Below are 65,951 nucleotides of genomic sequence, written 5' to 3' on the forward strand. Positions count from 1 at the left end.
CACATGGGACATTCGTACGCATTTAAATTAAAGAACTGTAAAATTTTCTTTTCTGATGAAAGACCTTGATTTTTGGGATTGATTTTGGGTAGTTTTTCATTTTTAAAATTATTGAAAATTCAAGTGATCCGCATGGGACAAAAAACGGAAGTGGTTTTCAGATCAACCAATTCAATCAGAAAATTTGCTGCGGATCCTGCGCCAATATTTTAATGCAACAAATTTTAAACTTAACAAGAAAGGAAGCTAACTTCGGCACGCCGAAGTTTGTATACCCTTACAGATTGCTTTTGATATTTATATTATAAATTTAAATGCTTAAAACACACACAAAACAGAGTTTCATTACATTTACCTATACTTGTTATGTTTACAGTTTGACAGTGACAGTTCTGCATTCTCAGCTTTAAATTTTCTCTACATTTACCGATCTTTTATATGGCAACTGTATGATATATGTAGTTGTCCGATTTTCATAAAATTTTTACCAAAACTTTGAAATAATAAAAGAAGCTCAAAGTAGATAAGAATATGTTGAAAAACAACGAAGCTATAATTTGTTTCCTATTACTTTCCCGATCGTTTCTATGGCAGCTATATCATAAGTCGTCCGATTTTCATAAAATTTTTACCAAAATTCAGAAATAATTTAAGATGGCCATATCTTAAAAATGGTGTAAAAATGTTGAAAAACAGCCAAGTTATATTATTTTTTTTTCTAAAAATGTATCGAACATTTGTATGGCAGCTATATGATCGTCCGATCTGATACATATAGCATATATGCATTCAGATAGCTTTAAAACTGACAGACGGACATGGCTAGATCGGCTTGGCTCTTGATGCTGATCAAGAATATATATACTTTATAGAGTCGGAAAGGTCTCCTTCACTGCGTTGCAAACTTCTGACTGAAATTAGAATACCCTGCAAGGGTATAAAAAGCAGCGTCCGACGGCACACGAAGACTTTCGATAGAAGCTGGTCGGCGGCCGTGACCTGTGAGAACTAGGGTTACGATTAAGGGTCCAATCAGGTTAGTTGTGTCAAATCTTCAGGAATTTTTTTTTTTTGACAAAAAAAAAAAACATAGGTACTTCAAACTTCTCAAGTATATTTTTGATAGTTTAAAGATGATTTAGAAAAAAATTATACAATTTTAAAGCATATCCTGAAGCATGATACAGGGCGACGTAGGCCAATGCACGAAAAAGGAACCCCATTGGCGACTCTTCTACAGGTCGTAAAAATCCTCTGAAACAAAAAATTTTAAATAAAATGTTCTTGTTTAGCATGAGTGTGGTTATGGAATAGACTACTTTTATCGAAATTAAATAAAAAATAACAAAATGGCGGCGTTTGAAAAATGTAGTGTAATTTTTCTGAACATTTTCTTCATTTTTTGTTGATAAAAAATCCAATATTTAAGCTACTATCCATGTAATTAGAGTCTATTCCATGGACAACTACATTACACGTATTTAAAATAAAAAACATTAAGATTCGTTCAAAATTGACTGAGACATGACGGTCGCCAGCTCGAAAAATGTAGTTTTCCACAAATCGCGTTTAAAGTTTTGTGTACGCTCTGCTACCTTTTTTGAGTCAGACGGCTCGGGTGCTTATAACCTTTATACACTTGTATCTATCGAGAAATGCAAAAGTTAAAGTTAGTTCCGAACTGGCAGATAAACCATAAAGGCACTTTGCGTCATTATCAACGGCTGCGAATATCATAGCCGAAGCTACGATTCAACTATCAGCTTATTCCGATCAAGCAAGGAAGATCAGTTGCGATATCGTCACCTGGTCTCGATCCGCTCTCTGCATCACTCAGAACCAACAACTCCGTGAGCGCCACGTGCCACGCTGCCAACCTCCTGCAAAAATTGTGCAGGCGTAGGATATTGTGGGCAACGGGCTTGCCCCAATATTCTAAACATTTGCTTGTATAATGCCTCTGGTTTACCAGTTAATATCAAAAGAAAACATTCCCTTTTTTGTGATGTTTTTAATAAAAATAATACAAAATCGAGTTCTCGGTATCTGTTAAAGAATCTGCTAGATTCTGTAAAATTTGAGAATTTACAGTCACGGACAAAAGTCTTCGTACGACCCCTTTTTTGGGTTTTAGCCACTCCTATAGATTTGACAAGAAAAGTAATGATGCTTCGGGAATAGGAATTTAGGCCTTTATCGAGTGTAATATGGATCGTTTGTAGGAAAACACCATATTCGATCATTGTTGGACTTTTGTCCGTGACTGTATATTTTTAGTCCGCGGTTGAACTTACTGTGGAAATGTATTAAATAAAAGTAAATTAATGTGATTAATATTACTAGTTAAAGAAAATGTACAAATAACATATCTTTGGCACCAATGAAAACGCCAAAAATCGTTTTCGGTTCGTGGCGTTTATTCACCTGACTGACGGCCGACAGCTAACTGAATCCCTCCAATTAATGGCGTTCATTTGGCAGATAAATCCATTTTAAATAGATCGATCGAGGCAGGCCTGCCTGGCAATTCGGTGAGACCCGGAATCGACTTTCCATTGGCCGAAGATCACCGCCACGTCAATCTTCGCAGCGGAAAGTTATCATAATGGAAAACTCATTTCAAGGGTCGATGGACGCGCAATGATAACAATAGGAAGGGGGGGAGAGGCGGGAGAAAATGGAAATCAAAGCAGAGGAAAATGGAAGATACGGTTTTATGGCTTCCTTTTTCTATTTTTCGTCCCCGTCTTTGCACCCAAATCTTCTAACACCCTTTATTCTCAACGGCTTCCCCCCAATTCGTTCCAATTTTAAAACTGAATTTTTCAGAGTTTTCCTGTGGTTTCCTCCCCTTTGGAAGGCATCCTTATACTTCCTTTCATTTTCCTCTTCTATTTCTATTATGTATTGAATATGTATTGATGATGACACTTTTAACTAAACTCTCGACAAAGCTCGTTAATGAGAATCCAGTTTCCAATCAGACCATACATCTTACCTATATATCCCAAGGATCTTTGCAATATGCTCGTTATCTTGAGGATACATCAACTTGTAGAATTTATATTCCCATTCCCCTATTCGTTCCAAGCTCCTCCTTCGTTTGTTCTATTTGTTAGTTAAATTTTTCCATTTTCCACTTTTCCTCTTTACCATTTTCTTTTCCTTAATGTATCTCAATTAAAACGATGGCATTTTCTGTTTAGAAAAAGACGCAGAACCCAAAAAATAGAAAATGAAACGACTGCTGAAGTGAGATTGGTATAAAGTGATGTAGCATAAACAAAATGGTTAATGGAAAGTCGTATTTTTCCCCAGCTATTTTCCCCATTTCCCAATTGCAGCATTGACTCCGGCCATTTTGTATCCACAAACCAAAATGTAGAAAAAAAACGTATTGAGTTTTTGTTAATTTATGCTCGTGATGCTTTTAATTTTTTTCTTTTTGCTTTTATTATTTGAAACTGTTTCAGTTTTATGTGTATATTAAGAGATATGTATTGTATTTACATTGAATAAAACAAGTGACTAAAATGTTAGGAAAAAAAAGAAGAAAAATCATAGTATAGTTACACATTAACAGCTACATTTTACATCAAGATATGCATTTGGGGTTTTCCATTGTTTGGCACACAAATTCATAAAGTTAAGAACTAGACTAAAAAAAAAATAATAATAGTAATTTTATTTGTAAAATACTTGTAATACTTGTTGCATTTGTTTTTGGTTTTTCCTTTGCTGCTAATACTTAAATCCGCCGCACTGCTAAAATCAAGAATATAATCCGTGGCACTCACACACTGTTTCATCTCCATTAAAGATATCTCTACAAATCGGGAAATTATACTCCTACTTGCAACAATGTTTTAAAAATTAAATTGCATTTCTGATTTCCCTGGATAAATATCGAAGTTGATCGATTTACATCGATTTCCCTGGATAAATATCGAAGTTTATCGATTTACAAATCGATTTTCTCAAATATTTTATTCTTTGATTTGCAAATTAATTGTGCAGCACTTAATTGTTACCAATTCCTTTTTACACATTAGCCATAACTAATTTCTCGTTGATTTATGGCCGATTTTGAATCCTTCTTAATTTGCAGAAACTAGCGACATCAACACCTTGGCCAATAGATCGAATACACAGCTAGTTCTGTCCAATTCGGATAAATATCTTTGACTTTGGCAGGGATTCTTTAGCGGGGCACCAGGTCTATGTAGCTGTTGGGTCGCATCATCTGGTGATGGGCCGCCGAGCCATAGAAGCTGGGGTAACTGGCTCCCATTCCGTAGGCGGCGGCAGCCGCATGACGCGAAACCTTCAGCTTGTCATAGGCGCTAGCATATGGACCATGCCCATGCCCATGCCCATGGCCATGGTGATAGTGGGCGGCCGCAGCAGCCGTTGCATTGTGGTGATAAATGGCCCCAAAGTTACTCTGCTCCTGGGCATACGGTTGCCCGATGCTCGAGTATAGGTTGGCCGCAGCCATCACCTGGGTGGCTCCTGTGCCGGCGGCTGGCGAGGTTGCCGTTGCCGCTGCGACGGCTGCAAGGGATGTCGCTCCTGCTGTTGCCGTGGCAGGCGGGGATGCGGAGCTGTTGGAGTGCGGCGTTAGGGGATGGTGGGGCTGGTACGTGTGGTGATAGCCCCCATATTGGCCCCCGCTCTGTACCTGCTGATGCTGCTGGTGGAGAGGCTGCTGCGTCTGTAATGGATGTTGCTGATGCTGCTGCTGTTGCTGGAGTTGCTGCTGCTGCTGCTGCTGTTGGAGCTGTTGCTCCATTTGGTAGCCAAGGAGATCCGGCGAGTTGCCGGAGGCAGAGCTGCTGGACGGTGTGGCTGGGAGCTGCTGCTGCAGCTGTGCCTGCTGCTGATCCACAGCCAAGTCGGTGCAACCCAAGCTGAAGTGGCTGCTGGTTGCCGTTCGCTCCTTGAGTTGCTGATGCTGCAGCTGCTGTTGCTGCTGCTGTTGCTGCTGCTGTTGCTGCTGCTTCATGCGAGCCTGGCTTTCGTGGCTCATGCTGCTGCCACTGTTGCCGGTTCTGTAATTGCCATTATCAAGCAAAAAAAATAATTATAATTGTAACAATATTAGGTAATAGTTTTGAATTGAAAAAATACAACTGTAAGCATGGCTAGATCGAGGCTGCTGCCGCTGCTGCTGATCAAGACCATCTGGTTAAATTACAATTATAATGCCCTGCAAGGGTTTACAAATCCAGCCCTAAAGCCCAAGAGTCTTAAATAAAAAACTGAAAGTGATTGAAGTATTTTTTTCTGTAATAAACAACACTAAGCACTGTCGTAAACAATTGAGCTGATTTGTTTACTCTATGCTACGAAGCTGGGGCTTCCAAATCGACAAATATGAAACGAAATTAATTGTTTATGCTGCCGGCGCATCTGTCAGCCTTCGCATCAGCATCATCATTATTCGGGCTTCTGTTCTACATTCTGAAGTTATTCTTTATTGTTTTTTTTCGATATTTCTGTTTGCGACACGTCGGCAATTCCGGGAAAGTCTTTGTCCGTCGACCGAATGTCTAGATCCACTTGCACTCTCTCCCGAGTTTGAAGCATTTGGGAGGCGTTTGGGGATCGCTGGAAAGTTTTGGGCGGCAGATGGGACCGACAAGTTGCCATCTGATATGTAGGTCAAATTTTCGAAAGCATTTATTCGAAAGAGATCGTTTTGGAATGCTTTTTCTACTTGGTACTTGAAAGTTATAAAAGTATTCCAGTTATTTCTAACCTCTGTAAGCTTACATATACTGATCAGCATCACAGGGCGAGTCGATTCAGACACTGAGTTCAATTGGGAGATTATAAACATGTTGCTCGGTCTGAGCGCATTTCGCTATGCTACAACTCAAAAAGTTGGTGTTTTTGATAAGCTAAATTATGTTTTATTTTTGAAATTGCTGACCCTATACAATGTTCATCAAAAAACGAGTTGATTGAAAATATGTGCATTTTTCTATACTTTAAAACTTTTAAAATTGGATATAGTCTTAATTGAAAGTATTAGAAATACTATACACAACTTTACATACTTTTTGTTAACGTTTATACCAAGGTAAATTTTATTATCCATTTTAATATGTAAAATTGGAGTAAAATGTGGGGAGTACATAGTTTAGCTTATAGTTATTTTATATGAAGAACTGGCTAAATAGTTTTGAAAACCCAAATAAGTACTGCTTTTGATCGTACCAATATTCAATACAAATATAATATATTATTAATAATAATTGATTGGGCGGTTACTTACACATCATTGGTGCCATCATCCCGAAAGCCTTTGGCAAATGGATTGCTGGAGATCTTCAACTGTGTCACCTGTGAACGGCAGGAATGTGAAATCGTATTTTTATTTGACTGGCTGACTGGGAGTATGGGAACTATGCCAGCGATGCTGGAAGCAAAAACAAATAAATTAGATTCCCCAACAAATTAGAGAAAAATGTTTACAACTGGAAAATATGCCTGCCATGGCAGCGGGACCCGAAGACACGGAAAATGATTTGCAATAAATTTAAAGGGGGTGAGCTGAGTGTTTACACCCACATCGAGCACATAAATAATTTAAATACTTTCTAGCATGTCTGGCGGTATTTATAGCAAATGTTCTCTCTCGGCCAGCGATTACCGGAACCCAAGCCCCGAAAAATATATTCCCCGTCACCCGTCACCCGTTCCCCATTCCCCCAGCTAGAAATATGAATTATCCGCAAGACAAATATGGGAACTCAGCGCCAGAGTCGCTATGGCTCGTCATTCAACTGGAAACCCCCGATAAGGTATCGATGTTCTCTGGTATCGAACACTAAGACGTTTGTTCACCCCCATATCACGTTGCAAATAATGCCACAGTTTTGTCTGCCACTCTCCCTAATTTCCAGAAATACTAATGAGAACTTTAGTCTCTTTCCGAGAATGAATGTCCAAGTTTTCGCAGTAGCAAGTGCAGTCACTGCCCAGAGGTGGCTCTGTTCTTGGAAATATATCAATCACAAGTCGCACTTGGGTTGACAGGGTTTTATTTTCTTTCTCCTAATCAATATTGATTTACTTTTAACGCCACTTTGGCGACTTGAGAAAAAATATAATTTGTAAACATAAATCAACTCTTTTTGTTAGTTTTATCTTTATTTTTAAGTAAATTATGAAGCTAGGTTTTCCTAGGAAAATACTATTCGCAAAATGGGTTTTAAAATTATAAAAAACTCAAAAAGTTTAAAGAAAAGTCTTATATTTATAGGAAAGTTTTAATAAATATTATCAAAAAGAATAAAATAGATTATCTTGCTTTCCAAATATTTTCTCAAAAAAGAAAAGAAAGAGAAATATTTTCTATTGACGAGGGTATCTCCAGGGTCGATGTCCGCTTCTCCCGGGCGGCATACACATTATGGTTACATATAATCAAATATATTTGTGCGGCTGTTGTTCGGGCCCCGAGCTTTGTCCGCTTGCTCTGCTCGTTATAAATTATGGAAAAAACATAAACAATGAGGCCAAATTGGTGCAAAATGGTCGCGGCCTCTTGTTTAGTCTTTGGTATGCGAAGGGAAAATCACAAGCTGGAAAATTCAGGCGAAAAAGCAGGGGGTCGGGCGGGCATTGGGCAATTGGTGAGAGCGAAATTTGTACAAGAAATTTACAAAAGTCACAGAAAAATCTCCGAAGTAGTATAGTAGTAGTTTCTATAGAAACTTAAATGCAAAGCTCGGACTAAAAACAACAATAATAATAATAATATGAATATTACTCACCCGCTGATTCTGATAGGCAGTCACGGCCGTAAAACTTGTCTCCGGAAAGATGAAGGTGCGGAAGTGACTGGAGTGCTCGTTTTCATTCAAGGACGCGTTTTTCGGCGGCAAATACACCAAATGGAATCGGGGCTGATAGCGGTGCATTGAGTTCAATATGATCTAAAGGATACAGGAAGGACAATAAGGGGAAATCAGGAATTAATCTAAAGAATTCGAAGCAAATAGTCCATGGCATTCTGTAGAAGTTTTAAATTTCAATTTTTAGCCCAATTGAAATCGTTTTAGTTGAATTAAGAACTCACATGTCCATTTTCGTCCAGCTGATTGTTGGTGAGCTTCAGTTTGTCGAAGGACACGATCTGTTTCATCCAATTGGAGCCGGCAGCAGGTGAGTCGGGATGCACATGGATCCTGGGCGGGGAGATGGGATCCGCTTTGCCAGCCACCACCCAGCAGGAGCTATTCAAGAAGCATTGTATTATTCGTGTTGTTTATTATATTTATATTACGTATGGTACGTATTATTTTAAACTGTAATTTGTGAAGTTCTTTAGACTCGGGCTTGTCAATAGCCGTGGTTACGATCGTTTCATTGGCGCTACCCAAATCATCAAACCACCTGCTAAGAATTGCTCATTTTCTTGGTACTTTACCTTCCATCTAAGCTGGAACCCGTTGGGAGTCCTAAGCATCGATGTGAAGGCAAAAGCAAACCTCGAAAATCGGCAATAGTTCTTTTTGTTGTTTTTGAACCGATTGGAGACGAACTTTACAAATTCTTATTAGTTATAGGTCGTTGCTAACAAAAACATTTTAAATTATATTTATATAATTTAAATATTATATAGACAATATAATTATTTGTATTATTTATATTTAATATCACCGCTTCAAGTCGAAAAGAAAAGCTTACTTGTGGAAGGCGTAGCGGTAGCGCTTGTCATCCATGGGCACAAAGTCCATCATGCAGATGTAGGTGGCATGCGGATCAAGGCCTCCGATCCGCACCTGGAAAGTGGGAAACATACGACGGCCCGTCTTCGTGATGATCATCTCGGTGCCCTGGGCATGGAACTGATCCCACAGAGCCTTTGTCTCCAGCACAACGATGGCCTGCGCGAGAGACGGATGCACTGGCTCCGCTTCCTTGATAGCAAACAACAAGTGGGGAATACTTTAGAAATTTGTTTTTAGTTCTATTGGTAAGCACTCTCTCTATTTTATTTTATTTAACAAGCATGCTCCCATTAACTTTTTTAATTTAACCAACTTTGTCTTACCCCTTTGCCGATGTTGTTGCTATTGTTGTTCTGGGCTTTCCCCGAGCTATTCTCCGTGCTATTGTTGCTGTCTTTTTTGTGTTGGCTTTTGTATTTCTTGGAAGCAGTTCCTCCCGCCGGTGCCGTCGCCGACGCCGACGCAGACGCCGACGGCGATGTGGCTGCTGCACCCGCTGACGCTGATCCTGGCGACGACTCATTGGAGGCGCCGGGGTAATCGGGGAGAAGGGACTGCTCCTGGCAGCTGGTATGGGATTGGGGATTGCTGCTGGAGTGGCTGCTGCTGTTGGCAGTGCCAATGCTGCCCGTGCTAAGAGTCTCGATGTCCGCCAACTTGGCATCGATCTGCTCCAGCGGCTTGTAGGAGCTTCGATCCTTGCCCGCCGTTTGGATGCAGGCTGCAAGTGTTGTTTTTTTATCATTATTCATAAAATATCTAAATTTTTATACTATAAAAAATTTTAACAAAAAGAAAGCTACTCTTTCAGTTTGCAATTATTTCATTTAAACTCTTTTGATATTGGTCAATTGAGAACAAAGGAGAAAAACAGGAGAGATATTCAAGATTTGTAATTGAACAATCATTCCCATGGCACTCATTCCATATGTTGTAAGATTAAAAACAGTATTTGTCATTTATTATTCATTATTTATTTATGTATTATTATTTAATCTCTTTGCTATATTTGTTTAATTTTCATACGTTTTCTGTGTAACGTGTAATATTAAAAGATGACACATCTTAAAGTAGATAAAAATATTTAGGAAAATTGCGAAAATATAATTTGACAGGTATTTGAAAAAGTAGTCCCGGACTTATTCTTTTACTAATGTAGCTCAAACAGGGAGAGTCTAAACCGCATAGTAACGGACAGACGGACGGACAGAGGGACATGGCTATAGCGACTCTGCAATCTTCTGATCAAAATCATAATTCCACAAAATGCATAAAAAAAGATCTTGTTTGAAGATCATTTTCGATAAAACGAAAATATTTAGGAATAATAATAAGAGAGTAGAGAATTAGTTTCATTGGTTACGATTCAATGTCCGAAAAAGTCGCGTCATTTTTATTTTCTTCATAGATAAATTATAATTTCTTATAATTTTTAAGTTCGATTTGGGGTTGAATTTTTGAATTAATCCTGTTTCGGGATTCAAGTAATAAAATTCCTAAAGCTTAAACAAACTCTTAAAAGATGATAAATAATCCCAAACATTTTTTATTCAAATCTGAAAAATCCAAAAAAATCTATTGCCCCAGTGACCCAGTTGGTAAGCGGACTGTCTGAGAATTCTGAGACATTGGCTCAAAACCTGGACGGGATTCAAGAAAGTAAGTTCCTTTTTTGAAGATTCGTTTATTTTACAATTACAGATAAAATAAAATCGTTCACAAAGAAGTTTAGAAAAAACAGAATCTTATTTTGATATTGCTTAGGAATTTAAAGTCAGCTCTAATTGGTATTTACTTTTTAAAATTTTATTTTAGGCCAACTTGTGATTAAATCTGCATTTTTAGGGATTACAATTTTTAAGATTAGCGGGATTGAATCAAAAATTGAAATGATTGAAAATATTAAGTGTGTTCGTTGTTTAAATTTGGCAACAGTATACCGCTTTTTTTATCTGTGTAAAAACAAACTTGCTTGATTTTCAAAGCGTAAAAGAAAACCTTTGGAAAGTGAGAACGGAAGCACTGAAAACGTTAGAACCTGTAAAAGGCAAATGCCGGAGCTCCCATGATATTTATTAGTATTATTATTTTTTTTTATTTTATATGTATACATTTTAAGATTGATCAAAATGTCATATTGGTGCTAAGCGATATGTAATCTTATGCGATTATCTAGAAAAATCGGATCATATTCTTCTTATACCCTTGCAAGGTATTATAATTTCAGTCAAAAGTTTCTAACGTAGTGAAGGAGACATTTCCGGCCCTAAAGAGTATATACAGCCATCAAATTTTTAACCTGAAATCGCCATAAAAAAGCCTTATTTCGCCCGTAGTTTTAGAAATTCGCCATTAAAATGGATCCAAAGGTAAGTCGCTCTATAAATTAAAAAAAAATTTGCTCTAAAATTACGAAAGAACCTTTCTTGAATCATTTCCTAAATGTAGAACAACAATTTTTATACCCTTGCAGGGTATTATAATTTCAGTCAGAAGTTTGCAACGCAGTGAAGGAGACGTTTCCGACCCTATAAAGTATATATATTCTTGATCAGCATCAACAGCCGAGTCGATCTAGCCATGTCCGTCTGTCCGTCTGTCCGTCCGTCTGTCCGTCTGTCCGTTTCTACGCAAACTAGTCCCTCAGTTTTAAAGCTATCTGAATGAAACTTTGCATATAGTCTTCTATATACTCTCACTGCTATATATGTCGGAATGGGCCGGATCGGACGACTATATCATATAGCTGCCATACAAATGTTCGATAAATTTTTAGAAAAAAAATTATAACTTGGCTGTTTTTCAATATTATTGAATCATTTTTGAGATATAGCCATTTTATATTATTCCAGAATTTTGGTAAAAAATTTTATGAAAATCGGACCACTATATCTTATAGCTGCCACAGGAACGATCGGAAAATTAATCGAAAAAAATTATAACTTCGTTGTTTTTCAACGTATTTTAATCTACTTTAAGACATGAGCTTCTGGTATTATTTCAGAATTTTGGTATAAATTTTATGAAAATCGGACGACTATATCTTATAGCTGCCATAGGAACGATAGGGAAAGTAAAAGAAAAAATTAGAACTTCGTTGTTTTTCAACGTATTTTTATCTACTTTGAGACATGAGCTTTTAGTATTATTTCAGAATTTTGGGAACAATAATTTGAAAATCGGACAACTATATCATATAGCTGCCATAGAAGCGATCCGTAGATGTTGAGAAAATGTAAAGCTGTGAATGTATAACTGTAACTGTCAAACTGTAAACATAATAAGTATAGGTAAAATATAATGAAACTCTGTTTTGTGTGTGTCTTCAGCATTAGAATTTATAATATAAATATCAAAACCAATCTGCAAGGGTATACAAACTTCGGCGTGCCGAAGTTAGCTTCCTTTCTTGTTTTTAAGTCGATTTGTCCAAAATATGGGAACTTTTCTCCTAAAATTAAAGGTTAATTCTTTCTAACATTTAAAAAGAGTTTTCTTGAATGTAGAAAAAATGTATTGTTTTTAGGGCGATTTTCCCTAAATATGGGAAAAACTTTTCTTAAAAGAAAGTTTAATTTTTTCATTCATTTAGGGTCATTTTTCTTGAATTGAAGGTAAGTGAGGGAAATTGTAATTTTATTTTGTTGCTATAGCAATAATAATATTATTTTTGTTGTATAATATTTTTTTTTTTTTTTTTTTTTTTTTTTTTTTTTTCGCGCGGGGTCCCGCTTCCACCTCCCGCCCAACCGACCGAGGGGCGCAGCCGCGTGACGTACGGCACGAATCGCGAACTAGATAGACGCGGTAAATGAAAGAAGAAAAGAACGAGGAAACGTTACGAGAGTTACGATACGAGAGTAAAATTTACTAAGAAAAAAAATAAAATTTATTAATATATATATATAAGTAAAATAAAAGTAAAAACGCATGCAAAATAAATATAATAAGTAAAAACGCATGCAAAATAAATATAAAAAAGTATAATATTATGTAACTAACTAATAACTACGATAAATAAATAAAAACGCATGCAAAATAAATATTAAAAAATTAATATAATGTAACTAAATACTACAATAAATAAATAAAAACGCATGCAAAATTAGATTAAGGTGATACATTACGAGCTAACTCAACAAGTATTAAAGTTTTTAGTACGGAAGGGCTGTCACTACGAATTATAATGTCAGAGAGGCGGTTGTAATCCGTACATAAAACCCTAAAGGGTTCATGTACTTCAAACTCCCGCCTACAGTGATTTACAAATAAAGGGATTAGGGTTCTAGATGTTAGTCGGGGAACGTGGAAGTTAAGCTGCCCTAAAAGAAAGGGGCTCTCAACATCACCGTTTATTAGGTTATGAAGGAATACGACACCAAGCATCGTTCTACGGTTAGCTAGGGAGGGTAAGTTAATTAATAGGAGTCTACTTGAATAGGACGGTAGCCTCTCATCAGCATCCCAAGGTAGGCCACGGAGGGCGAAAAGTAAAAAGTTCTTTTGTACAGATTCAATACGGTTAATATGGATTCCGAATTGAGGACTCCAGACGCATGAACCATACTCCAATATAGGGCGAACTAACGAAGTAAAAAGGGTCTTCGTTATATAAGGGGAATCGAATTCCTTCGACCACCTCTTAATAAAACCGAGCATGCCTTTGGCTTTATTAACCATGCACGAAATATGTTCAGAGAACGAAAGTTTAGGGTCTAAGCGAACGCCTAAATCATCAACAAGAGATATTCTTTCAAGAGCGCAATCATTTAGCATATATGTGGCAAACTGGGGAGTGACACGTGAAAATGTCATCAGCTTGCATTTAGAGTTATTGAGATGTAATAAATTAGCACGACACCATGCTTGAAAGTTATTAAGATCCGATTGCAGGTCTGACTGGCAAGAGCTGTCCGTATACTGCAAGCATAGTTTAACGTCATCAGCGTACATAAGTACTCTAGAATTCGTTAGAACCAGCGGGAGGTCATTGATAAACAATGTAAATAGCAGCGGGCCGAGGTGGCTACCCTGTGGGACGCCAGAAGTGACTCTGAGGAATTTGGATAGAGCATTTTTAAACAGAACCTTTTGAGTTCTGTCACTCAAATAGCTCAAAATCCATTTAAGAAGATCGACCGGAAACCCGATTAAGTCAAGCTTCCTTACAAGAAGAGAGTGATTAACCGAGTCAAAAGCTTTACTGAAGTCTGTGTAAATCACGTCGGTTTGTAAGTTACGTTGGAAACCTCTAATAATGAAGGAGGTGAGTTCCAGAAGATTTGTAGTGGTCGATCTTCGCCTCATAAAACCATGCTGACATGGTGAAATTACGGATCTGCATAAATGCTGCAAGTGGGGAGTAATTACATTCTCGAAAAGTTTTGGAATTGCCGACAACTTAGAGATTCCTCTATAGTTGCTGGCGTCCGATTTGCTACCTTTTTTGTGGAGAGGAATGATAAATGATTCCTTCCAAATAAGGGGAAATTCTGAGGTTTCTAAAGATAAGGTAAACAATTTCAGAAGGGGATTGCACAGAGCTCCGGCACAATACCTGAGCACGCAGCCTGGTATTCCATCGGGACCCGGTGAGTAAACTGGTTTTACACGATGAAGATCCGAACTAAGGGAGCTTTCGGTTAAAATAGGACTGAAAATTAGGTTCGACTTGGGCAAATCAAAAGAGTAAGTCTGATCTAAGCAATTTAAGGAACAATACGTAGTTTTGAAAAACTCGGCAAAGAGATCGGCGATGGCCTGATCAGAGTTTGCTGTAGCGTTCTTGAACGAAAGCGATGAAGGATGTAAATTGGGTTTCCGCTTAGTATTAACAAAGTTATAAAACTGTTTCGGGTCCTGCGTGAACTGAACCCTACAGCGAGTTAAATAACTTTTATAACATTGCGCGTTAAGCACAATATATATATATATATTAATATTAATAATAATAATATTATTATTTTTGGAAGGAAGCTAACACCGAAGTTCGTATACCCTTGCAGTTTGCAATAGGATCATTAGAATCGAGCTATTCTAGTTAAATTAATAGAACAAATAAAATGATTATTATAAAAACACACACAAAACAGAGTTTCATTACATTTTACCTATATTTATTATGTCTACAGTCTGACAGTTACAGTTTTACATTCCCAGCTCTACATCTACCGATCGTTTCTATTTTTTTTTTGGAAAAAAAAAATAATGAAATTTTATTTGACTAGTGCACTGTTACCTAGATATTTGGCAACTAAACCTAATTGGAAGTTAATTCTATGTTTACAATGCTTTGTTTTGGAGGAGTATTAAGTTAAGTTATGTTTACATAATTTGAAATGATTTTCATGTTTTGTCTGATATTTTATGTCAAGATCCTGTCGGGGAGGTCTTGAGGGTGGTGACGTTTAAGTCTTCTCCTGACTCGTATTCTGTGTTCAGCGGTGGCTAATCTTCTAGCCAGACTATTAGGGTGATTGTTAAGTTTTTCCATGTACTTAGTTGAAACAGTGTGAAGTTTGTCTCCAAGCTTGGGCACCTTTAGGTCTCGTTCAATGTCTCTAGTCCTCATATACCAAGGAGCCCCAGAGATCCTCCTTAATGTTTTTGCTTGAAGAATCCGTATCTTGTTCAAATGACATCTTGCAGCAATTCCATAAACTTGAAGGCCATAAAACAGGGAGGGGGCTAGTATTGACTTATATATCATGACCTTGGAGTAAAGCGATAGTTTGTTGCGGGGTGCCAGGAGCCATGCCATCCGGGAAACTTTAGCCTTAAAAGCATGCTGAATGTTCGCAACATGCCTGCCGAACGTAAGTTTACGGTCCAAGGTAACGCGTAGCAACGGACAGACGGACGGACGGACGGACGGACAAACGGACATGGCTAGATCGACTCGGCTGTTGATGCTGATCAAGAGTATATATACTTTATAGGGTCGGAAATGTCTCCTTCACTGCGTTGCAAACTTCTGACTGAAATTATAATACGCTGCAAGGGTATAAAAATAAATAAAACTCTACCAACTACGTCGAAATATTTAGTTACAACCTATTTTTTTTACCCTACATACGTACTGCAGATAATGCAAATAATTCGTATAGTTCTAAATAAAACATTAGCTTAAAAACATATAAAATCGTATTAGCTCCAAATTCCGATTTGGTTCAACTACAGCGCCCTGAAATCAAATAGTGTTGAGGGAAAATGAGAAGAAAATTAAAATGGGTGGAATATATTTTCCTATAAATCAAATGTGTCGCACATGGTATAAGTCCGCAGTGAGTAAGAAAAGTGAATGGATTTATATATAGCCGCCGAGATAGGCTAATTTCGCATTTAATGTGATTTATGCGATTTAAAGTGGAAGTGAGACGCCACGCCGGCGCAGATACAGAAGGAATCCCTGGGATTCCGCCCGAGCCAGGACCTGGGCGATGCCACAGCCCCATATAATGAGCCGACTTTCGAAACAAATGGGACAACATATCCAATTATAAAAAGGCGTCAGGCAGCGGCCGCTGATTGAGTTGCTCGCGTCTAAATTTAGGTTCTCCTTTCTTTTTGTAATTTCTTTTATTTATTTTTGTTTGTTTTGAGGGAATAAGTACGCCTGGCGGTCGCGAGTCGGGTGAATTTTGCAATTAAATGTCTCTCTTGAGAGTTGTGGCATCGCCACCAATGACCCATGACAGGTCGCTGTTTTATCGCTTAATGAAACGCTATTTTTTTTTATTTCTTTGCTGTTTTTTGCCGCACATCTCCTGAACTGTACCGCTTCACGAATGAATTCTAAAATCAATTACCGTTTGGCACAACAAATCGTTTTTCTGTCACATCAAACAACAACAAGGGCCGGCCCGGCCAGCGGAAAAATGCCACTTGAGAATCTGGGATCCCGGAATTCGGAGCTAATTGCTCTGGTTTTCTGGTCTTGTGGCGTCTCATTGCTTGTTCCGCCGAGCTGCCATGGTCCGTGTATTTTGGTAATTACTGTATCGGAAACCAAATCCAGCGAAAGAAATACGGCTCCGGTCTCCGTCTCGGTCTTTGTGGTTCTCTCTTCAGGGCTTAACAAATGATTAACTATTATCAAACTGTGTTTATGTCAAATATTCTCTGGTTTATTGACTTTAAAAATAAAGAATACTTTTAAAAATATTAATATTATTTGTATAATTATTTACAGCATTTTTTTATATTTATATATTAAATAAGCAAAGGGAGTGTTTGGGATTTTAAAGAAAAGCTCTCACAAAATAATGAAAGTCCTCAATAGCAAAATAATATTTGTATTCTATCTTTTGAGTTGATGCTGTTTAAAGCGATTTTGGTCTAATTTTACGATTTTGTATCATTTTCTGAGCTTGAAAGTTTCTCTTGACGAAAAAATAACATTTTTCCAGCTTTCCAACTCTTCACTTAAGATTTCTTTATAGAGATCTTTTCCCCGAAACAGAAATATCACTCTAAGGTTGTAACACTATAATTTCTGTTTTTTGTTTTTATAATATATTATTTATATTTTCCAGTTCATAAAAATAACCGGGAATGACTGGGATTGTTAGGCTGTCAAACAAGTATTCCTTATTATTATATCAATCTTAGCTATGAACGACATGAATATGGATATGGATAGAAACTCTTTTTAACTCAGGAAATCCTGGGCTTAACAGCCTTATCTTCCTAATTCCTTGAGTGTAAGCGTGTACATTTTTAAAAAGCTTTAGTTGTCTCTAAAAATTCTTTGAACTTTTAAGAATTAAAATAAATCCAAAAGGTATAAGAAAACTCCAGCAACGTTTTTTCCTTTGTGGTTTTCCCAAAACTAAGTTTTTCAAACTGGTGTATTATCATATTAAGGGTCATTAAAAATTATACAACTTAGAAAAGTTGTCTGTCTAAATGTGTAAATGAATAAAAATCAAAATCATAATTTCAGTTAGCCAACTAAAAAATAAGATAACTTGGAGAAGAGTTCACAAGAGGATATTGACTTGCTTTACGTCAAATTTATTTGGAAATCATATTATTTTTCTGCCAAATAGCAATCAGGAACCTTGACAGTGATGTGAGAAATCAGGTTTAAGGGCACAATTCTTTTCATCCATGTTGAGTGCATTTGAAAACCATTATAATTTTAGATTTGTTTGATGTTTCAGAAACAAATTCACCATGCGCAAGTGTTTAGAAAGGAAGGGTCTTACTAATATACTTGCCATATGAAACTGTCTAAGCAATTTATATTTTTTAATTAAGAATTGAGAACTTAAGCTGGATTACTTGTTATTATATCCTTCCTAAAAAATATTTAAAAATGATTGCTTACAAAAATGGGGTAAAGGATTCCTCCTCATCAGATCAGATTTTCCGCCAGAGTAGGACTACACTCACCTTCGATTTGCTTCATGGGACTCAGGCCGCCGGACATGTAGGGAGTGACCCAGTAATCGTTGGCATAGCAGCTGTAATCCGTGAGATTTGCGCCCAGACCATTGTCCAGGAACTGCATCGAGGGCGTCATCATGGCACTGGCGCACTCCGTGGGACCCATCAGGTGAGTCATTCTACTATATATCAGGTGGGGGTCACAGGAAAAAAAAAACACGAAATATTCTTTATTCTTGGCCCATTTATATGGGTTTGATTTGTTTGACTTTTGGCTGTTTTGATCTCAAACGTTTTTCGCGCAGTTGTCAGATTTGATTATTGCACACACACAGCATCACTCACTCGCGGCACTGCAAAAAAATTGTATTCAGGGAGGGGGGAGGGGGACTTGTTGAAAAATCACCACAACCTTTCGCAGTTGTCAATCACAATCTAGATCGAGATCGAAATCGAAATCGAAATACAAGTACAACAAAAAAAAGTGTTGCTCTCCAAGCTTTATTTCTTTTATTTTAAATTTTATGGCCCGATTGCGTTGACTGGCGATTTTTTTGTCCGTGATCGATCGCCAAATTGCCACCATCGACCGATTGATAGACTTCAACTTGTTTTATTTGTTTTCCTTTTGAACCTCGTCTGGGCGAAGGCGTTGAGTTGTCTCAATTGCCACCTTTTTCCGGCCAAGTGCGAACTGATTTCCGCCGATGCACTATCCGTATGTATCTGGCATATTATCTCCGACGATCTGATCACAATCCCTCACTGGCACTGGTACTGACACTGATCTGGTCGCAGCGATCGCACATCACACATCCGTTCCGACAAGCGTTTGTCCGCCGAATGAGAGTTCCCATCGGGGCCATCGGATGCCGATCCCATCCTCTCGAGTCGCTTCTAACCCACCCACTGGTCCCTCAAGAGTCTCCCAGCCAATCGTCGGGCAGCAGCATCCAAATTTAGACTCGATCCCAGTGCCAAGCGATCCACCAATGGCCGAGGGACCGAGATCTCTCCTCCTTGTCGAGCTCTCCGCTTGGGTCGATGTCGACATGTGTTATCCCCTCCGCCGATTGTGTCTTGTGAGATGGACACTTTGAGGAAAATCCCCGGCGGAACTCAAGTAGCGCAGCCACCAGATGTGTGGATACAGTGAGGATTGCAGACTTTTGAAAATTTAAATATGCGGTAAGTCAAACGATATGTATGCCAAATCTCAAAATGAATCCTTTGAAGGATTTCTCAGACGAAATGAAAATATATAAATAAAAGCAGAAAAAAGGCTTACTCCTGGAAGCAGAAACTTGTATATCCTTACTGGTATGTAAAATAAGAACTAACTTTAATACATTTTCATATTCTTTTTATTTATTCCATTTCCAAACGTTCTCATATTAACTATTAATTGTAAGTCTTAAATGATATACCTCGGAGTAAATGAAAGTTCGTTAAAAAATCACAAACCTTTTTTATTATCCATAAGGTACAAGGATATTTTGCCCAGAGTTGCATATTTTTCTGAAAAATGGAGACGGATAACAAAAATGTGAGAGTTATTAGACAACGAAGTTTTTCTCTTTGCAACAAATACATTTGTGTTGGTAGGACCAAATAATGTTGCTAAGCAAGTTCATATAAACATGTTGCGCAACATGTTCCTAATAACATTTTGTCTGTCAGGTGGCATCAAAACACTTTAATTTGAGTATTTCATAAATCTGAGCATTATTTAATTCATTTATTTTATTTTTCTAATCAAAGACCAGCGATTAAAATAAGACTACATGGAAAGTTGCTTTCATAAACATAAGTAGCTCTAAAAACGAGAGACTATATAATACACTGATAAAAAATTCTTCTTTTAAGATTGCGCGATCCTAAATAAAAAACTTAATAAAAGACCGAAAATTCGAGAACTGAGATTTTTAGGGTTTATTCAAGCACAAAAAATATTTACATTTAAGATTTTCCACAATCTTAAAAAAAAAATTTAATTTAGACCGAATATTCTAAAAACAATTCGAATAATCTTAAAACAATACCAAAAACGTTTAATATCATAAATTAAAAAACTTAATTTAGGATTCTTGTAATCCTTAAAATTTTAGAAGAGTGTACATACTACTGTTGTCCAAGTTTTCTTACTTAAAAATGGAAGTCATAATGTCGTCCCGCTCTTACGATCATTCTTAATAGATACAGAGAGATAGATACTTTCTTTTTTGCTCTCTCCTTGGAGTTTTATGAATTAGCATTTTCCACATTAGTAGTCGATTGATCAGATCGAATCGAATCGAATCGAATCCCGCCCGGAGATTGGGAAATGTAAGTAGCTTTTAATAGGATTTTATATTCTAATCTAAGTGATTTAATAATGTCTATAATACAAATTTAAAAATAGAATGTTTGGGCTTAAATCATTACTCCTTAGAATCTTGAATTATGATACAAAAATTCTTGAATAAAGACCAAAAATCTTAAAAGAGGATCAACATATTCCTGCGCTACTTTCATAACCAAATGGTCACGATTTTATGACCAAAATTCTATTTTTTTATCAGTGTAGAAACATTTAACCGGACTCGGATAGATCGACTCGCCTGTTGATGTGTTGATGTTGACCAAGAATAGATTTACATATGTACCTTTGAATTTTTCAAACCTCGGGTATATGGTAAATATAGACCGTTCCCGAACCCTAAAACAAATACAAGAATACATTTCAGGAGTCAAACGTAAATTTGTAAGTTTCTCTGGAAGACCACTCTTCACTGTAGTCTCTCCTCAGACTCTCTTCCACTTCGCTTTCATGATGTTCTATTTTGATTCTTTGAAGAATCACAAGAAAGAGATCTTTCCGAGGAGGCGTGGCCTGTGGAGAATCAGGAGAAGGTCGAGGGGTGTTGTTTCTTCTTTTTTTTATGTTTTTTGTTTGTTTACTTTTCACGGAAGGGAATGAGAGTCATGGACGTGACCGGGCGGTGAGGGGTGGCTGACCTGAGTCATGCACCTCATTTGGAAAACGCTTCTAATTTAACTGCGGCCAATGCGGTGCTCAGGCCCGTGCTGCAGAGGATCTGGGATCTGATCCGAGACTCGCGGTGGCAGTGCTACTGCCAGTGGCCATAAATACAAATTGCGCCATAACCTCGACACTAAATAAACCGTAAAGAGAAGAACGGAATCTTAAGGCAGAGGAAAGTGGGGCACTGTAAAAAAAATTGAAAGTGACTAGATTAAATATATAATATTAAGGCTAAATCTGTTCCATGTGTATTAGATATAAATACCTAGCCAATTTTGTATAAGACTTTTGAAAAGTATTTCAATTGTAAATGTTCACATAACTATTACTACTCGAAAATATGTATGTTTTTATGTTACGATTGCATAATAATTTATATATCGTTAATATTAAAAGTATTTCATTTTTTTTGTAATTCTAATTTTAAGAATAAATATGGGCATTTCCATAATGTCGCACGCGACATTCGTACGCATTCAAAGCAAAAAAAAAGTATGGTACATTTAATTTCTATTTTTTTTATAAATGTTAACTTATAGCTCTTGCCTAGGACTATAATTGGTGCAAATGTTGATTTTGAGTGTTTGCCCAAATTTAAGAACATTTAAAAAAACTAAGGGATTCGCACGCGACAAAAACAGAAGTCACTTTTGCGGCGAGCTGTTTAAACACTGATTTCAGCGAAACGGCAGGGATTATTTTAATGAAACAAATTTTAAAATGTGATGCAGTAATGCCAGTTTCATATGCTTTAATTTACAATCAGAAATATAGCGTAGTTTATTTTTATTTAATTTTAATCAGATTCGCACGCGACAGTTTTTATCATCATACTTTGCAGGTAATTTTTACTATTATAAGTAAATTGGAAGAGCATATATCCATTTTATTTCGACTTTTTGCATTCTTCTAGTGATGTTAGTAAACAACAGTCAACAGTTAGTGCCTCGGTTTCGATGTAATTATCAAAAGAAAACAGGCCCATTTTTATGATGTTTTTCATCAAAATAATGAAAAATCGTGTTTGCGCGAATATGCATTCGAATATTTCGAAACTTGTTTTAGAATATGATAAAGCCCTTCAAATTTAATGAATTGGCCTTTTCCTAATGTTACTATGTTGGAAAAAAACACTTTAGAGAAGTTTTAGTGTTTTGGCCGCGGTTGACCTTTCTGTGGAAATGCCCATATGTAAAATCATTTTCATGCATCAAAAAGTACTGGAAGTCGATGCACACGATAACTAAAAATCTGCATGTCTTTTTAAAATTTACTTTTAAAATCTATTAGTATTAGAGTTATAAAAATCTGCTTTTACTCCTGATAATCTTGTGAACAGTTTGGATATACACCGCAAACCAACTTTTCTTTAAAGGGCCATGGGAGCTTCCCTAAAAATCATACCTCAATACATATTTATTTTATAAAATTCATCAAAATATTTCCAAAATTAATGCTGTTTTATGACAAAATTTATAATTACTATAAACTTTAGTATGGAAATTAGTAGATATTTTAGGAAAACTTTCTTTCAAGTGCAGGTGTGTGAGTGAATCCAAGAGAGAGAGAGAGACAAAGACAAAGACAAAGAGATAGAAGAGCGAGTGAAGGGGTGGCGGCGTTGGGGCTCCATTAAAATGGCGTCTGTTTGCTGTTAGATCCACGGGGACCCTGCCCTGCGGCAGAATGCCACACTCCCTTGCCCCCCCCCCTGGCATCACAAAATGGAAATTAAAGAAAAGGGGTCTGCTTTCCATCAGCCACGGGCATTCAATTAACGCTAGGTACCTGGCCGGGGCCGGGGCCCGGGCTTGGGCTTCCACCTGAGCGGATTTGTTTACCTTCCTCCTCAATATAAATCTCCGCATCCAGTTGCTCCCAGGATTTATCCATTATCCATTTATGGAACTGCCATTTCTGCGTCTGTATCTGCCTCCGCTTCTGTTTGCCTCCGTTAGTGCTATTGTTGTTCCTTAATTTTTTTGGCTCTGCCGCCATTGAGTTGAGTTAAGTGGCTGCTTTTTTGTTTTTTTATTTTTTTTGTTTTGCATATTCAGTACCGCCGCCATTGATCGACCCAAGTAAAGTCGATATACATATAGCTTTTAAATTTGATTAATCGTTTTGGTATTACCAATGCCATTCTTATTTTTAATTACTTGTTCAAGTACAAATAGTGGAGAACTAAACTATTACAGTTTAATGAAACCCATTTACATTTCGATAAGTGCGTAGATCTATAATGCGTTATTGATTTGCCCCAGAGAGAACATTGAAAATGACAGCAAACTGATGGAATTTTAAGAAAATGTAAATTCAATATTATTTAAAATTAAAGAACAAATTCATGTACAAATTAATGAACAACATGCAACTTGGCTTAGGCTGCAGGCTGTCTAGGTACATCATTCCCTGAGGATAAGTTTATTTCAAAATGCAGAATCTCAGATTGAGACCTTTCATTCGGGGGGAATGATTCAGATGCCGCCGCAGAGTGCCTTGGCTTTACGATATTATTTCGATGACAGGATTTCGGACAAGTTAGCTCACACTAAAATTTTCCTTGACCAGATCTGACCAATAAGTAAACGGCGCAAAATTGAGCCACTCCGAAAATGCGCAAGATGCTTGTCCACGTGGTGACCCGCGACGGACGAAAGACCCTGTACGAGCTGGATCACTTTGGGACCGTGGGCCAGCTGAAGGCCCGGATCGGGCTGCACATGACCGTGCCCATGGGCTTCAGTCGGCTGACGTACAAGGGTGCCCTGCTGGAGAACCACAGTGTGCTGGAGGAGGTGGGCGTGAAGCGTATGTCCACGCTGCTCCTCTACTGGCAGCCGTTGGTGTTTACGCCCAAGCAGTTGCGCGAGCGAGAGGACGAACTGGATAAGCTGGATGAACTGCAGCGAGCTGGCGAGAGCAAGATGCAGGAGGCCTACCAAGAGCAGGAGGGCGGTGGCCTCGATCCGGGCTCCGCCAGGGGCCACAAGCTCCATCTGTCTCTCGCCAGTCTCACTTGTGGCAAACTGCCAGACATGGAAGTGGAGGACTTGGAGGACGTCACATCCATCTCCTCCAGCGAACTGGACTTCCTGGCCCTCTACAGACGTCCAAAAAATGGAAATAAGTCCGATGACCTCATCGAGACCGAGGAAGAGCCCCTAGACCAGGACCCGACTTTTTTGCCACCAAATGACCTCTTTAGACTTCCCAAGGACTTCAAGATGTCCGCTGAGGCAATTGGGCTTGGGAAGGGGAAGGTTCTTCTGGATAAGAAACCGAGTGCTCTGCCGCCAAAGGGTCCACTAGTGCCGGATCAGGAGACGAAGGAGTCCAGCGATCCGCAGCTCTCCAAGTCAACCAATCGCAAAAAGAAAAATGCCAAGAAGAACCGCAAAAATAAGTAGAAGAATTGTTGTTCTATTCTGCGTTTTCTTTGTTACTGCGTTCTTAGTTTAAATTTTGGGCAATTCCGCACGAACTATTTCGACGATTTGAAATCTAAAGTCGCCATTCACACTGAATAAACCTTCGATTCGTCGAAACGGGCTGACAGCTCTGCGCTTCTACGTTTTATTTAATTAATTTTAATTTCATTTAAGTTTGATGTAAGCTTCCAGAAACCGGAATAAGCCTTTTACAGCAACACCAGGTGTTACTATTATTTTTGCGAGTGAAAAGAGATGCAAACTGTAGTACCAGTCATCAGTAATTCATTAGGAATTCATTAACATCCATGTCGGCGATAACGCTAAACGATAAAAATTACCGATGAAATTAACATTGGCATGTCATAGGCTGTCATCATTGACAAATTCAACAATTGATGATTTATCGGCGCTAGGAAATAACCCCCCAATTAATTAAGTAAAGAATAAACGAATAAGTCCCCAAAAATTTATTTTTTTGATGGAATTTGGGGAGTTCATTACATTTTTGATAAAAAAAATTATTAATATAATAATGGAAATAATTCACCAATTCAAAAACTGTTTAAAACTCCGTATTCAAAAATGTTTGTGAAACGTTTTTAATTTATTATAAATTAAATAAAAACTTGCATTGAAATTTTCAACTGAACTCTGGATCTGAATTATTTCAAACTGCATATTCTTGTAGTTTTAAATTGCATTCTGCACAAGTTTTTAAATTTTGCACGGGAGAAATAAAGTTGTTTAGTCCTAAAAAATTGTACATTTGCGATCATCTGTATTTTGAATCTGTATCTGAATTTTCGTTCCGTTATTGTCATCTTTTTCACTAGAAATATTCTTTGTTGGCTCCATATTAATGAAAATGTCATTGTCTTTTATATAACATCCTAGAAAGTAAGAAGCTGCACTTAACATTCCTTGCTTATTGGTTTTGTTGAACCTTCAATCATTTTGTCTTTTCAATGTTTCAAAATGAGAATTTTTGAAAAGTGAAATGTGAAAGACATTAAAACATCAAATGAAAAGAAAAACCAAAAGGAAATATATATAAAAAAAATATCTTATTTTAAAAACATAATTTTTAAATAGCTAATAAAATATGAATTATAAATATACATATATGCTGAACAAAAGCAAAGTAATAACAACTTCTATTACATTTACCAATAATACCATACATTCACAGCTTTTCATTTTTTTCTATATTAATCAATTGCTATTTTCATAAAATGAAAGGCAAAATTCTGAAATAAAACCCAATTCTCATAGCTCATAAATGAAAATATGTTACAGTTAAAACTTTTTTTTATTCATATTCAAACAGTTAATACTGAAATTCGAACTTGGCTGAGGAACTAGTTTGCGTAGAAACGGACAGACGGACATACTGACGGACAGACGGACATGGCTAGATCGACTCGGCTGTTGATGCTGATCAAGAATATATATACTTTATAGGGTAGGAAATGTCTCTTTACTACGTTACAAACTTTTGATAAAAATTATAATTTAATTTAATTAAGGGATTCAAACATAGCTTTTTACGTATTTTCCATTAAAACAGAAATAAAATAATACCCAAAACATTTTTAGTTGAAGACTCATTTCTTTCTTTTTTGGGAATTATCTTATCTTTGTTGTTGTATTCCATACAAATTTTTGGTAACTTTTTTTTTTTTGTCTTTTTTATGATTAGGGTATTATTTCATATTTAAATTTGGGCAATTATTTCGGTATGGAATAACACCCCAACAATTGGGAATTTTTTTTTATAATTTAATTTATCAACATTATTTGGGCACAAAAAAAACTTTTCCTTTTTCTTACTTATATATAATATAATTTACTGCTAATAATTTTGTTTGTAATGTTTAGTTTTGACTTTTAGTTTTCTTTTTAAGTATAATTATACTGTTCTCCATATCCATTTACTGATGTTAAACAAATATTTACGCGATAATTGGAGTTTGTTTATTATTTTAATATTTCCTTTGGAGATTGCGAGAGAGAGATACCTACATACCGCGTTTCACTGATGAAATATCGAAGAATTGTAACCCTTTTTTATCAGACATTCATCGAACTTTTTTTGAAGAGGGAAAATAAAAGAGCGGCAGAGTCGGCACGTCGATGAAACGTTGTGGTAATTGGCCTAATGCCAGTATACTTGTCATACTCTTGGCCCTTTCCACCGCAATTACTCGTAGTTTTTACAGCCGGACACACTCTTCCCTTGCGTGTTTATACAATAAGCTTCCTACGATATTTTACTCAATACAAACCATTTTAATTTTATTTAAATATAAATATTCGATTATGAGCATACTTTGCTCGCGCGTGTTCCCTCCAAAATTATCCATCTGCAAGCCACTGATCTATTTCCGCACATCCATTTCGATTGGAAATTGCCTCGGAAGAGAGAGCCATGAAAATTAATTGACAAATATTCAAAAGGCGTCGACACATTTATGCACCCTCATTGGCGCAGAGAACTTCCGGTTTTGGATCTGGTCCTGCTTCTGCCTCTTGTTCCCGTTCTCGTTTCGAGTCCGATTCTGGCTGGGCTCGACGGGATTCACAGGGAGCAGAGTGTCAACGGCAGCTCCGAATGCCGTCAAGTGCCGCCCGTTGGCACCTCGTAAAGACCCGAAGGCAAACAAAGCGTTTGATCAATGTAATCACCACTCTCCCTTCATAATGTTTGAATTTTAAAGCCAGCAAGGGGAAAGCTTGAAAAAATAAGAACAAAATACATTCTAATGTCTATATTTTACGTTTTTCAAAAAATATTCCCCAATTAATTAATTTTTCACTCATTCTCTTCCTCATCTTTATTCGTTTTGTTCAAAAGCAAGTAATAAAACTGGGTTACGTAAATGTATAATGCTGCTGGGGAAAATGTGACGTTCAATGCTCTGGCCGCCGACAAAGGAGGAGGAGTAGAGAGCAGGAGGAAGCTGTGGTCGTTCCCAGGAGACGGTCCTTAGACTCGTCCGGCGACAAGGAGGCCGACGATCAGCAGGGAGACAGAGAGTGCCACCTGGACGGCAGAGTCGCGGGCCAGCGGAATGAGGGTGTCATTGGCGGCGAGGAAGTTGCAGCCGCGTCCCTCGCAGGTGAAGCAGTGTCCGTCCTTGACGCACTGCTTGTTGGCTCGCGCCGAGGTGAGGCAGCCGCGCTGGAAGGATCCGTCCACGGTGCGATTGCTGTTGCGGATGTAGCACTGATCGCCGAACTTGTAAATCGGGCAGATCGAGGCCAGTTTGTACGTCTCGTTGGCGCACACCGACCAGGTCGAATTGCCCGAGCATTGCAGGCACTGGGCGCGGCTCAGCGGGAAGAGGTTCCGGTTGCAGCCCTCGCTAAAAGTGCACGTCTGACACACCAGCTCATTGTTGCACGTCGATCGGGTGGCATTGTCCAGATCGGCGGCACATCCGCGGATCGTGTAGCCATCTGAAGTTAAGTTTAAGTTTAACTTATAGCTCTAAATGCACTTAAAGTTAAATAGATTAATATTTGGCTGTCACTTACCCACGACGCGGGAGTAGCAGTTGGAGGATCCGTCGGAGCAGTTGCGATTGAGCAGGCTCAGCGGATCGGTGGCGCAGCGTTCGTTGGTCTTCGAGTTGCACTGAATGCAGCCATCTGCGAATGAAGCGAGGGGAACGGACCGGGGCGAGCCTGATTAGATTACAGTAATGGTTGTACTCAGCTTTTCCACAAAAACAGAAATGGTAACAACTACTCTCTCATCCGGTGTTCAAGGTCCACATTCTCATGGTGCCTTCCGTGCGTATTTAACCCCTATAGAGGGTTCTTAAGATTGACTAGCTCTGGGTTGACTTGGAAATTGTCAATGGCATTTAGAAGAAAGCTAAAATGTGAACAAAGTGTTCTTCTTGGAGTTCTTAGCACAATTAAGCTTAGGTATTTCACTGGATTTTTAGCCGAAAGTAAGTTAAAACCTTGCATTTTGATTACTGAAAGTTAGAACAAGGCTTTCTATATCAGTTTGATTTATAAAAGGTTCTCAACTGTTCCACCAGCTGTTAATGTCACGCACTGTACTGCGCCCCTCTGGTTATCTATTTTAACTTTTTCTCATATTACCGCAATTGATTCTTATCGACAATGTACATGGGCCCAAAGTGAGTTAACGGTATACATAGTGTGTATACCGCACACACAAGATAAGTTAAGAAAATTTACAGTTCAAGAATTAGGAAAGCAGGGTGAAGTATGTATGTTGGCACAGTACTTAAATGTTCAAATTAGGCATAAACTAAAGCCATCTTGGTAACATTAAAACTTGAAATCGGTCCGCTTAAATGCATTTAAAAAATATTAACGCGGGAACTTTATTTATAATATGGCTGACTTTATTCTATATATTCTTTTAGGCTATTCCCAGATAATATTCAAGTTCCATTGTAAATTGTTGAGGTTTTCTGGTGAATAAACAAAAATCTAAGAAACAGCTAATTAATATACATATCCAAACCTGCTGTTTAAATAAAATAAAAAAATATATATAAGCGACTGTATACACACACATTCACCATAGATATACACATAAAAAAAAGAATGCTGATTCGAGGTCAATCGGTATTGAATTTTTTGTAAGGGAAGAGCAAACTTTTTCCATCTGGATCTTGATCCTTTGATAATTTTATATTATTTAAAAATTTTTCATTTTTTCCGGTACAAATACACTGAACAAAAATTAAGTTTAGTCCAAGTCGAAACAATTGAAGGCCGCTATATACATATATGTATGTATGTATGTATAGGCTATCGATAAGATATGCCGCTTTTCGAATTTATTTTAGTGTCCATGAGACCACCGCACCTTCTTACATAATGCACTACACCGTCAGAAATAATGTATAAAAAAAAACACTTGGTATAGAAAAAGGCCAAAGGCCAAAGATTTACCGCAACTGATGTAGGTCAGAAATGACACGGCCGCAATCACCAACAGGTAGTACTTCATGTCTGAAAATCTATTTCACTCTCGGAGGCTAGCTAAATGGTTAATTTGTGAAATTTACGGCGATCGGCTTACGATGAGGGCTGGCTCTTGACTGACTGAAAATCCAGCGGACTGTGTGCTCCAGCTCCAGCCAGGTGGGGCGAGATTCGGATTGGGAGCTTGCTGCGAGCTTGCTGATAGGGTCCGCGACAGGTAATGCAGCTGATAAGATACAGCGTGCTGAAACCTACGACCAGTGATTCAGTGGTAAGTCGTAACTATATTTTATGTATAGAATACGTATGTATATTTAGTGTTTTTTTTTTGTTTAGCCATTTGAGTTACTTGTATGAACTATTTTCGGTTCTTTTAAGTAGGTGAATCAATAAAAAATGACGAATTGTTTTATATCTCGAGATTGAGCCTATAACGTATGAGTATGACTATGACTGCACTTAAATATGTAGTATATAAGTTGTATTTTTATAATTTATATATAAAAAATCCCTTTGATTATTATTATAATGATTTCTACACGTTGCGAAATTAACCTATTAATAAATAGTTCAATAATTTTTATAAGATAAGATTTCAAAATATAATATTATTATTAGTGACTCAGACCTTCGAGACCTTATTTAATGAATTTAGAATGATTTAGATTTTAAAAATATTTAAAATAATCTTTAATAGAACAAGAAAATTTAAAAAGTTGGAGAAAGATTGAAACAAGAAAATTAACTATATTTTATACATTATAACTTGTGTAATTATATTTAGTTTTATGTAAGTACAATTAGCGATTACGATGTACATATACGCTTTCTGATTTGCAAAGCGATCTGAATTTTCAGAAGATGTTTCTCCAATATAAATTACTTTCTCCGTTACGTAAGTTAAGTTTTAATAAGAATCCCAAATCTTTTACGGAAATAAATGTAGCTTCCTTTACTCAAGGTGAATTTAGCTTTCAAATGGTGAAAAAATTATTAAGTATGGCTTTAGGTTGTGAAATTCAAAAGAGTGTATTTATAGTTCATGTTTATTTTTCAGCAGTTTAAAGCCTAATACTCTGATGAGAAAAATTTAGACAGCGGATTTTTCTCGTCAGAGTACTAGGCTTAAACTTTTAAAATAATTTACGCGCCAGGCGAATACGTTCCACAGATACATGTAATCCTTGCCAGATCGCTGGAAATTCGGATTAACGGTCATACTGCTCCGCATTTTGAAAAACTCCGTATTAATACCAAAACATCGATATATTGCTTCATCGCTTCAGTGATGCCGAGTTATGAACACCCGCAAAAGCTAGATTCTGAGCCGAAATAAATTAAAGTAAACAAGCTATAACCGAAATATATACATTATAATTTTCGTAATTAATTTAAGCGTAAAATTTCGCCAGATACTCTCCGAAAACACAATTTGGCAATTGAAAAACGATAGACCTAGCTGGGGAAATAGGTAAATTGGCAACGCATAATAGCTTACTCAAATCATCGCAATTTTATAAAAACAAAGTTGATCTCCAGGTAATGCTAGCTCGACTGGAAAACTCCATGTTGAACAGTGTTGCCAACTCTTCACTAGAGTAGTTAAACAATATTTCTGAATGTTTCGAACTTGACAATATAGAAAAATAACGATATAAATTCAAAAAACAGTATCTCGGGGATCCGTAAAGATGGTACGAAAAACCGTAATATAACCTGACGTATAAGAAATTTTCTGAAAAGTATATTCCTATTCTTGGTTTTGAGATTTTTTTCTATTTTTTTCTGCAAGTGTTATATTTGAAAACTTGGCAAAAGGGTCAATTATGTATATCCTCTTCTGGAACTGCTCTAACGCAAATAAAGCTATTGCTAAAAATCTTTTGTTTTTACAGCATCCACGTATTTGGATACTTCGAAAACTTGTGGTATCTGTTGGATTTGACTATTTTATTAGATGGAAGTTTCTGTATTGAAAAAGAGTAAGAATCCTGACCTTTAAATGGAAAAATTCTATAAAGTATTTAGGAAAGCACGGAGCTGCCAATTATTTTTCAAAAGCCAAAATAACGTTAATTTTTCCTTGTGGAAAAAGCTATTATTCACGTTAGCCGCTAGTTTACAATTTATCTCGCATTATGCTTTAGAAAACCGCCAGATCTAGCGGGCAATAAGCTAAATTGACAACGCTGATGACGATGTCCGTTTATGTCAGAATACATCGAAAAACATCGCTAAAAAAATATCGATGTTCGATGCATCGATGTTTTCGGCATCACTATCTCCTGGAAACAAAATAATATCTAAAAACATTTAATTCATGTTTCTTTACTTCTACCACTATCTCCTGGCAAAAAACTGAGCCATGAATATGACGCCGCGTACGCCTGCGACACCCGGAACACCGGCGACGCCCGGCAGCCTGGCGGTGGAGATAGCTCGCGTCCAAAACACAGCGCTGGCGGAGTTCAAGAAGCCCACGGGTACGGTGCGAGCGAAGAACAAGCCCCAGATTCTCACAGAGGAGAAGTACATCGAGGAAATGTCGAAGATCATCCAGCGCGATTTCTTCCCGGATCTAGAGAAACTTCGTGCGCAAAACGAATACCTGGACGCGGAGTCACGCAGAGATTTCGTTCAGATGGCTGAGATCCGGGAGCGCTACAGTCTTGGCAGGATTCCAGGAACGGGGAGGAGCAGCAGACGCCAGAATCAGCGCAATAATGGTGAGTACTTAGTGGCGACATCATTGTGGATAATTCTATTTAACTAACAAGCATACTTTCCTTCAGCCATGTCTCCAGCTACGTTTGAGACGCCAGTGAGCCAGGCCAACGGCAACACCACACCATTGCCACCCTCGCGACGAGCAGACACTCCTGGCTCCACGGCCGGTTCCGAAAAAAGCGACGCCGAAGGCGGGGCGGACAGCACCTCGAAGCTCTCACTCGACGCCTTCCTGCAGAACTACACGAGCGAGGATAACCACAGTTTCCAGGAGATAATCGAAACCGCGGAGGCAAAGCTGCGCCAGAAGTACGCAGTGCTGTACAGCCACGAAAAACTGTCCGCGGAGCAGCTGCAACGGGCCCTGATGTTGCCCAGCATAGAGAAACAGTTTGAGGAGCCCGATCCCCTCAGGAAAATCGAGACCTGGAAGTACACCAACATGAACTCCATCATGTATGTGCCCGAAGGTGTAGAGTTCACCGAAGAGGAGCGTGTCCAGGCGGCGGAGCGGAAGCAAAGCATTCATCACGGGGCCACAAGGCTTCCGCACGAGGCTCAGCACAGGGAGAAGGTGGATGAGGCACCAGCTGCTGGAACTAATGAGAGCATAGCCACGCCGCGGATACGAGGGTTTGATCTCCTGCGCTCGCCATCGCCGCGACCCGGCGAGGCTTTCTCACCCATCATGACCTGGGGCGAGATCGATGGTACTCCCTTCCGCTTGGATGGCGGCGACACGCCGCTACGCCCCACCCAGGGACCTTCCTTTCGGATCAATGAGAACTCCCGGCGCGAGAACATTGCCATTGCCTTGGCCGAAAAAGTCAGCGAAAAGATGCGCAACCAGAAGCAAGTGGCTCTGGACACCGCGCGTCGGAATATGGGCTCTCCGCTCATACGCTCCAATATGGAGCGCCTGGCGAGCATGTCGCCGGCAGCCCAGCGCTTGGCCACCGGGAAATTGGGTATTCGCGGAACGCCCGTCATATCACACACACCATCGCCCCTAAGTGTCCGGAGGCGAAAGGTTACACCTGGCGTTGTAAAGGGCACAACTCCCCTGGGTCCGCCCAAGCAGGTCTCTGAAAAGATTCGCACTCCAGCCAGGAGCACGCCCATCGATACGGGCTCCACCCTCACAGACGATCTGCTCAAGATACCCACCAAGCGACGCAGTGCCGCAGATTTCTTCTAGCAAATTCGAATCCTTGGATTCTATGCGACAAAAACCCTAAATAAATTTCACAAAAGTAAAATTCAGTATTTCCTGAAGCATAATTAAAAATTTTTTATTAAAAATTTTTTATTTGCATTATTTTGCTTTTGCATATGAAAGGAAGGCAAAGGAAATGTTCAGTGCCTGTTTATTTTTGTGATACCTTGGCTAAATTAATGGATTTTTGAGATTTGGTCGTAAAACCTATTTTGAAACTCTGCACACTCTTGGTTTCAATAGAAACTGATAAGAAGAGTATTATCGCTGGCTTAGAAGATCTGTTATCGGCTAGAAACATGTGTGCATATTCATAGTATGTGCGTTGTACTCTTCATTCACAGTTTTCCCTAATTTACGTGTTAAAGCCGCCAGTAATGGTTTCTTATTTCCAAAAAGTTAAATGTGTTTTATGTGTTGTACAATTGAAGATTTTTATAATTTTTATCAGTAAAGGGCCCGAAACTCCTTAAATATATGTACAAGTTTAATTCAAAGTTTTTTTTTTAATTTAATTTCTTAAATTAGATTTAGCTGCATTGCATTTATTATATGTATAATTAAACAAAACTTCCATTACCAAAATATCATTTTTAGGGTCTAATATGTTTCGTCCCTGTAGTCGACGTGATCCCCGGACTTGAACTTCTGGGCTTCCAGAACCTGGATGAAACGTGCCGTAGTTTGAGCTGGTGTCAGCATGGTTTTGCCCTCCCGTTGCTCTCGGAACATGGCCACTATGGCAGGATCGTGGGCCTCGCGCTGAACCTGGACGGTCATCTGGGTGTCGATGACACCTGGGGCATAGTTGAGCACCAAGGTTTCCGGTGCTGCTTCCTCCGTGGCCAGCACGCGGAAGTACATCTCGCGGGCGGCCTTCACGGTGCAATAGTGGGCCATTGAGGATATGGGCGCAATGGCTGCCAGAGTGCTGAGGTTAACCACCAATTTGGGGATCCCCTGGAACAGCCGCATGAACTCGCAGTTGAGGGCAATGGCGGAGAAGACATTGATGTGGTAATACTGCTGCAGGAAGAGTGTGTCCCCGATCTCCTTGGCCCGCTTAGAGGTGTCCCCCACTGTTCCGGCATTATGGATCACAATGGCGCGCTCAAAATCCCCATTTCCGCCACGGGCGGTCTCCAGGATCTTGGTGAAATCCTCTGTTCTGGCTGTACTCAACTCCAACGAGTATGTGTGCACAGCGAGATTGGGTTCCGAGTTCAAGATCTGCGTCTTCGCCTCTTCCAGCAAGGCCTGGTTTCGTCCCAAAAGAGCGACCACGGACCCCTTGGCCTTGATTTGTCCCGATAGTTGGTGGGCAAACTCCCGGCCAATGCCACGAGAGGCTCCGGTCACCAGGAGGAAAGTGCGTTGCTTCAGATTCATAATTTGACCAGCTATTTTACTGAATTACTTTCTATTTCCCACACACACGCTCCAGCGGCAACAGTTGGCTGCCTTCTTTACTGGGGTTTTTTAACTCGCTTTTACCTGATGCCGACAGCTTTTTCTCAGCTGGCCAAAGCTCACTTTACTTAGCCAGGAGCGTATTCGGAAACAAATTCGTAGGGGTTTGAATGTGGGAAGAATACATATATAAATACGTGATCAGTCATGTCCCAAAAATATACGTTATCTAGGGGTATTTGTAAATACAAAAAAAAATCATATAAGGTTCGGTTTTGGTTCAGAATTGGCCATACGATACATCCAGGAATTTGTATCCCTATGACTACGCCCGTGCCATTTCCTCTCTCTCTCTCTCTCTCTCTCTCCATCACAGACTCTCTCGCGCCGTCTTTAGTCCCCCCTTAAATCTCCTCTCTCCACAAGCGCCCTGCTTTCTCGCGCTTAAAGCTCCGCCCCAATGGGGAAAGGTTATCGCCGGCTCTTGCTTAATGGTTTCAGTTAATTAATTGTCTATGTTTTATTAATCGCATCGTTAATGTCCGCGGCTGAAATGCCGGCAGAATATCGCAGAAATTACTGTCTTTATCGTAATACCTTTAGCTAAATAATGGAATGCATGAAATCAGCGGGCGATAAAGTCAATGTCAAGGTCGGACCGGCCAGCGACTGCCAAGCGAAGAAGAGTTGAGCTCGACTCGAGGTTCGCGCAATCTGCTCAGTAAAGCTCGGCAACTTTGTAGCAGTAATATATACATACAAACATATATGATATTTAATATTTAATAAGAAAATAAGCTGACTTTGGTACACCAAAGTTTGTATACCCTAGCAGTTTGGAAGTGGATCATTAAACTCAATGCAGTTCGGCCACAGGAAAAACTCATATTAAAAGAGATCCAAACGCTATTTATATTTTAAAATACCGTATTTTTTACTGATATTTCCAGAATTTTGTATAAATTCAATTGTTTGATTTCTCCTGACCAGCTAGATAAGTTAATTTCGATGAAAACGTTATTTTAAAATGGTATAAAATAACTACATATATCCCAGTATTTAGGGTACATGTTTAAAAATAAAAAAAAAACTTAACTAGTATACGTTTTTACTTCATTTATATTTACACTGTATATTTAAAATCCAAGTTCCTAAACCAATAAAAACTATCATACCTCAAAGTAAACGAAACTATCTTAAAAATGGGCAAAATAAAAATAATTTGTTTTAAATTCCTGATTGTTCCTATGGCTGATTGATGATCTATAGCGTGCCGACTAATATACTAATAAAAACAGAAAAAAGACCATCTGCAAAATTTCATTCAGCTACAAAATTGAGAGACTAGTTTGCATAAAAACTAAGATAGTTAGTCTCGGTTGCTGATAAAGTACATAGTACATATGATATATGTAAATGATTTCTTCACTGCATTGCAAAACTTATGACTTATAGTATAATACCATACAAAGGTATATAAATAATGCAAATAATATGTACCTCGAATGTCCAAGAATAAATAATAATACGAAATAAGAACTCATTTAAATAAATTTTGCTTATGTTTTTGTTGAGGAATTACTTAACATATTATAAAATTATCTAAAGTTCACTTAATCGGTTTTCAAACCCAATAACAACCACACACCACAAGAAGAATCCTAAAAGCCCCTTTCAACTAATAACAGAGAATGTTTAAGATTAAACAGCGAGGAAAAAATATAAACAAATTATTGCTTTTCAATGATTATGAAAGATCAACAGCACAACATTGTTGGCAAGTTCAAAATTCTAGAATCTATGTCAATTGCTGTCTCGGTTCCCCTCATCGAAAGCTCTGAATACCGTAAATAGAATTTTAATTACTAAATAACTATGAATATTCCCCTGATTATGGAAGCTCGAAAACTTTAAATTCTTACCTCGAATTCAATGTTTCCGAGCTTCCATAGTCAGGGGGATATACAGTTATTTAGTAATTAAATTCTATTTGTTTTACGATCTACCTACCGGTGTAATCTAATTTGACGTTGTAATTTGACGATGATCAATGAAAGTGTGATACTACATACTTCCCAAAATTGAATATCATATTTATAATTGGATGAGGGAGGTTGTGTTGCAGTTGTATTTCCTTGAGGAGGGGTGTTTTATGATTTTAAGGGGTCGGGAAAACTGTATGTGAGTCCTAGGATTTTTCTTTGATCAGCGTTTGGGACGTTGATGGAGCCTGTTATGATGTTAGCCCTGCAACTTATTTTCCGGCATATGTGGAATAGTTGACATTTATCAAGGGAGAGTGAAGAACCTGAGTAAGAGCACCATTCTCCGATTTGATGGAAAAGAGATGTGAGATTAACTGGAGTTGTTCTTTCGATTATTTATTAGATTCCGCAGAGCCGTTTGATGTTTGGCCACATTTTTGCAGGATCGGAGATTGGCTGGATTTCGGAAGTGAAGTTTAAAGCCTTTTTTAGCATTCCCAATTGACCTTTTGAATGTTGCATTACCTTTTTATATTTAATCATGTTTTCTGTATTGATATTGTTTTTAAGGGTCCTCCATTCAGGTTTTGGTTCCACCAGGGAACAGTACGAGGGATAGAGAAGGTTGTATTTTGTGGTACGGATGGGTGGGCACTTTGGATCAGCGACTTTTTAATAATAGCTGCTTCTTTGTTTGTGTTGTTACTGGGTTGTCTGAGTTTGTTTGGTGATAAGTTCTCTAAAGAGGTCCCAATTTGCATTTTTGAATTTGACGATTTGGATATGAATGTTTTAACGTGGCAATTCAAAATGTGCTCCAGCATAGCTTGATCATAGATCACAAATGCATAAGTACATACATACGAGATACAACCTTTGTTTAAAAAAAAAAAAAAAAAAAAAATCACATAGTCCATGGACTTCAAATGTCAAATGAAAAATAACATTTCAGACACGGCTGTGAACAAAATTCAGTGTGCTTTAGATCTCGGTCGAGTGAACGTGAAACTGAAAATATTTTGAATCGCTCCAAATTTTTAGTAGTATTTGTTTTACCCATTTTTTTGTGAAAAATTTTTGTCTTTTTATTTAGCAGTATTTGCACAAAATTTTCAAAAATATGTCCTGGGCTAAGCGCGGTAAGTTAAAAGTTTCAAATTACATTAAGAGATACTTTATTTGGTCATCCTCTTTAAAGAAAAAGGGTGACTGACCCTGCTCTTATAGACATCCATCCGTCCTCAATGGTTATTCCGTCATATGCTCAGTTGCTGCGGGAGAAGTCATCGAAGCGTGGAGCTATCAAGGCAAGCTTTGATGAGGTGAACCAGGAGGACCCTCACCCATTGCGTTCCCAGTCCAGGGTATAAATACTTTGCCTTCTCGGCGAAGTTATCCTCAATTCTTGTTGCTTATATTTATGGCTTTGTAGGTTTCACAAAGCGGAGTAACTTCTGGTGGAAAGACAGGTGGTAAAAACAATAGGTGAGTGCATATTAATTATTAATTAATTTTCAACTAAAAAACCAAAATGTATATTTTGTAGAGTGTTTATGAAACGTGGCGATTAATTTTTTTTGGTACCTTAAATGGTTCCATTTTTATGAAAAAATTATGAGAACTACAACACATTTAATTTAATTTTTTACTCAATTTAAAACATTTAATTTGCATAACAGATACCAAAGATAACTAACTTTTTTAACGAAAAACATTTAATGAATAAAACCCTTTCACGTTTTAAAATATTGATGGTGAGGAGTGCACATTAATCAATTTTTAATTTAAAAGCTAAAATTTACGTTTTATAGATTTCTTCAAAACGTGGCGGTTTGTACCAGATACCGAACGAATATTGAAAACTTTTCCAAAATATTACAAGTATAACCGATATGAACCGATGTAAACCACAAATAAATATATTTTGTACTGTAAAAAAAATTGTGATATATTTTAATTTTTAATGTTCTTTTCTTTTGTCATTTTGGCTACTTATTACTAAAAATAAGTCTTAATTTTGGGGAATTTCTAATAAACTAGACATTGCAGGACTATAATCATTTGATTTTATATCTTCGTGAATTTATATGCCGTGGAGATGTATTAAACGGGTCAGATAATGCAGCCAACATGTTGAATAGGTCCTCATTTCCAGTTGCAATACTTTTTGCTAGATTCTGGTATATTTTACCCCGAGTTGTTTTAGTTCTTTACTTCGCATTTCCGCAAACGCAACTTGACGCTACCGATGCACTATGGTTTTTTTCGCGTTTTTTTGGCATAAAGTCAATTTTTTTATTTTTATGTATCTTAAAATTTTTTTTATTTTTAATTTTTAAATACCATAGACAAATAAAAAAATATGTAACTTTAACATATGGAACAACACTGTTCTGCTGGCCAGCTGTTAAAGTCAGCTGATTATGTAGCAGCTGTTTTGTATGAAATTGGCGCGAAAAATTGTGCGACTTTGATAGTTTGTTGTGGCAAAAGTTTACGAAGAAGTTAAATGAATAAATATGGAAAACGATTGTCCAGGTATATAAAACTAAAGTTTACCAATGTTTCTGTCGTTGTTATGTGTTTTTGTCCAATTGTACCGTCTTTTGTTTACGTGTATTTTTAGAGCGAGCTTAACAAGTGTAGCTGTGTTTCGTGGATCAGTACTTTTGCATGGCAAAGAGTTGCAAAAAGTTGTAAATGAGAAACTATTAACCAAAGTGTGCAGATTAATGAGAAACTAACCGTTTTTGTCCGAATCCACACGTTTTCGAAAAAATCAACATTTTCTAGTACCATATCAGTATGGTTTTTTTCCGTTTTTTTTTTTCTATAAACTCCAATTTTGGGTCTATTGTATTGAAATTTCGTTTGAATACCTTTTTTAAGCTTTCAAGAAGACCTACCAAGTTTCAAATGATTTGGGGCACTATTTCATATAGCTGCCATATAACAGATCTGGCCCATTCGCCCAAAAAATTTTTTTTTTTTTAAATATAACCAAATCATTTGAAACTTGGTAGGTCATCTTGGGAGCTTAAAAAATGTATACAAACCAAATTTCAAAGCAATAGCTTGAAAAACAAAAAAGTTGGTGCAAATCGGCCAGATCGGTTATATGGCAGCTATATGAAATAGTGCCCCAAATCATTTGAAATTTGGTAGGCCATCATAGAAGCTTAAAAAATGTATACATACCAAATTTCAGATCAATAGGTTTAAAATTAGAGTTTATGCCAAAAAAAACGCGAAAAAAACCATAGTGCGATGGTTAATGATTCTGATTTAGGAAAGTTTTACAAAACTTAAAGGCATAGTGTAGTCGGTGACTTTCATCGGCTTCAGTTTTTATAGACTACTTAAGCCAGAAAAAGGTGAAAAAAATTGTCACCTGGCAGGTAGCGATTTACCTGTATAACCCCAAACCAAACTGGAGCTTTTTTTAGGGTATCTGACAGTTTATGAATGTATCTATCACTTAAAGCAAAAACCCTGACCATTGGTTTTATGGTTTTTGTGTAATATTATCTGGAAGTCGACCAATTTACCCATTTTTTGTTTGATGGAAAAACGAAACAAAGTTTAACTTTGAATGCTCATATCTTCTAAAAAAAAAAAAATTAAAATTAGTTTTATTACAGATTCGCAATCCTTGGAAAATGTTCTGTCGAACTTTTTAGATTTTTGCAACGCTAATTGTTCGAGAGGCCCTACTGTGCGGCATTACCATCTCAAAGATCGAGTAAAGCAGGGAGAGAAGTTCCTCGGTCACAACAATCTTCGAGGAACAGCCAAAAATTTATAAACACTATTGAATTTTTGTCAAATACATACAAAACATTTTAAAAGCAAATACCATTTACTTTGCGTTGCCGGCCCAGCAACAGTGTACCTAATAGAATTAAGTGTATTTCTATAAAATATATAATATATATGAACATATATACAAACACCCCCAGGCAACTGTAAATAGACACGTGTCTTCCGTAGAACTTGCAATCTAGAAGTTCCCTTATCGCCATTGCTGTCTGGAAGCTGTTTCTGTTTTTGAATTAATTTCACCGGGACTATATAATCAATTATATATGTATATGTAGGCGCCAGCACATAAGCTGATTCATAACGTCATGAAGGAAATCAAAGGTTAATAAACGATTGTCATGCGCTGCGTTTTTGAATGTATATTTCATGATATTCCATGATATATGCCATGAAATGTATTGACATTCTCCAAATAATACAAAATAAAAATTTCCTAGGAAATCAATGGTTTTCTTTAAACTTTCCGTCTGCCAAACATCAAAATTTGTTAATTATGTTTCCTTATTTCCTTCTTATTTTACCATCAAATCTATTTTCATTTTGCTTAGCAAATTTCGAATAAGTTATTGAAAAAACGTTCACTTTTAAAGAAATAAGATAATTTCAAATAATTTCTGTTAAAAAATTCCAGGATTTTGCCTTTAAAACAGTGACTTTTTAACATCTTCAAGCAAAGCACATTGACTTTAGCAAGGACAACGTCAGTGATTGCACTTTTGTGTACTAACCAAAAATGACTACCTCAAAAATGTAAGAGATATAAAACCCATCCAGTCAGAGATAAACCAAGTTGTATGGTAGACTCCCAGTTTCGCCCCCTTGAAAAATAAATAAAAATAGCAATTTTGATTTCGTTTTCCTTTTCGTGTGAATCCTTTTTGGGGAGAAGCACTTTTAGAATCAGGACCAGGGTCAGCAGCCAGAGTTTATTTTGTAGGGTTTCACGAGCAATCATATCAAAAAAAGCATCCAAATCGTTGGCCAGGTTCAGAATAAAGTTCGGCAGGGACGCAGCCCACCGCCACGATGCTACTCATAAAACAAAGGTGTCGTAGTAGTCGACTTCGTGGCCGGACACGAAGGAGATCTCCTCCAGTATGTTAATCAGCTTGAGGGTGGCCTGCAGTGGCTGGACCCTGGGCAACTGGAGCAGTCGCTTGGAGGCGACCAGCTCCTCGGGATTGATCTCGTTGCCGTTGACATCGCACTGCGTCTGGTGGGTGGAGAGCAGTCCGGGTGTGAAGCTGAGCACATGGACTCCGGACCGCAACTCCTCCGCAGCCATGGCCCGGAAGTACATGTCCCTGGCCCGCTTGCAGGAGCAGAGCAGTCCCACATGGATCAGCGGACGAATCATCAGCGACGAGGTCACATTAACGGCCAGCTTCTCGACTTTCTCCAAGGTCTTCGACTGCAGCCATCGTTGGCTGAGGGCCACGGGAGCATACAGCTGCTGCTGGACGTAGCTCTTCCAGTCTTGGGTGGTTTGAGGCTCCTGGAGCACCTTGGTGGCCGCCTCGCCCTCGTTATGGATTATAATGGTCCGCTCGAACTGGTCGTTGGCCGCCTCCAAAGCCTGCTCCATGATATCCGCGCCATTCGAGTGGCTGGCATCCAGTTTTCCCATCCTCACTTTCACCGTTTCCGGCTTCAGTTCACGCTGCAGGTACTCCTCCAGACGGCTCAACTGCTGCTCGTCTTCGTCCAGGATCAGGGCCATGGAGTCGGTAGCCAGGCGCTTGCAGAACTCGAGGGCCAGGGACTGACCCAAAGGATTCGAGCTGCCGCTCAGCACCAAAAAAGTGCGTTTACTTAAATCCATTCTTTTTGCTGCCATTCTGAGATTGGTTAAGCCTTGGTTTGGACTTTATTTGGGTTTTACTTGCGATCACTTGGAGCTGTTGGACTGTACTGTGCGGAGACTTTTGCGGGCTTTGCCAGCTGGACTAGGCTTGCGACTGATAAGCTTTCTCGCGACCGGCCAAGTATATATATATTTGTATATACTCGCGTTTTTTTCCGTATATAGGTTGAGCGAAGTTCGTCGTTCTGAGTTTCTGGGGAGCTCAGAACGGGCCTTTTATACAACTCAGACCCTGATAAGGTCGGGATCATCATCTGTCTGGGCCTGTTGCCGGGCCATTACCCATTTGGAATTGGGGATTTGGGATTTGGGCAACGAAAACCAGATCGCTGGAGGGATTTAAATCAGGTTATAATAACGTTTACCTATCTTATATATACAATTTTTGAGTTTTAGAAAAAAGTACTAATCGTATTAGTTAAACAATTTAGAGTAACTAAACCTATTTAAAATCATTTATAATTTATTTTATTTAGTCAATTTTACTGTGTTCTGCATTTGTTTCCAAATTGTAAGCCAGTAAGCGACTGTTTTTACCAAACAATTTTAAGAAATGAGGTCTTGACCCTCCAAAAGTCTCTCTCAATTACGGCACTGCTTCACATGAGTCCAAATGCTGATCGATTGTGATCTTTTGCCTACAGAAAGTTCCTCTGATATGGCGGTTAGTCAAGGTCGTTGTATATGTTTGTAAGCACCCTGGTTGACAACAATAATATAAAATAATAAATAAAATCATTTAGGCGTTTAAGAGTCCAAGAAATACTTTGGAAATATTTAACAAGAAGAATTTATACTCAGACTGAAACTATAGTCTACAAAAAGTGTTTATTCAGATTTAAAAAAAATACACTGACACCCTCCTTATCTCCGTCAGTTATTGAACTTCTATAGAAAAACTAAATTCGAATGGATTTCCCATTACATAACAGGCAGCCTATATAGTAATTGTTAAAAACCACATTTGCCGATTATAGAAACACATGTGAATTCGGTGAATTGTTAAGATTACACTAGTAAACAAAACAATCGGAGTTACATCAGTGGCATACATGCACCGAGATACCGCAAAAACGTGATTATTTTGATGTGTTATGTGGGATTGTCGGGAAACGTACTTCCGATTACTCCGATCATTAGCCCAAAGACTAGAGATACATTTTTTCGATGCAATAAAAAGGTTGAGAACACCAGAAAGTTGCTATTGAAATACAAACATTGATTGGTAAAATGTAAAAAAAACATTAAAATAAAAATCTATAGTGAAACAGAAACAGCATCCGGGGCCAAAAAATGCAAAGTTCTCTGAATTGATTTTGATCAATATATGTAGTTTCATTAAGGGGGTATTCTCATTCAAAAGCCGTTTTTTGGACCCTTTTTAAAAAAATTCTTATTTGAAAACACAAAGAATAATTGAAAACTTTTTTTATTTATTGTATTCAAAAATGTTCAAAGTAACTAAAAAAGTTGTTCTTGCCTCGATACGAGGGTTGTTCAAAGAGTAATGAGATTTCAAACTTGGTGGTCGAAAAAAAAAGGTGTCGTCCTGGCGGCCACGATTCAGGGTCTCCAGAGCGTCCGAAATGAAAAATAAAAACGGGGTTATAATCAGAATAGATGTCATTTTCGGGTGACGGAACAGATTTTTTTTTAAATTTTTTTAAACAAAATGGCGGCCAGTCAAAAAAAAAAATTTCGATTTCGGGCTTTTTTTTTGTAGTTTAGTGTAAACAAAAAAAAGAAAACAAAATTTTTTTTTTTAATCTGTTCCGTCACCCGAAAATGGTGACAATTCTGCGTCGATTTCACTTTGTTTCATGAAAATCGGTTTAGTTGAACTGGAGATATCATGGCCGCCAGTTCGAAAAACGTGGTTTCGAGATAAACGCGTTTGAAGTTTGAAAAAAGCTCATTTTGCATAGATCTTGCTTCACAAAAAAGGCTGTATCTTCTAAAGTATTTCGAATTTCTAAAAATCCTTTTGGGGACATATACACACCATCCCAAGCTATAAATAAATGCAAAAAAAAAAAAATCGAAAAAAAAAAGTTGCCCAATGAGAAGACCCCCTTAAAAAATTCACCGATTGTTCAAATGTGAACGAATTCAGCATATTCTAAAAGAAATTTCGATAAAGGTCGAATGCGAATTCGAGCAAAGGCGATTTTTAATTATTTTGATGTTCAGTTTTGATAAAACAGAGACATTATGCTTAGAATTTTGCTTTCTAACATCACTTGAAGAATCCCAGAGTAGAAATAAAAAGTTTACAAGTTTTTCTAACTTATCCATAAAGTAAAAAAAACAACATTAACAAGAAAGGAAGCTAACTTTGGCATGGCATTTCTTCGAAAAAGTGACTTTTGTACGGTCGCGTTCGAATGCCTTTTATTATACCTTGTGTAAACATAAGTATGGGTAAAATGTATTGAAATGTTATCTGCAAGGGTATACAAACTTCGGCATGACGAAGATAGCTTCCTTTCTTGTTTTTGAAATTTTCTTGAAAGCGAACAATTGCACAAAATCGATCTAAGCACCAAGTATTGTGCTAACCAAGAGCTATAGGTTTTAAATTTTGTAAAATTAATATAAAGTCGTGGCACATGTTTTTTTTTTCAGTTAATTGATTTTTTTGACTGCATTTTTTTAGTTTATTGATTTTAATCGATTTATTATTAGAATTTTTTAGAAAAAATCGATTTATCTTAAATTCAGCGCTACAAAAAACCGCTATCATTATTGATCAGAAGAAAAGTTCATCGACTGGCCGTGTTTTCCCCAGAGCTATGTTGTTGTGATTAAAAATCCGCTAAAAACAAACCCGAATTAGGTTAATGACCCAATTTCGTTTCATTGAAGTGCTCCCGACTCCCGGGTCACTTCCAGATTCGTTTGAGATGACGCTGACCTATTTAGGAATCGGGAACGATCTATACAGCTAATCGCGGTTTCCTATGTATGTACATTCCAAGTTCTTCAAGTCGAATTCTTTGCAATTGCGCGGTTTCGTTCGATGATTTCTATATGGGAACTACTATGTATAAAAATATAAAAATATATGCATAGTATAAATATATGCCGTAATATATGCTTTTCTGGGGCTCCAACTAACTAAGTAACCTATTAGCTCTATCGTATGGAATGACTGTGAAAATTATGATGTTGATGAAATTATTTGGCTTAATGGCAACTTGAACATTTCATTGTTAAGTTTCGCCTTTTGTATCTTCCAAAATTTGTGGAATTCAGCTATTCCGACAGCTTGCTCTGATTTGGGTTGAGCTTATCGGTGTACCAAGTACATCTCTGTCCATCCCAGGCACGTAAAGACCATCATGATCATTAGCTGGGGAAAGCGCACTTGGGACAGGCTGTACCTGAACCTGACCCTCGCCATCAGTCAAGGTCACGAGGGGCGAAAGTGACCCCAAAATCTGCTGCGACCAAAGATTTGAAGATTTCACTTACTACGAAACCAGAGCGAAGATTTCATTTACCTCGAAGAGAGACCCTAATGCACTGAGAAGACGCCAAGCTTGTGGCGATCTTCTGGGTAACGTCACGGTTATATAAGCCGTGTGGACCGCTCCCACAGTCAGTTCAAACTTTTAACGAGCGACGAGCAGCACAGCATACGGCCGAGTTGATATTCCATAGTATAAAGTAACCCGAAATGCAAGCCTGCAAGCTTCTTCTCTGCCTGGTCATGGGCATGCACTGCATCCAAGTGGTGAGTAAGAAAAAAAAGTGCGAAAGAACCCTGCGGCCTGGTGTTTCAGTGAGCGAGTGAGTGAGACACAGCTGAGGTCGCAGCGATGGTGAAAAGGCTCTAGGAAGACCAATAAGGATAGTCACACAACAATTTCCTACATTTATAATGCTTATCCAAGACCCAAAAAACCCCTCCAAGTTATGTGCAAAATAAAATGATTAAGAAAATAAGTGAAATCAATTAGTTATCAATAATTTAACAAGTTACTAACCGCGTGTTCTCTATACCAAACAGCTTATGGCCGCCTGCGTGTGCTCCGAGAAGGGAACGGACTTCTGCCAGAGCTGCCAGGGCGCCTCAGTGGTGCGACCGAAGCCCCGATACTACGAGCCCAGCGATGTGAACCTGTCGCCAATCGGTGACAACTGCTGGTGCAGCAAGCAGCTGATCGAGCCAGCCCAGCTTCCGAAGACATGCGGCAAAGTACGTGAGCTGTTCCAGTACATGCACGCCTTCAACAACCTATTGGGCCGTCGGATGCTCGAGGGCGCCATCGAAGCCAAGACGCTGGCGGCCCAGCGTCTGGCCGAGCGTCTGCAGAGGCTTGAGCGGATCGACTGCTACAAGAGATCCCCGACGGGCCGTCATTATCACCTCTAACCAAATGCATCCAGTGACTAATCCATGCCAGCCTAACCCACAGCCGAACCAAAACCCAGTTATTTTTTATGTATTTATATCCCAGTGATTACCATGTTTCACCTCACCCTGATATTATATATCCAAATACCGTCTGCCTAATACCTTAAGGAGGCAATGCATCGCTAGAACCTTATCTCATACAAGTTATATGATCAGTATTCATGTCTAAAGATGTACATGCTCTAGACTACGCATTATTTTTATACAATAGTTCCTTATTTTCAAAATATTGTATTTCCTATAATATTCTGCACCTTTACCCAATATCACCCAATAGATATAAGTTAGGTTACAACCTGCATTGCTACTAACTATTAAATAACTACCACCTATCCAGATCACATTGAAAAGCTATCAAAAAGCTAGGTATCATTAGCAGTAACATTAGTTTCGACCGCAATCATCATCCATCGTCATTCCCCTCAGCTGCAGTAACAATTTCCGCATTGGCATTATCTGCATCCAACTCTGCGTCACCGCCTCGCCACCTCCATCAAAACATATATATATATATAGCTATATAGCCACAGCATCATTGTATCGTCGCGTACGTGCTTTCTAAGCCTCGGAGCTATGCGGAGCGATAGAAACCAATTTCGATACCTTTTTCCGATACCCGAAACCCAACTTACCCGAACTCCACTCCTCTCCGCACAGACCACGCCGTGCAAGCCCACCTGCTCGTGTCAGCAAGTCGCCGATAGCACCTACGCCTCTGACTCCAGCTCCAGCTCAGGGTCTGTATACGGCAAGTAAGTTGATTCCCAACTGAGTCCCATCAGCAATCCTAGATTCCAAGGAACTAACAAGATTATTCCTTTCAGAATCCACTATGCGGCGGAGAAGAAGCAGGACAATAGTCCCGCGGCGGATCCCATCAGCGTGAGTTTAGCCGCCCAGGCTGGCAAGTCCATCAATGTACCCGAGGCCAAGTTGGCCTACGGATTCGCCCAGAAGCCAGTGGATGGCGAGAAAAAAGTGACTTTCTCAAACGTGCCCGAGGAGAATCTGTTCAAGCTCAAGAGCGAAGTGATCACGCTGAAGAAGCGCACCTACGCCAAGCCGCAGGAGGAGGAGGAGGAGTACGCCGAGGAGGAGGAGCAGGAGCAATCTGCCGACGACGACGAGGAGGCCCCACAGCTTACGTACAAGCAGCTGGGCTACATCACCGAGCAGTTCAAGAATCCAAAGTTCAAGCGGATTACCAGCTCCGGTTACAAGGCCTACAAGGACTATAAGGACTCGAACGACAGCTACGGCAAGGTTGCCGGCAAGGTGTCCGTGGACTGCGGCTTCAAGCCAGGCAGGATCACCTCATATCGCAAGGCCAAGCGCGAGGACACCGAGGAAGGCTACTACTAAAATAACTAATCCCGATCCCTTTGCTTGTAAATATGTATATACGCTAAGGAGTGAATGGACGATGTCTGTCTAAGTTAGATCCTAGAGAATATATTTAGAGAAATACCAATGACTTCCCTTTTAATATTGTTGTCTCAAGAAGTCTTGGCTATTTAGCAAACCAAATGAATCTTCCGCTCCCCAGAAGAATATTAAGAAATTCAACGAGCCAGCTTTCTTTATTGGTCACCAAACTGCAGAAGATTGTATTTTGCGGTATTACACTATTAATTGAATCCAAAACGCTCACCAATGAACACGTTTTTATGGCGCCAAGAGAAGCGGAAAATGCTGACACGAAATATTAGAAGTCAGACTGCTTAATCGCTCTTGTCTTGCAAGGTAATGGTCAGAAAAAGCATTATAATTGTTGTGTTACGTACATATTTTCATTATGATTGCGATGACAAGTGTATCAAATATTAAATTGCCTAGAATATGATTTCTTAAAGTTCTTAAAGTCTTACTTTGCGAATTATTCCCACAACTTACGGCTTTGTATTAATTAGGTATTTACAACAGGGAAATGTGCCTAGCAGAACTGAAATATTCAAGTTCAGTTTGGAGCTGTTAAACCATCGATGGTGCATATGCGATAGTATCGTTAGTTTTAAAACAATCGAGAAAGTATTGCCACTCAAAACAATTCAATTTCTGTTTAACTTTTTTCTTTTATAATTCTATATTTAACAGTGCCTTTATATATTTCTAATTGGAAAATTCAATCTAATAAAAAAAGAGAAAAGCATCCCAAAATACAAACACTTTTATTTGTATTTTTTATATATGATTAAAAGCCATTAAAATTGTTGTAGTTTTATGGCAATACTGAACCGAAAATATGGAAAGAGTACAAAAACACACCGAAAACATTGATTGTTATCATAATTTTGATACCAGAATGCGTAATAAGTACTACTTTGGATGAAATATAATGTTGTATAAAAAACTGAGCAATATAATTTATGTTATTTATAAAACACAACACATAAAACATATTTTTATATAACATTATTTTATATATAACATTATTATATCTATGAGACTTTAATTTAGAATTGTCTTCTTTTCCGTTTTTTAAGTCGAAGCTAGACATCAAAGTCTTTGAACACTTGAGTCCAGGTCCTTGTCGTGTATTGACCCATCTAACTGACAATTCGTATCACAGGATTGAGTATATTTTGGCCAGCACAGTTCTGGTGCTGGGTACAGCAGTTGCTGTTTGCGAAGCCTGACTGTAGCTTTTAAAGTTTGGATCTCGAGTCTTTGCCCGGAGCGACACTGAAGAAAGCTGCGAACGCCGGGAACATGACTTTTGACTGAAAACACTACCCGCGGCGTACTATTTGAAAAGGTCAGCGGTCAGCGAAAACAACAACACAGTCTGCCGGCGACTGTGTCTCCCGTCTCCCCTGTCTCCGTCTCCGGCCAGAGTCTCTGGCGATGAAGAAAACCTTGCTCAAAGTCAAGTTCATTGGGGTCCGGAGCTGCGTGAGAGATTGCCGATGACCCGTGCCCGTGCCGCGGATGCCACTCTTGGTGATGCGATATAAAGAATGCATCGGTGCATTCTGCGGCTAGTAGCCACCAAGGCGGACAACCGAGCAGATCAATCCAATTCCATTCAAGATGCGACATCCCACTTTGGGCCTGGGCCTAGGCCTTCTCCTCGTTCTTGTGATTTACTCCTCGCCGCTCCGAGCGGCTCCCGTCGAGGTCGTGTACACGGGCGACGAGGGCTGTGCCTGCCCCACCCAGCTGGGCTACCAACTAAACGTTCCCAATCCGCCCAAGCCCAAGAAGTACGCGAGCAGCGACTACGGCTACCGTGTGGAGAAGCCCGTTCAGACGAAGGCCAAGATCACCTACAGCTTCGACTTCACCGTAGAGCAGCCGCGCACTCCGGCTCCGCCTAAGGTCAATCCTGCCAAGCTCTACGCCAAGGTGGACCGGGTTACAGTCAACAAGGGCGGTACGTTCCTCCAAACTTGGCATCCAATCTGTCTTTCTAACCACTCTCCTTCCACTGCAGACTGCCAGGCCAAGTACAAGTCGTCATGCAGCTGCTCGAGCTGTTCCACCCAGAAGCCCAGGTACGTAGCTCCTCCGGTCAGATCGCCGAATGCGATACGTCGGCGTAGGGATCTCAGGCCGCCTGGTTCCCTCCTCCGCCGGCGGCTCATGCGCCAGCAGCAGCTTCAGGACCGTCCGCCGCGTTACGTAAAGTTATATCACAAGGATCTGGCCGCCCAGCAGCAGAAGAAGCTTGGCCTCCTTGGCCTCCTGGCCGTGGAGTCCCCGACAGCGGATATTAAGTCCAAGCGGAAGACCAAAAAGGTGCCACCCACCTGGACGGGACTGGGTCATCGCCTGCGAAAGCGCGACATTAAGGGCGAGTTCGATCTCATAGAGCAGGAGCGCTCGCAGATTGATCTCACGGCTCCCGAAATAGTCCAGTTCATGCCGGAGGCTCTGAGTCCGGATTTTAAGCCCGGACAGTGCCATATGGGCTGCGGAGCAATGACCGCACACGCCCCGCCTCCAGATCCACAGCCATACCCAGAGCCGGCTGTCCCAAAAGAAATGCCAGTGGAGGAGACCACGCCCACCGAGGCGCCGCTTGAGGAGCAGCAGCCCAACTCGATTCCGGCGAAGAGGGCGGCCGCCTTCGGGTACTATCCCTTGGTCCAGATTCCATCGCCGCTGCTCCCCCCCGAAAGACACGAGACGGGCTACAAGTTCGTCGACGACTCGCAGCTAAGAACGCTGCTGTCGACCACTTCGGTGCCGGATCCGCTGGAGCACAGCTCCACGCCCCTGCAGTTCGCCGGGGATCTTGAGGCCGTGACCCGCCGCTCATACGGCGGATCCCTGCTTCAGGGGCTCGGCCTCGGCGGCGGCTACCCCGTGGAGCATGTGTCTGACTCACAGCTGGACAGCATTATCTCCGGCATTGTGTATAACCATCCAGGCTACAGCTACTCGAGCACAGAGGGGGGAGGCAGCCTGGTCGATCCGGAGCCAGTGCAGAAACAGCAGACGACTGACTTCCTCAAGAAACTCATAGACGGTCGCCTGGGGGGCTGGGGCTTCGACTCTGCCACGGAGCCGGATGAAGCCCTCCGTGCGGACTACTCCACGCGGCCGGCGAAGACTTACGGCTACAACAGCCACACCCAGAATGGCTACAGTGTAGACACCTACAATGTGCCGCCCATTACGGATTACCTGAGGGCCTGGTTCTAGACCGGAGCTACCCACGACCCCTAGATGTAGTAACTATTAGTTAGAAACCCAGAAACCAAAAACAAAAAGCCCAAAACACAAAAAACCAAAAAACAGAATATACAAAATAAATTGAAAAAGATTGCGGCGTTTCTTTCTTTTTTTCACCAATCGCTTCGTCTTTCTTCTCTTTGCAGCTGCGACAGCTACTGAGAGAGGTCTCGCCCGTCCAAGCACAATCTGCTGAGCTCGGCTCTAACCACGGCCCAAAGTGGGCTAGTGGAGCACGGGCTTCTGGTTCTCTGTCTCCGTCCAAGTCCAAGTCCCAAAACAAATTTCTGTGTTCATTCTTCCGCTTTCAGCTGGCCCCATTTTAAAAGTTTAATAAAGTGTTTGTTTGCTTGATCAAAACTTATATCGATTCGATGGTTTGGGTTCGGGTTCGGGTTCGGGTTGGGCACCACGGCTTGGACAGCCCGCCCCCGAAAGTATACCCCAAATCTCAAACATTTGGCAATTATTATTATTTATTTTTGAAATATTTCTTCGTAATACCTTCTATCTTTTACGTTTTTGGATATTGGATGCAGTTATTAATGTGCGTTAACTACGATTAAACCATTGAAGTAGAAGTACAACTAACTTTAAGGAATATATTTTCTACATTTCGAATCATTTGAATCATGGGGGAAAACAATGTAAATGTAATGTAAGGTATGTAAACCTTTCAATTGCTTTCTGATCGCTAATTAGGAAGCGATCGATCTTTTACCGATCGATGTTTGGAAAAGAATACCCAACATCGATGGTTTTTATAAAATTTTCCCATTTCCACAATCAGAAAGAACGTGAAGAGTGTAGGAACCAAAAACGATGTTGTTGTATATTCAACATTAAATTTACAAAAAAATAATTACTTAAAATATTGATCAGATAACCTCATTGTGGTGGTGGTGAGAGCGAACCGTAATTGATCTCATTAACGAAGTTCCTTAACTTGTAATAAGTTAGATTTGTCTTTTAAATTTGTTCGATGTATCAATGATTTCACTTTAAAAAATCGGAATTTTCGATGTTGGCATCGATGAGATGTTAAAAAAACATAGATGTTTGAAATCTTCGATGTTTTCAAACCTCTGATAAGAGCCGACAACCGAATTCTTGCAAACGCATATTTATATAAAAGTAACCATACAGCCAATGAGACGAAAAACTACGTGCCGACAAAAGTGAAAAAGATCTCTAGCGAACTACTCTACTAGTAGCTGTATACGTGTATCCAAATTTGATTAATAATAATAATCTACTCTTCCCACAGCACACATATTCCCAATATAAGTAATTCGATTTATGCTAAGTTGTTCCAAATCAATAGGTGACACTGGCTTATCGGTCAACTTGAATTGAAAGTATGTGCCAGAATAACATATGAAAAACCCCGATTGATTAATTAGGATAAATTATAACCAATTTGAAAATCAATTAACAACCTACGACCGAAAAGCAAACAAGAAAGGAAGCTACCAGCGGCACGCCGAAGGTGTAAAAACTTTGCAGATTGCAATTGGATCATTAGGAATCGTTTCATTTTGGTTAAATGAAAAGAAAGGAAGGAGATTCGGGTCTGATTAAATTTCAAAAACAATATTTTAAAAACGCATATCTCAAGGTAGAAGTATGTAATGTAAACTGTAAATATATATTTTAAAAAGGAATGAATTAATGCCAATAGTTACAGTTTAATATTTTTCTCTAAAACTACCGAATTTTTCTTTGACAAACCGACATTCTGATGTAATACTAAATGACCATATCTCAGATTAGATGAAAATATATTTTAAGCTCGCAGTAATAATTATTTTTCATAACATTTTTTTGATTGTATCTATATGTTACAGTATTCCCATGTAGCTCGTTCCAACTAATAAACTAAATATTGATTTTTGAGGTGCTGTAAGTTCAATACGATTTATTTTTTTTTATTTTTTTATTTCTTGCATTATTATTATTTACTGTTCTTGCATTTTACAATCAGTTTTTAAAGTTTGGGAAAATCTTTATGGATCTTCGAGATGTCGTCTTTTAAATTTTTATCGATATTTTTATACTCTTGCTGGTTATTATAATTTTAGTCAAAAGTTTGCAACGCAGTGAAGGAGACATTTCCGACCCTATAAATATTATTGATCAGCATGAACAGCCGAGTTGATCTAGCCATTTCCGTGTGCCCGTTTCTACCCAAACAGGTCTAAAGGAAACTCTGAAGATTGTCTTCTGAGCACTCTGACTGCTATATAAGTAAGAAGTAGAAAATATTATAACTTCACCGTGTCTCAACTTATTATACCCTTGCAGGGTATTATAATTTCAGTCAGAAGTTTGCAACGCAGTGAAGGAGACGTTTCCGACCCTATAAAGTATATATATTCTTGATCAGCATCAACAGCCGAGTCGATCTATCCATGTCCGTCTGTCCGTCTGTCCGTCTGTCCGTCCGTCTGTCCGTCTGTCCGTCCGTCCGTCTGTCCGTTTCTACGCAAACTAGTCCCTCAGTTTTAAAGCTATCTCAATGAAACTTTGCATATAGTCTTCTATATACTCTCACTGCTATATATGTCGGAACGGGCCGGATCGGACGACTATATCATATAGCTCCCATACAAATGTTCGATATATTTTTAGAAAAAAAATTATAACTTTATTGTTTTTCAACATTTTGGCACCATTTTTTAGATATGACAATTTTATATTATTTCTGAATTTTGTTAAAAATTTTATGAAAATCGGACGACTATATCATATAGCTGCCATAGGAACGATCGGGAATTTAATAGAAAAAAAATTATATATTCGTTGTTTTTCAACGTATTTTAATCTACTCCGGGATATAAGCTTATTTTATTATTCTAGAATTTTGGTATAAATTTCAAAAGAATCGGACAACTATATCATATAGCTGCCATATAAACCGATCGGTAGATGTATACAAAATGTAAAGCTGGGAATGCAAAACTGTAACTGTCAAACTGTAAACTTAATAAGTATAGGTAAAATGTAATGAAATAATATCTGCAAGGGTATACAAACTTCGGCGTGCCGAAGTTAGCTTCCTTTCTTGTTTTTATCTTCTTTGAGATATGGCCATTTTTCATTTCAGACTTTCCGTTTTAATTTTATGAAAATTTGACAACTACATCATATATCTGCCATTGAATATAAGATATTTCTAATCGAAAACATAGTTATTTTATACGATTTAAAAATTATGTTTTTATATATCATTTATTTTATATATATCACCCGTTAGTTTTTCTTTTAATTTGACCAAAAGGAATAGATTTTTAGTGATCCAATTGCAAACTGAAAGGATATACAAACTTTGCCGACCCGAAGTTAGCTACCTTTCTTCTATACATATTATTTAAATCGGAAAAATATGGAAAAATCATCGATTTAAATTCAAGAGACGATTTCTCAGAGACCAATAATAATTTATGAAAACTTTAAAAACTGATTTTTAAGGCCAAGAATAGTTATTTAAGCGCATCAAAAACTATCGGAATAGTTCCACAAAACTGCCGAAAGACTATTTGCAAACTTTTTAAAAACTGACGGACTAGTTTGCGTAGTTGCGGACTGACAGGCATGGCTAGATCAACTCGACTGATGATGGTGATCAAGAACTTCTGGCTAAAATTATAATACCCGGCAAGTTCATACTAAAAGTGAGTTGAAAGTGCTGCATAAACATCCCACCCAACCACCATTATTGTCTAGTGCTTACAATTAATTTGAGCTGTGCATTTCTGAAGGTGTTTGTATTGCGATTTTTTTACAAATTTGTTCTGGTTTATTTTGGAATTTTGCAAGTCTCCGAATATGTTCCAGTGTACATGTGTCGTTCGGCATGTAAACCATGTATTCTAGCATGCCATCGATGGCACATAACACGCTTTGTATTTGTACATAGCCAGAAGATCCAGAAAAGAACTTCACCCGGCAGCAGACGACAAAGCCGGAGCCGGAGTCCGAGCCCATTGAGTAGAGCAAAAGAATTCAAATGACCCTGGAAGCACTCTCTCGCCATCGACTGACGCATCAAGATCGCTGGAGATTCGTGTGGATGAGCCATCTGTACGGCTATATCTGGTTATAGATCACGTCCCGGCACGTCTTTTTTTTTTTTTTGGTCAAGACTTATAGAATGGGGCATGCTCATGTGGCTGCATTTTCTGGGAGTATTTAAATGGAATTCATGGGCCGGTGGGGCTTCAGTTGAACCTTAACTACGCCAAAATGTGGCCAAAATGGCCCATAATATCGTTGCTGTTTTTAGTAGCAACGCCGCTAGGGATTCTCAGCGAGGTGAGTTCATTTTTGGGGACTTTCTTTTTTTTTTTTTCTTAATTCCTAATCCCATTTTCACGCCAATAGAGCCCCGGCGACACCACACCCAGCGATGAGGCGGCTTTCGATGGCAGCACGAGTTCAAGTACGACTCCTAGTCCCAATCTGGAGGGGACCACCGACCGGATGTTCAATGGCGATCTCCGGAAGGCCGCTCGAGTGGAGCCCATGTCCGGGGGGTCGGGACAGAAGCGTGGGGACGAAGAACAGTACGACGTAATCGATGTTATGGCTGCCACGGGTACGGGGACGGGAACTGGAACGGAGACGGGGACGGCGGGCAGAACAAAGAGTGGGCAGACCACCAGAATCTATACCACCGGCGAGGTGGATGAAAGCTTCTGGCTGAAGCATCTGGGCGACGACTTCAAGCATGCCATTCATCTGCAGGTGGGCGGCACCAACGAGGAGTACAACCGGTTGATAAATCAGACCCAGAACGGTGTCCACGAGGAGGTGCATCACGAGTACCTGCCGGGTGCCGAGCGGCCGGACGGAAAGGTTACTTCTTCGCCTCCTCCTCAGAGAATTGCAAGCGGTGGCTACTTTAGGGGTAGCCAGCAGCAGAGCTTTGATAGCCGCTCGTTGGCCATGAAGCAGCAGTTCATCCATCAGCAGTCGCAGCAGCAGCAGCGCCAGCAACCACACCACTACAACTACGCACTGCAGCACACACAACTCTACACTCCTCGGACACAGTCACACCCACAACACCGACACCAACACCAACACCAACACCAACACCAACACCGACAACAACACCCACAACAACACCGACACCAGCAACAACACCAGTACCGAGAAGCACCTCAGCACACACAAATCAGATACCAGAAGCCGCAGAAACTTGGCTACATCATAAACTCCAGCGAGGATCAGCTGCACGCCTCCCAAACGAATTCAGCGCCAGTGCGATCTGGGTCAGACGGAGGAGGAGAAGCCGTTGGCTACGAGGAGGAGGGTGACTCCTTAAACAGTCAGCTGACCTTTAAGTCGCCTTTCAACGACTACGGCAGTCGACCTACACGCGACCTCGCCTATCTTCTGTACCGACGAGGTCTGTAAGGAGATCCTTGGAGCTCCATAAATGAGGCTGAACCACACAACACACACCCAAGGAAACACACACATACACCACACAAAAACACAGAGATTAAGGATAGTCCAAATACAATAATAAAGTCAAGAAAAACATAACAAGTTTGTGTTCTGAAAACTCTAATTTACCACCAAAAAGGGAGACATTTTCAGTATATCGGACATTTGTGTATTAATTATATTATATAAATGAAATTGAACACATCAGTGAGTTTATCCTGTTATAAACCAAACCCTTGATCTTATAAAAAGATTACTAGACGACCAATTAGTGCCCCAAGGTATGCTAAAGTTCCTGAGTATTGTTTTTTATAAGCGATTATATAATTAAAATAAAATAAAAAATAAAAATACAACACATTTAACTGAATTTCAAGTTTTATGTTTATATTTTAACAAATATTTTGGACCAAGTTATGAATATTGCTGCGCGATCGAAAGATTCACTAGCAGTTTATTCTCTTTTTAAAATGGGTTAAACCAATTTTTACGAAATTTTCGTTCACATGAAAACCAAATACGAAATAATTTTTGTACTTCTAACATTCTAGATAAAAACTAATAATAAAAAAGCCCAAAAAACGTGCATTGAAACCCTAATATGTTTGATTATAAATATAATACAATATGGTATAAATATAGATTGGAAACCAGTATAACTACTATCGTACCATGGACTGTAGGCTATAATTCGAATATGTTTTACTGTTAGGAGGGTTAGCAGAGAATTTACCTGAAAATGGTATTTTATGGCTATGAGACTATATAGACATATAGACTTATAGCACGCACTGATGCAACAGTTCGCAAATACTAGAGGCTGTCTTGAACACTGTAGCCCAATTTATTAAAAAGTTAACCATGTCAAATCAAGCCAATCTATTCAGGAAATCTTTTATCACCTGGTCCAAATTATATCTGAAAAATTAAACAGATTGAAGAGATGGTTTTGACCAGTAAGTCTAAATTTCGTAAAGATCAGATCCATTTGAAGATATTCCAAAGAGAGAACCAAAAACCACACGTAAGTACCCAAAACATATAGTGCCAGTAACTCAACCGTTTCGAAGAGAAAATGAGAAAGCAATGCCAAGAGTCAGAAGTACTTATCTCCTGACTCAAGTGCTCAAAGAGAAGATGATCAGACAGCATCCCCAATACATAATGTCCATATCACATCCTAATGATAGTGTCTATTCTTGAAGAGAAAGAACTCGGGACTCGATCGCTAAGAGATATCTACAGCATTTGAGAGGTATGTTTGGGCCATCTCTGACAGAGTCATCCTATGACGATTCAGGCCAAGGCGACCCACCCGAACACCGACAAAGAGAAGATTGCGACGGGGCGGAAAGCAGACTGCAGACCACTCTGGGGGTTAGGAGGTTGTCTCTGATCTCGGCACGATGGCGAGACAACAATGCGGCCAAATCGGAAATGGAGATGGATCACGTAGCTGGCCGTGGTGACTAGCGATTATAGGCGCTATAAAGAGCCGGAGTCTTTGCCAGACACCGAGCAGTAGACGATCCAATCCACACGTAAACGGCAACATGAAACTCGGTCTCTGGTTTGGCATCTTCGCCATCGCCGCCGCGCCGGTTAGTAATTCCCAACTCCTAACACGCTGCCTCCTTCCTCTGTAATTTCCGACTAAATATTTCGCGGCGGAGGGATACGTGTAACTCGCAACTAATCTCTTTGCCACCTTCTTGTCTCCCTCAGCTGGTGAGCGCTAACTATGGCCATGGGCACGGTCATGGCCACCACAGTGGTGGTGGACAGTACCTGTCGGGCGGCCCCAATGCCGGACTCGATGAGTACGTGAATGTGGCCACCGGCGGCAACCAACCGGCGGCCAACCAGATCGCCTCGCAGGCAGAGATCCAGCCCACCCCGGAGGAGGCCCGCCGTCTGGGTCGCGTCCAGGCTCAGCTCCAGGCTCTGAACGCCGATCCCAACTACCAGAAGCTGAAGAACTCGGAGGACATCGCCGAGTCGCTGGCGGAGACCAACCTGGCCAGCAACATCCGCCAGGGCAAGATCAAGGTGGTGTCGCCCCAGTTCGTCGACCAGCACCTCTTCCGCTCGCTGCTGGTGCCGTCGGGCCACAACAATCACCAGGTGATCGCCACACAGCCCCTGCCCCCCATCATTGTCCACCAGCCGGGCGCACCGCCAGCCCATGTGAACAGCGGCCCCCCGACGGTGGTCCGTGGCAATCCGGTGATCTACAAGATCAAGCCTTCGGTCATCTACCAGCAGGAGGTGATCAACAAGGTGCCCACTCCCCTCAGCCTCAATCCCGTCTACGTCAAGGTCTACAAGCCCGGCAAGAAGATTGAGGCCCCGCTGGCTCCGGTGGTTGCCCCCCAGTACAACCACCAGCCCCAGGGTTATGGTCAGAGCTATGGTAGCTCCGGTGCCGCCTCTGCTGCCGGTGCCGCCTCCTCAGCCGATGGCTACTCCGCCGGCAACGAGGCTCCCCTGTACGCCAGCCCCGCGCCCTACGGCCAGAACAACTACTAAGGAGCTTCGCCCCCACCGTCAGGCCGTCGCGGCTAGTTTAATTTAATTTTCTCCTTTTTTTACCTTATTTGTCGGCCGAGTGCGCTGTGTGCAAATAAAAGACGAAAAGAAAGAAATGCTTAAAATATAAACAATTCGTGGAAATTACTTTGTTGGGGACGGGAAATGGAAAGTGATTACACTGCTATATGTTTATGAACAAATCTATTTATAGTATTTAGCTTGGCTAGTTAAACAGCCACTTTGAAGGCCTGACAGTGGAGAAAAGACCGAAGCTAAATGTTTGTATCATAAGAAAATGCATAACTAACTGGGATTCAACACTTTGATTTATTTATTGAAATAATACCATATGCTATTCACATATATATTCACATTCTTTCAATGTAGTTCTTCAGGTTTAAGCAAAGAATGTGTTCATAATTTGACCAAATTGCAAGTTTTAAGAGGGGGTTTTGGGTTAACTTTTCATTTTATTTACAAACACACCTCTTGAGATCAATTCAAGTTTGTATTTGTAGATGTACGAATAATATATATCGAAGGGAAATGCATTTATTATCCGTAAGATGCACAGTAGCTATCTTCTCAGATATTGCCCGTACTTAACAATGGAAAATTCTTGATTGATAATTCTGTACTACAGATTCTGTAGGTAGGTAGCCTAAATGGTTCGTACTGTATTTCTTGTTTACTATAACAAAACATGGCTTATCATTCAAAACTGACTTATGCATAGAGAAACATAGAAAACGTATTCAATTTTTTTTAAAGAAAATTCCAATAATTTTAAAAAATAATGTTTTGAATTTTGGATAAGAGACACCTCTAAAAATAAAATATGAAAGGGGGGAATAGGAGACTTCCCAAAATAAAACCTACGATATCAGCCAACAGAGACAATGCATACACTAATAAAAGGAAAAGATATTTGGCCATAGAATCGTGTCATTTGGTCTAGAAAATCGTTTGATTTTATTTTATAAATTTTTGTTCAATATGTTTCATCTTATTCCTAGAATTTTCAGGCTTTTATTTTTTTTATTGGATTTTAAAAAGGATGCATAAAATCTCAAAGCTCTATTTTATGTTTTTTACTTACATAAAGTATATATAGAGTGAATATGATACAAATCTTCAATGAATAAAGATAACAAATCTTATGATAAATACACTAGCAGTGCTTTTTATAATGTTCCTAGGCGCGTACAGGATAAACAGAGTTATTCTGTTTAATCGGCTCTTTTGGGTGAGTGTTCTGTATCTGCTTATATGCCTCTATCTACCTTAACTATATGCACAGAAATAATTTAAATTACTATTACTATTTTTAAATTAAGTTTGTTTCTTCTCTCAAATAATGCATGTGTGTCATTATCATCAATCAAACTTGATGGCTTTTTCATTCAGTACCAATAAGGAGTCCGTTAGTCTAAACATACAAACCTACAAAACTTGTAGACCCAAAATCGTAACTGCATTTACTCCCCTACTCCCTTCCTCAGGGAATTGCAGGAGGACCTTTTTTGAGGCGTAACAAGAATCGATGGTCCATATCGAGCTGGTATTTTTAGAATTGGTTTCCCTCTCTCCCGACTCCGAATTATAGCACCATAGTATGTCTGCCAATGCGGAACTATTTTCGCAATCTGCGCAGACGTTCGGACCTCGATATGCGGCCGAGATCCAATGCCCGGCAGCTGATTCCGATTTGGCTTGGGTTCTTGCTGTTTTTGGCTAGGGGCTTGGGGCTTGGGTTTCTCTGTAAGATGAAGCTGAAGCTGAAGACGCCGTGATATGCGCTGGGTGCGATGCGATGAGATGCGTGCGACCTATCAGCGTTTGGCCATGTTCTCGCAATGGTCAAGTCGGGGGCGCAACAACAAAGCGGAACGGAACCACCGGCACCGGAGTCGCCACTGGGCGAAATGTCACGTACCCAATGCCAGAGACCCATCCGGAGCATATTTAAAGTAGCAGGCCGCCAACGGAGGGCACCAGAAGACAGCCGACAATCCAAGTGGGAGCACAACCAGCGGCCGAAAAGCAACTGGAACTGCACCGGAGGACAAGATGACAAGATCGACCTACATTTGGGCGCTAGCCGCCTGCCTGATCGTAAGTGTTTGATTCGGAGGATTGAATCCGTGAGGTCTCAGACTCAGGGAATTCACAGAGGACTGGCTTGGACCAAACATCTGTCCGCTTTTCACTTGACAAAAACCAATATTCAATATTGTAATATATTATATATTACGATATACTTCAGAGTATTTAGGAAAAAGAAAACAGTTCTCTAAAGTTCTTAAAATATATACACCGATTGGAATTGTTCAATTCGAACAATATAACATACAATCCCAGAAAGCAGATGCAAATAGGATTTATATTACTCTGACCCCGCAATCTACTAAACTTCTGTTTGCTCTCTGTTCCTTTGCAGGCCTGTGCGAGCGCCAATTATGGCGGACCCCAGGGCTACGGCGGACCCGTGTCCGGCGGCCATGGCGGTGGCTCCGATGGAGCTGATGCCGCCTCGGCGGCTGCAGCTGCTGCTGGATCTGCCGGCGGAGCTGGTGGCGAGTACGGCAGCGCTGGTGCCGGATCCCAGGGTCTGGAGTCTGGCGCTGATGCTGCTGGAGTCGCCCAGGCTGGAGGCCAGGGCGGCTATGGCTCCGGCCAGAGCAGCTACGGCTCGGACCAGAACATCCCCTACAAGCCCGTGAACACCAAGGGCAACACCCTCACCTCCTCAATCACATATCCCCAGAACAAGGGTGAGATCCTGATCCATCGTCCCGCCCCCATCATCGTCAAGCGCCCGCCCACCAAGGTCCTGGTCAACCACCCCCCACTGGTGGTGAAGCCCGCCCCCGTGGTGCTCCACAAGCCCCCAGCAATCGTGCTGCGCAAGGTTTACGTCAAGCACCACCCACGTCGCGTCAAGGTGGAGCCCGTCTTCGTCAACGTGGTGAAGCCCCCAGCAGAGAAATACTTTGTCAATGAGAACAAGCAGGGCTACGGCCAGGGTCATTCCGGCTCCGGACACGGACACAGCGGACACGGTGGACACAGCGGTCATGGCGGACACGGTCACGGCGGTCACGGAGCCGGACCCCATGGCTCTGGACATGGCAACCACGACGGTGGTCGCGCCCTGCCCGCTTACGCATCGGGAGCTGATTCCGCCGCTGCCAGCGCCGGATACCAGCTGCTCCAGAGTGGCAACCAGGGTCTGTCCGCTCTCGCCAACATTGCCGGTGAGCGCGAGGGTCCCTATGGCTCCGGCCATGGCCACCAGCACTACGGCGCCGGTCCCTCCGGATCCGGCAGCTATGCGGCTCCCTCCTACTAAGCGACGAAAGTCAAGTAAGAGTGGTGGCCGCCGGACTGCTGTGACTGCTGCGGCTCTGGAATTCCCCGAAGCGGCTGTCCAGTCACCGCCGACGTTATCCGGTGTCCGGTCTCTGGCTGATTAGTGTTATGTATGCTTTAAAATACAGCCTGATTCCCATGCCACCTGCCCATCGCCAATCGTTCATCGCCCACCGCCTGCGGCCACAACCACGCCCACTCACGCACACCCACTCCACCCAATCCATTCGATGACGACGGCCGAGGAGGTCTTGGCAGCCAGTCAGGTTTCTTTGCAAAAAAATAAAAAAATTTAAAAAAAAAAGATATATTTTTGAATCTGGAAAATACCTACAAATAGTATTACGCTGGTAAACGGTGGTAAATCCGAAATCCGATGAAGAAATCAAAAACTATAATTAAATTTGGTTCATACTCTTTGTAAGGGATCATAAATATGACCAGCTTTTGATACCAATTAAGTGGTATGGCAGACAAATGACCTAGGGTCAACTCGAAATCAGTTTTTAAAGCAAACCAATTCATTATAAAAATTGCTACGTTTTACAGGTATCCAAAGCTATGCTACAAAAAGAAACCCCATTGGCTTAAGATCATCTGCGATTGACGGCTTAATAGATTCTGAAAATATTATTACTTGGCCGTTGTACAATATGTTGTTATCTACTCTAAGAAGGGTAATATTTTTGATGATTTTAGTTTGAACAACAACTTTTAATTTGGTTTTAAAGAAATGAAATCGAACGATCATAGATGCAATATTGAAAAAATAACCCTTTTTCTTTAATTTATTTTTAATATATTTACAAAGCTATAGTTCCTATTTACAATTTTGAAATAATGTTTTTAATTAATTTGAATATCGGACAACACATATATAGTGGCGATATGAGAGATCGGTCAATGTAAAGACTATGAAAAGCTTAAAAAATTAGCAAAAGTTCGTTTCGTTTATGAACAAATTTTTCAGTTTTGAATTCATTCGAATCGATCTAATTGCAAAGTGCAAGGGTATTGAAACTTCAGGGTCCCGAAGCAAGCTTCCTTCCTTGTTAATGCTCACAACTATATGCTGCTGTCAGCGATATTTGCAACTTTTGCAACAAGACTGCTAGTATAGTTACCCTTAGGTAAAAAGAAGACACTGTCACAGTTAGTAAAGTCCCAAAGTCTGTTTGTAGAAGCTCAGGCACTTCCCGAAAAGTGTCGCATGTAATCACAGGTGTATGAGTAATCAAAGTGCGAGCTGTCATTACACCCAACTCTGATGTCCTTCCCATTGTTCGGAGGCCTGGTCAATTACCACTCACGCAACTGGCAACTGCCAATAGTGAGTAGCAAACGAAGAACAATGCCGGTAATAATTGGGGGGAGAGGCAGAGATCGGATGATGACAGGTGGAACTGCCGCAAAATCGGAAAATGGGAATGTAGGTCGCCAGCGCCGCCCATTTGGCAGTTTGAAAATTCAGCATAAAAATGCGACACTTTCGCGATGCGTTTTCAGTCTGTAAGCAGAAATAAATTGGGAGCATTAAAAAATAATACCCAAGTAAACAGAATTAATAAGCCAACAAAAAAGAATCGCTTCCAAGTTCATAGTTATTGGGCACGTCAAGTAGACGTTACACATCAACAAGTTTTGGGTCAAAATGACACAAGAATGGTTCCCTACGTTCCTCCTGTTCCTGGCCATCCTTGACGTTTCTTTCGGGCATGTGAGTGGTGTATTAAACGTGTATTAAATGGGAATATTTTCAGAAAGGCTCTTTACTTTCTAATTTGTTCGATTCATTAACCAAACTGCTAATTTCTTTATTATCAAACTTGGACTTATGTCATGCTCATCATTTGTCATCTTCTTAGTATTTAAACAAATATTTCGCAGAGTGTATAGTCGATCCCCAGCCGATACGTCAAAATAAGTTTCGTGTTTGCATTTGAAGAGATTTGAAACCACCTACAACAATGTTTGTCTAGGAGTTTTAAGTAAAGCCATTACAGTTTTGTATTATAATTATACATTATATTTCTAGGAATTTTCGAAAACCACGTAAAATGATGATATTATAAATATTAATATTCAATTAATATTTCACATTTCATAGGAATTAACAATAAACGAAGCTAACTTCGGCACGCCGATGTTTGTATACCCTTGCAGTTTTCTAATTGATCATAATTATATATTTTTAGTTTACAGATTTACAGTTACACTTTTACATTGACAGCTTTACATTTTGCTCTACATCTACCCATCGTTTCCATGTTAACTTTTTCGTATAGTCGTCTGATGTTCATAAAACTAAAACCGAAATTCTTAAATTAGGTGAAAAAGTGGCAAAGTTATATCTTTTTTTTCGAAAACTTTTCGATCTCTTCTATGATATAGCTATGTATATGATATAGTCGGCCGATCTGTGTAGTTCCGACATATATAGGAGTAAAAATAGTCAGAAGGCTGCATGTTTCATTCAGACAGCTTTACAACTGAGGGACTAGTTTGCATAGAAACTGTCAGGCGGACATGGCTAGATCGACTCGGCTGTTGATGCCGATCAAGAATATATAAATAGGGTCGGAACCGTCTTTTTCTCTACGTTGCAAACTTCTGACTAAAATTAGAATACCCTGCAAGGGTATAAAAAATACTGGCATATGCATATAGTCCATGGAAAACATGAAAAAACCTTGGTAATTTTTGTAAAATTTGTATGTTTCTTATTTGCTCCAATAGCCCTCCTACAAACGATCGGCGGACATCAGCACGCAGGCCTTCCAGTCGTTAACCCAGCTAATACTTTCCATTCTCGATGGATAAAATGGATAAACGCTTTCTACAGTTTTGTAGGCTGAAATTGTAAACTAAAATCTATTTTTAAGAATTCTCTAACTTGGGGAAATTC

At 39.6% G+C, this 65,951-nt stretch overlaps 11 protein-coding genes across 13 annotated transcripts; 7 read left to right on the plus strand and 4 right to left on the minus strand.

The window, feature by feature from the left end:
* Nucleotides 1-3,472: 3,472 nt before the first annotated feature.
* Nucleotides 3,473-18,333, minus strand: org-1 (optomotor-blind-related-gene-1). Its single transcript, XM_041775094.2, has 7 exons — nucleotides 18,141-18,333; nucleotides 9,068-9,465; nucleotides 8,701-8,933; nucleotides 8,090-8,246; nucleotides 7,785-7,946; nucleotides 6,281-6,348; nucleotides 3,473-5,051 (listed from the first exon to the last, which is right to left on the minus strand). Exons 1-7 carry the CDS (start codon nucleotides 18,310-18,312, stop codon nucleotides 4,202-4,204), a joined length of 2,040 nt encoding a protein of 679 aa, XP_041631028.1. The 5' UTR covers nucleotides 18,313-18,333; the 3' UTR covers nucleotides 3,473-4,201.
* A 5,318-nt stretch (nucleotides 18,334-23,651) lies between these two features.
* LOC108081004 (uncharacterized) lies at nucleotides 23,652-24,743 on the plus strand. Its single transcript, XM_017175941.3, has one exon. The coding sequence runs from the start codon at nucleotides 23,775-23,777 to the stop codon at nucleotides 24,567-24,569; it is 795 nt and encodes a 264-aa protein (XP_017031430.1). The 5' UTR covers nucleotides 23,652-23,774; the 3' UTR covers nucleotides 24,570-24,743.
* A 2,654-nt stretch (nucleotides 24,744-27,397) lies between these two features.
* LOC108080991 (uncharacterized) lies at nucleotides 27,398-29,711 on the minus strand. Of its 2 annotated transcripts, none has more exons than XM_017175920.2 (3): nucleotides 29,535-29,711; nucleotides 28,131-28,280; nucleotides 27,398-28,052 (listed from the first exon to the last, which is right to left on the minus strand). In XM_017175920.2, the coding sequence occupies exons 1-3, from the start codon at nucleotides 29,590-29,592 to the stop codon at nucleotides 27,580-27,582; spliced, it is 681 nt and encodes a 226-aa protein (XP_017031409.1). In that variant the 5' UTR covers nucleotides 29,593-29,711; the 3' UTR covers nucleotides 27,398-27,579. The 2 variants fall into 2 exon arrangements, with proteins under 2 accessions (XP_017031409.1, XP_017031417.1); XM_017175928.3 differs by having other exon boundaries at nucleotides 28,131-28,244; nucleotides 29,535-29,706.
* Nucleotides 29,712-31,812: 2,101 nt separating this feature from the next.
* Es2 (ess-2 splicing factor homolog) lies at nucleotides 31,813-33,596 on the plus strand. Its single transcript, XM_017175965.3, has 2 exons — nucleotides 31,813-32,293; nucleotides 32,360-33,596. Exons 1-2 carry the CDS (start codon nucleotides 31,933-31,935, stop codon nucleotides 33,490-33,492), a joined length of 1,494 nt encoding a protein of 497 aa, XP_017031454.1. The 5' UTR covers nucleotides 31,813-31,932; the 3' UTR covers nucleotides 33,493-33,596.
* A 423-nt stretch (nucleotides 33,597-34,019) lies between these two features.
* On the minus strand, nucleotides 34,020-35,016 carry Sptr (Sepiapterin reductase). Its single transcript, XM_017175979.3, has one exon. It carries the CDS (start codon nucleotides 34,897-34,899, stop codon nucleotides 34,111-34,113), a length of 789 nt encoding a protein of 262 aa, XP_017031468.1. The 5' UTR covers nucleotides 34,900-35,016; the 3' UTR covers nucleotides 34,020-34,110.
* A 6,554-nt stretch (nucleotides 35,017-41,570) lies between these two features.
* On the minus strand, nucleotides 41,571-42,772 carry LOC108071211 (sepiapterin reductase). Its single transcript, XM_017161891.3, has one exon. It carries the CDS (start codon nucleotides 42,562-42,564, stop codon nucleotides 41,761-41,763), a length of 804 nt encoding a protein of 267 aa, XP_017017380.1. The 5' UTR covers nucleotides 42,565-42,772; the 3' UTR covers nucleotides 41,571-41,760.
* A 3,400-nt stretch (nucleotides 42,773-46,172) lies between these two features.
* Nucleotides 46,173-48,482, plus strand: Cp7Fa (Chorion protein a at 7F). Its single transcript, XM_017161890.3, has 4 exons — nucleotides 46,173-46,327; nucleotides 46,604-46,792; nucleotides 47,669-47,763; nucleotides 47,836-48,482. Exons 1-4 carry the CDS (start codon nucleotides 46,271-46,273, stop codon nucleotides 48,371-48,373), a joined length of 879 nt encoding a protein of 292 aa, XP_017017379.1. The 5' UTR covers nucleotides 46,173-46,270; the 3' UTR covers nucleotides 48,374-48,482.
* Nucleotides 48,483-49,917: 1,435 nt separating this feature from the next.
* Cp7Fb (Chorion protein b at 7F) lies at nucleotides 49,918-52,052 on the plus strand. 2 transcript variants are annotated; one of them, XM_017161881.3, is made up of 3 exons: nucleotides 49,971-50,384; nucleotides 50,445-50,505; nucleotides 51,835-52,052. In XM_017161881.3, the coding sequence occupies exons 1-3, from the start codon at nucleotides 50,042-50,044 to the stop codon at nucleotides 51,848-51,850; spliced, it is 420 nt and encodes a 139-aa protein (XP_017017370.1). In that variant the 5' UTR covers nucleotides 49,971-50,041; the 3' UTR covers nucleotides 51,851-52,052. The 2 variants fall into 2 exon arrangements, with proteins under 2 accessions (XP_017017369.1, XP_017017370.1); XM_017161880.2 differs by lacking the exon at nucleotides 51,835-52,052 and having other exon boundaries at nucleotides 49,918-50,384; nucleotides 50,445-51,793.
* A 3,814-nt stretch (nucleotides 52,053-55,866) lies between these two features.
* Cp7Fc (Chorion protein c at 7F) lies at nucleotides 55,867-57,392 on the plus strand. Its single transcript, XM_017161882.2, has 2 exons — nucleotides 55,867-56,002; nucleotides 56,072-57,392. The coding sequence occupies exons 1-2, from the start codon at nucleotides 55,934-55,936 to the stop codon at nucleotides 57,107-57,109; spliced, it is 1,107 nt and encodes a 368-aa protein (XP_017017371.1). The 5' UTR covers nucleotides 55,867-55,933; the 3' UTR covers nucleotides 57,110-57,392.
* Nucleotides 57,393-58,662: 1,270 nt separating this feature from the next.
* On the plus strand, nucleotides 58,663-59,805 carry Cp36 (Chorion protein 36). The gene is made up of 2 exons (XM_017161884.2): nucleotides 58,663-58,743; nucleotides 58,868-59,805. Exons 1-2 carry the CDS (start codon nucleotides 58,696-58,698, stop codon nucleotides 59,669-59,671), a joined length of 852 nt encoding a protein of 283 aa, XP_017017373.1. The 5' UTR covers nucleotides 58,663-58,695; the 3' UTR covers nucleotides 59,672-59,805.
* Nucleotides 59,806-61,656: 1,851 nt separating this feature from the next.
* Cp38 (Chorion protein 38) lies at nucleotides 61,657-63,338 on the plus strand. The gene is made up of 2 exons (XM_017161879.3): nucleotides 61,657-61,789; nucleotides 62,115-63,338. Exons 1-2 carry the CDS (start codon nucleotides 61,745-61,747, stop codon nucleotides 63,024-63,026), a joined length of 957 nt encoding a protein of 318 aa, XP_017017368.1. The 5' UTR covers nucleotides 61,657-61,744; the 3' UTR covers nucleotides 63,027-63,338.
* The last annotated feature ends 2,613 nt before the right edge of the window (nucleotides 63,339-65,951 follow it).

Source organism: Drosophila kikkawai, chromosome X (assembly GCF_030179895.1).
Source record: "Drosophila kikkawai strain 14028-0561.14 chromosome X, DkikHiC1v2, whole genome shotgun sequence".
NCBI classification, from domain to species: Eukaryota; Metazoa; Arthropoda; class Insecta; order Diptera; family Drosophilidae; genus Drosophila; species Drosophila kikkawai.

Bases quoted from the DNA above. Each gene is read 5' to 3' on its own strand.
- Cp7Fc (XM_017161882.2), top strand. From the start codon at position 55,934: ATGTGGCCAAAATGGCCCATAATATCGTTGCTGTTTTTAGTAGCAACG. The intron at 56,003-56,071 runs GTGAGTTCATTT...TCACGCCAATAG, and splicing joins CGCTAGGGATTCTCAGCGAG to AGCCCCGGCGACACCACACC.
- Cp7Fb (XM_017161880.2), top strand. From the start codon at position 50,042: ATGCGACATCCCACTTTGGGCCTGGGCCTAGGCCTTCTCCTCGTTCTT. The intron at 50,385-50,444 runs GTACGTTCCTCC...CTTCCACTGCAG, and splicing joins GGTTACAGTCAACAAGGGCG to ACTGCCAGGCCAAGTACAAG.
- LOC108071211 (XM_017161891.3), bottom strand. From the start codon at position 42,564: ATGGCAGCAAAAAGAATGGATTTAAGTAAACGCACTTTTTTGGTGCTG.
- LOC108080991 (XM_017175920.2), bottom strand. From the start codon at position 29,592: ATGAAGTACTACCTGTTGGTGATTGCGGCCGTGTCATTTCTGACCTAC. The intron at 28,281-29,534 runs GTAAATCTTTGG...TAATCTAATCAG, and splicing joins TCTGACCTACATCAGTTGCG to GCTCGCCCCGGTCCGTTCCC. The intron at 28,053-28,130 runs GTAAGTGACAGC...ACTTAACTTCAG, and splicing joins CTGCTACTCCCGCGTCGTGG to ATGGCTACACGATCCGCGGA.
- Cp38 (XM_017161879.3), top strand. From the start codon at position 61,745: ATGACAAGATCGACCTACATTTGGGCGCTAGCCGCCTGCCTGATC. The intron at 61,790-62,114 runs GTAAGTGTTTGA...GTTCCTTTGCAG, and splicing joins CGCTAGCCGCCTGCCTGATC to GCCTGTGCGAGCGCCAATTA.
- Cp7Fa (XM_017161890.3), top strand. From the start codon at position 46,271: ATGCAAGCCTGCAAGCTTCTTCTCTGCCTGGTCATGGGCATGCACTGC. The intron at 46,793-47,668 runs GTACGTGAGCTG...CTCTCCGCACAG, and splicing joins TTCCGAAGACATGCGGCAAA to ACCACGCCGTGCAAGCCCAC. The intron at 47,764-47,835 runs GTAAGTTGATTC...TATTCCTTTCAG, and splicing joins TCAGGGTCTGTATACGGCAA to AATCCACTATGCGGCGGAGA.
- Sptr (XM_017175979.3), bottom strand. From the start codon at position 34,899: ATGAATCTGAAGCAACGCACTTTCCTCCTGGTGACCGGAGCCTCTCGT.
- Es2 (XM_017175965.3), top strand. From the start codon at position 31,933: ATGAATATGACGCCGCGTACGCCTGCGACACCCGGAACACCGGCGACG. The intron at 32,294-32,359 runs GTGAGTACTTAG...ACTTTCCTTCAG, and splicing joins CCAGAATCAGCGCAATAATG to CCATGTCTCCAGCTACGTTT.
- LOC108081004 (XM_017175941.3), top strand. From the start codon at position 23,775: ATGCGCAAGATGCTTGTCCACGTGGTGACCCGCGACGGACGAAAGACC.
- org-1 (XM_041775094.2), bottom strand. From the start codon at position 18,312: ATGACTCACCTGATGGGTCCCACGGAGTGCGCCAGTGCCATGATGACG. The intron at 7,947-8,089 runs GTGAGTTCTTAA...TGTATCCTTTAG, and splicing joins AGCTGGACGAAAATGGACAT to ATCATATTGAACTCAATGCA. The intron at 6,349-7,784 runs GTGAGTAATATT...TGCCGTTCACAG, and splicing joins CTGCCTATCAGAATCAGCGG to GTGACACAGTTGAAGATCTC.
- Cp36 (XM_017161884.2), top strand. From the start codon at position 58,696: ATGAAACTCGGTCTCTGGTTTGGCATCTTCGCCATCGCCGCCGCGCCG. The intron at 58,744-58,867 runs GTTAGTAATTCC...TGTCTCCCTCAG, and splicing joins TCGCCATCGCCGCCGCGCCG to CTGGTGAGCGCTAACTATGG.